The sequence below is a fragment of the Gossypium hirsutum genome, chromosome A08, assembly GCF_007990345.1.
Source record: "Gossypium hirsutum isolate 1008001.06 chromosome A08, Gossypium_hirsutum_v2.1, whole genome shotgun sequence".
In the NCBI taxonomy this organism is placed as follows: Eukaryota; Viridiplantae; Streptophyta; class Magnoliopsida; order Malvales; family Malvaceae; genus Gossypium; species Gossypium hirsutum.
The window spans coordinates 119674187-119741024 of record NC_053431.1 but is presented as its reverse complement, the minus strand read 5'-3'; the positions used below and the strand labels follow the sequence as shown (position 1 = coordinate 119741024).

General features: G+C 31.7%; 3 protein-coding genes, 2 long non-coding RNA genes and 1 pseudogene across 17 annotated transcripts; 3 read left to right on the top strand and 3 right to left on the bottom strand.

Annotated features, from left to right (window-relative positions):
- Window positions 1-3244: 3244 nt before the first annotated feature.
- On the bottom strand, window positions 3245-4357 carry LOC121205086 (protein SCARECROW 1-like; annotated as a pseudogene).
- A 5744-nt stretch (window positions 4358-10101) lies between these two features.
- Window positions 10102-17193, bottom strand: LOC121204684 (serine/threonine-protein kinase tricornered). The gene is made up of 14 exons (XM_041074990.1): window positions 17011-17193; window positions 16559-16864; window positions 15692-15866; window positions 15458-15541; window positions 14664-14905; window positions 14367-14583; window positions 13941-14020; window positions 13238-13322; window positions 12814-12945; window positions 12611-12724; window positions 12468-12518; window positions 12051-12135; window positions 11138-11194; window positions 10102-10663 (listed from the first exon to the last, which is right to left on the bottom strand). Exons 2-14 carry the CDS (start codon window positions 16801-16803, stop codon window positions 10608-10610), a joined length of 1623 nt encoding a protein of 540 aa, XP_040930924.1. The 5' UTR covers window positions 16804-16864; window positions 17011-17193; the 3' UTR covers window positions 10102-10607.
- A 2880-nt stretch (window positions 17194-20073) lies between these two features.
- LOC107927344 (uncharacterized) lies at window positions 20074-26665 on the bottom strand. 5 transcript variants are annotated; one of them, XR_005899870.1, is made up of 4 exons: window positions 26306-26574; window positions 26138-26208; window positions 20866-21196; window positions 20074-20789 (listed from the first exon to the last, which is right to left on the bottom strand). XR_005899870.1 is itself a non-coding variant. In XM_041074988.1 (4 exons), exons 3-4 carry the CDS (start codon window positions 22686-22688, stop codon window positions 21708-21710), a joined length of 897 nt encoding a protein of 298 aa, XP_040930922.1. In that variant the 5' UTR covers window positions 26138-26158; window positions 26306-26660; the 3' UTR covers window positions 20817-21707. The 5 variants fall into 5 exon arrangements, 4 of the variants coding, with proteins under 4 accessions (XP_040930922.1, XP_040930919.1, XP_040930923.1 ...); XM_041074988.1 differs by lacking the exon at window positions 20074-20789 and adding an exon at window positions 21971-22688 and having other exon boundaries at window positions 20817-21886; window positions 26138-26158; window positions 26306-26660; XM_041074985.1 differs by lacking the exon at window positions 20074-20789 and adding an exon at window positions 21971-22688 and having other exon boundaries at window positions 20817-21886; window positions 26306-26655.
- Window positions 26666-31948: 5283 nt separating this feature from the next.
- Window positions 31949-34224, top strand: LOC121204683 (uncharacterized). The gene is made up of 2 exons (XR_005899869.1): window positions 31949-32207; window positions 33966-34224. It is a non-coding gene; the product is annotated as an uncharacterized lncRNA (long non-coding RNA).
- Window positions 34225-35097: 873 nt separating this feature from the next.
- LOC107927455 (protein CHROMATIN REMODELING 8) lies at window positions 35098-41036 on the top strand. 4 transcript variants are annotated; one of them, XM_016858509.2, is made up of 8 exons: window positions 35098-35252; window positions 35555-35753; window positions 35864-36430; window positions 36594-36993; window positions 37205-38078; window positions 38228-38837; window positions 38961-39431; window positions 39981-41036. In XM_016858509.2, the coding sequence occupies exons 2-8, from the start codon at window positions 35664-35666 to the stop codon at window positions 40644-40646; spliced, it is 3678 nt and encodes a 1225-aa protein (XP_016713998.1). In that variant the 5' UTR covers window positions 35098-35252; window positions 35555-35663; the 3' UTR covers window positions 40647-41036. The 4 variants fall into 4 exon arrangements, with proteins under 4 accessions (XP_016713998.1, XP_016713997.1, XP_040930918.1 ...); XM_016858508.2 differs by having other exon boundaries at window positions 35114-35373; XM_041074984.1 differs by having other exon boundaries at window positions 35114-35753.
- Window positions 41037-41415: 379 nt separating this feature from the next.
- Window positions 41416-48162, top strand: LOC107927355 (uncharacterized). 6 transcript variants are annotated; one of them, XR_005899865.1, is made up of 6 exons: window positions 41416-41571; window positions 41754-42009; window positions 42583-42989; window positions 43069-43152; window positions 43484-43591; window positions 45713-48162. It is a non-coding gene; the product is annotated as an uncharacterized lncRNA (long non-coding RNA). The 6 variants fall into 6 exon arrangements; XR_005899868.1 differs by lacking the exon at window positions 41416-41571 and having other exon boundaries at window positions 41578-42009; window positions 42583-42778; window positions 42865-42989; XR_005899866.1 differs by lacking the exon at window positions 41416-41571 and having other exon boundaries at window positions 41578-42009; window positions 45713-45869; window positions 46321-48162.
- The last annotated feature ends 18676 nt before the right edge of the window (window positions 48163-66838 follow it).

Genomic DNA, 66838 nt, shown 5'->3' with positions numbered 1-66838 from the left:
TCCGCTTCAAATGAGTTGACTTTGACTCCGTAACGGACGAGGGACGTCCGATTTCACCGGTCACTATAGAACCTTCCAGAATATAAAGACTGCCGGTTCTTTTACCTTTTAACAAAACGAGAGCTCCATGAGATACTTTAATGTCGCTCGACTCGATGTTGATTCTGCATCCTTTCAAGTCTAAAATTCTCAAGGAGATGAGATTCTTTCGTAAATCAGGTACATACCTGACATCTGAGAGTGTCCTAATCGTCCCATCGTGTATCTTAATTTTAACAGTACCAATACCGATTATTTTACTAGATGAATCGTTTCCCATGTGCACAACTCCACCTTCAACTGAACTGAATGTGGAGAACCATTCTCTATTGGGACACATGTGGAAAGAACATCCTGAATCTAGGATCCACTCAGACGTAAGCTTGGAGTTATCACTCGTTGACACTAACAAGAAATCATCACCGCCTTCATCGACCAAATTAGCACCAGCTACATCTTCCTCGTTACTCTCAGCAGCTCTTTTATTTCGCAGTTTATAACAATCTGCTTTGAAGTGACCTAACTTTTTGCAATAGCGACACCTTTTGTCTCGTTTCTTTGATGCTACCAAAACGGAAGCTTGTCTATCTGCTTTGCTATTCAAATCAAACTTATTGTTGAGTTTGTCTCTACTCAACAAATGACCCTTCACATCTTCGAACGAGAGTTTGTCTCTGCCATAAATCAGGGTCTCCCTGAAAGACTTGTATGAAGAGGGTAAAGAGCACAATAATAGCATAGCTTGATCTTCATCGTCAATATGAACCTCAACGTTCTTTAAATCATTTAAAAGAGTAATGAATTGACTGATGTGATCTTTAAGAAGCTCACCTTCGTTCATGCGAAACGTAAATAGACGTTGTTTCAACACTAAACGGTTAGCCAGAGACTTAGTCGCATAAAGAGTTTCTAACCTTTTCCACAAGGCGAATGAGGTCTTCTCCATCAATACCTTCTGCAATACTGTATTCGCGAGGCACAACTGGATTGCAGACAAGGCCTTTTCATCAAGCTCTTCCCATTCTGTTTGATTTAGATTCTCAGGCTTTTTCCCTGTAACAACCTTTTTCAAGCCATTTGAACTAGAATTGCCATCATCAGAACTTGCCACAGATTGAAATTTGTCTCACCATCGAACTTCTCAATTTCAAACCTTGTTGCTGCCATCTCTGACCGGGCTGATCTATGAAAGTTAAACTAGCTCTGATACCACTTGTTAGGATCGTCCCGAATAAGCAACGAACAAGTAAAAATAGTAGAAGAAATTGAGAAGATGAACACACAAATTTAACGTGGAAAACCCCCTCAAAAGAGGATAAAAAACCACGGGCAAAGATAATTTTACTATAATGGCAAAAGAATGAAGAGTACAAAAGATGGAGATAAAAACTAAACCCCGAAAACCCGAAAAACAAAGAACCCTCAAACGTAAACACAAAATTCTCTGAATGTGTTATGAGTTCTAATCTAATGGGTGTCACTTAATTCTAAGATTGTAAAGGAGCCTATTTATAGGCTAAATTAGTAAGTCAAATAAACTATACTAATAAATGCTAAATATATTATACTAATAAATACTAAATCTTCTATAAAGAAAATATATTTTTGTTTAACTTGACTTGCAAGCAATCTCTTAGAATTTGGGTCACATAATTCTAACATCATCGTCATTTAAATTTGAGTCTACATTATTAAGACGATCAAAGTATTCTTCTTCCATGTTTTCTACGAAATATAGATTATCTTAATTCTACCTATGATTGAAATTATGAAATACGTAACATTCTAGTACGATCCAATATTGTTTTTTTATGCTATACTAAAGTGGTATTGTTAATACGGAAAAAAAATTTAGAACAACAAATGTCTTTTCAATCACATTTCTAAGTATTAAATGTCTCAAATTAAAAATTTTACAATCTATCTACGATGCTTGTGTCTAACACATTCTATCAAATGATATCGTACCCCACGATATGGCCCACGAAAACCTTTTTCTATTTATATAATTAACATTGAGCTTATAATATTTGGGTTCCACTCCAAATAGTCTATAGCTTTAATTATAAAAATTCATATAAATTAATTTAGAGAAAAACTTATGTTAGATTATATCATTGTTTTTATAATACGTAAATTTAGTTAAAATAATATAAATTTTATAATATATAACCTTTATTAAAAAAAATTTTAAATTGTCCGAAACTTTCATAATACTTTGATAAATAATATAATTTTTGTCATAATTTTAGAAATTTATTTTTTATAAATAATTTATGATAAAAAAAACTATAACATTTTTTTATGAATAAGCATATTATTTTATAATATATAGCATGAACACATAAATAAATTATATCCATATTTGGCCATAACTTTTTATAAATAAATATATTATAACACTTTTATAACATATAAATTATTTTTTATAATAAACCTTTTTACCATAACTTTAGAATTGTTTTAGGATTTAAATAATATAATTTTTATTATAACTTTATAAAACATACAAATTATTTTTATAATAAATTTTAAAGATTTATAATATTATTTTTTTTGCCATAACCATCCCAAACACTTATACGTGTTAATGTTTATAATATAATGTTTATAACTTGTATAAAAATATATTTTTTAAAATTTGATTTGCATGTAATTATCATAGTTACTCAAACATGATCACTTGTGTAATTACAAGCAATTACATCCAAACCCAATTACTAGATTATTTTCTAAACACTACTTAAGAGTTAAAATGTAATTTTACCATTGTATTAGTTAATATTTTTATAATTTTTTAAAATATTAAATTAAAACGTTCTCAAGAGAGTATGATTTTATTATTAATAATTTATAATTTTATATATTTTAAAAGGTAAAAATATAAGTTTTCAAATTTTGGGATCCTTGCTTAGAAAGTCACGTCATTTGTGGATTCATTTTAGTTTTAAATTGGTTTATATAGATTTTATAAACATAAAAAGATAGAAAACATTCTTATAATAATTTTTTTTGAATTAATTATCCTATGCATTAATTTTTTTTGAATTATTTAATTATTTGAAGTTGAGTAACTAAAATGTAAATGTATTAATAATTTAATAACTTTTTAAATGTAATTTACACTTAATTTAGTGATAGAAAAAGAATGTGATTTTTCTCCAACTTACATAATTATGGACTAAACAAATCACTAATCCTCCATTCATCCAGACCAACCAGACCCGTCATGCACTGTGGTCATTGTCCAAGCAGAAGCTGTAAACAAGCAAGTCTCTTTCCACCCAACCCTAAGTGTTCCGTCGTATCCTACAAGGCTATAGCCATAACCAGGCCAAAACATGTTCAACATCAATTCAGTTTCAGCCATGGTTTTGCTGCTTATCGGCATTAGCTGAAACTTACGGTTCCTTGCGAGCTCGCTTCTCCAATTATGCTCGAATTTATCGTCCCTGGTTCTCGCAGGGCCTCCTATGGCTAACACGTTCTTGATTTCCCTATACAGAAGGCAATACTCGATGCGGTGCCGGTTAGGGTCTTCGGCCGATAGGTATGATCCGAATGAATCGAAGATGGTGGAGTAATAATGAAGGGAGTTCACAAATCGGTCCAAGAAAGACCCTTGGTGGGATAGGTCTTGTTCGACTAATGTGAGCACCGTCGGAGCCAATTGTTCGATGTGTTTTAATGTGTTTTGGTTGGGTCCCGTGGCATCATATAATGAGTGTTGTAGCCAGTGAATGGCTACGGCCTCACCCCTTTGGAGTTGTACCGTTTCAATATCAATTTCTCCGAATTTTTTCGCGATCGGGTGGAAATCGAATGGTATACCAAACTGTCTCGCAATGTTCGAAAGTTGATTTCCAGTCTCGACTAAAAGCTTCATTGAGCTGCCGAGACCGGTTATGGTGACAAATGGAGGCCCTTCAGTACGAGTGGCTAGGGTGTGAAACAAGGCCGACCATTGCAAGCCTTGCATGATATCAAGGTCTATGATGTGTGAACCCGATCGTGCCAACGAAACGCCTCAAGCATGGCTCGATTAGAAGTGAAGCAAGCAAACTTAATAAAAGGAGAAGCATCATCGAAGGCTCGGAAAGCGCCACGAACGGTTTCATAATCTATCAAAGGAGAGCAAAGCCCTAACCATGAATTAATAACCCTACTAGACATTGCCATAGCGAAATAAGCAATCACCCATTCACCACACGAAACTGCATGAGGGGAAGCCATTTGTGTTATTTCAAGCAACATTGTATGAGCTTCACTGAGATCGTCGACCGAGATAGCCACGGCACAGTCCAAAAGAAGCATCATCAAGCTTAAAACTTTAATTATCACCCACCGGACACACCATCGATGTCTCGGTTCGTAACTCATTAATGACAGGCTCGGTGACTTGTTCAACCCACTCGGAAAGCTCGTTTCTCTCCGTGTCTGTGCTTGTTGGTGGTAACCCAAATGACGGAAGCTCCCATATTGGTTCTTGGTGGGGCTGGATCATGTCTAGAGTCGTATGGACAACTTTGAATCCTCGATTCGTCATTGGGAAATTAGTGATGTACATATGGTGTAAGGCAAAGGGAAAAATTAGAGGGGTGGGAGGGTGTTAAAAGAGAAGGGTTGAAACCATGTTAAAGTAAGAAAATTTGGGCAAAAAGGATGAACAAAGAAATGGAGGCGAAGACTCATTTTTTGGGAGTCTGTTTAATGCAAGAGCTTGGCCGGCATAGCCAGAACACATAGATAAAGATGAGAAGCTAAAAGCCAAGCATATGCGTGTCAATTTTTTGTAGTGGTTTTGCCTTTATTTTTTTTTTAGGTTTTCAATATACATACATGCATGTATCTATGCTGTATATGTTGAAGCCACGAAAGCATAATTCATGTTAAAAATCTGTGAATATATCACGGGGGAATTACTAATGGGAATATGCTTGGTTGTAGGAAGAGCTATACCTACAATAAAAATAATTATTTTCTTAAATTTTTCACCACCCAAGTAAAGTGGGTTTTAACCCCTAAACGGGATCTAAGTCTCATTTTCTTCCTTCATAAAATTTAAACTTGAAATTTTAATTAAGGAATATCAAATTTTTCACCACTTAATCTAACTTATAATTATGTGAAATACTAAAAAATTTCAAATATCTAGTGCTACAAGATTTAAAAACTTTAATTTTTTTCTTCTAAGGTTTTTAAAAGAAAAAATAAGACGAAAATGCACACGTTAATTTACATATGTTGAATTATATATTACATTAAAAAATGTTAATTAAGCACAATTCATAAGTAAAGAAATTCAATTTTATACGTTGGACAGACATTCCGTTCATAATGAATGAAATCCAATAATTCCAAGTGGTTAGGCTTAAATCACAAAATATTACTTAAATATTTTTTTTCAAATTCTGACTTAAATATTTTTTTATAATAAGATTATCTAAATTATACTATGTTACTCAAATTATCATAAAATGTTATCACGGTTAAAAAAAATTTAGCCAATCATTTTGCAACACATTGTTGCAGGCCAATTTTGGCCTACTACAAATTAAACCCATTTACAACAAAAAAAAATCACCTAACTTACCCAAACCTCAATCAGCCCACATCCATCTAAATTAACCTAACTACCCAAGCCCAAAATTAAAAAAATATAAAAATCCCTAGCCCAATAATATAACCCAAATTAGGAAAAAAAAAGAAGAAGGGAAAACCTAACCCTAGCCTCAACTTTCGGTGCCACTTGCCTCTGACAACCCCTCCAGTCACTTCCATACCTTGCAAAAAGTAAAGCAATCAAGCAAGACAAAAAAAAAAGCAAAAGTAGTAATAAAAAAACTTGTAAAATGGCTATAAAAAGCCAAGCAAAATATTGTAAAGGGGGGGAGGATTTTTTTAGTTTTGATTTCCTTCGGCTGTTGTTCTGTTTTGAAAAAAAGAAAAAGACTATTAGACAAATGTATTGAAAATCAAAAAGCAAACAGAAGAAAAAATATGGATTTTAATCTCTATTTCTCTTATTCCTTTAGTTTATTTCTTTCCTTTTTTTTGTTTTTTTTCGATTCAATCTCATAGTTTTTCATTATAAATCGTTTTTAAATAAAAAGAAAAAAGAAAAATTTACCTGGATCTTGGTGGCCCTGACCACTGTTGACGGTGGAAGCCCCGGCGGCTTCAAAGAGCCACAATGATGGCGGCAAAAATGGGTTTAAAAACCTTAACCGAAAAAGGGGAAAAGGTGGGGTGTTCTTTGTTTACTTAAACAAAAATGAAGTAAAGAATAAAAAATAAAAATAAAAAATAACAAAGATGAAATGGCGTCACAAATACTAGGCCAAGCATGTTTCTGCTTTTGGGACAAATTGTGTAAATGGTCTCTCCTCCTTTCTGGTCCTTTCAAATCAGCTCATTGTTACTTTTAAATTCCGCCCAAAATATTATTTTAATTACATTTTAGTACTGGTTGGAGTGGCACCGTTTTGATGGTATGGGAATATTCCCAATTCGGTCCTCCACTTTTGCGCGTATTTCATTTTAGTCTCTTTTTTTTGTTTATTCATCTGTTTGTTACATTATATCCCTTACATATATATTAAGGACTTTAATGCTTACTTTCTAAATATTTGCTGTTCTTATTATCTTCATTTAAATATTTGTTATTTTATCATTTTCACGCTGTTAATATTTATTTATTTGTCTATCCATCTATTATTTATTTCCTTTTATATATTTCCCCGTATTTCCCTTTCATTATTTTCCTTTTACTTTACTATTATTATTATCATATTATTAAATTAATTAGCTTTGCATTATTTTTACTATTGCTATTATATTTCTTTTATATTTATTTATCTATTTCTTTTTTTACATACATTTATTTTACTTTGTTTTACCATTTATTTATATCCCTTTATGATTTTAAAACTTTGGTTATTATTATATTATTATTTTTCTCAACCTTCACATATTATTATTATTATTGTTATTATTATTATTTTCACTATCTAATATATTATTATACTTATTTTTACCCTAGTTATATTTATTATTAATATTAGTATATATTTTATTGTACGTATATATATACTTTTATATATAGTATTATTTTTATATATCATTATATTTATTATTATGCTTATTATTTTCACTATTGTTACTTATTATTTGATTTTAGTATTATTATGTATTATTTGGTATACATACATCTTTCTGTACATATTGTTATTATACATATATTATTTTATTATGGTATTAATATATTTTTACTTTTTTCTTTATTGTAAATATTATTTGTTATTACTCTAATATCTTAATATTATGTTATAATGTTTTTATTAATCACTTCATTATATCATGTTTGCACCGTTTATTTATTTATGAATTTTTATTTTAAAAAAATAGTTTACTCATTTTTTCTTCTTCTTTTTATTTATAAATAAGGCAACGTGCCGATTTAATATTAAGCCATTGATTTCATCGCTATGTTGGGTGAATATCATCGGCTAGTGTTAAAAATGGGACGTCCTTTTTTAAAAAAATCAAAAAATTTAAAAATTCTCGTGTTTTGAAATAGGATATTTATTTTGTGATTATTGGTAAGTGATCAAACTTTATTTTTAAAATGTAGATGCGGATATGTAATTTGTCAAAATTCTAATGCTGTAAACTTTTCGCGTTTCCAAAATTTTTCGTGTTTTAAAAAAAAATTTGTGTTTTCAAAATTTCGTGTTTTAAAAATTCTCGTTTTCAATCGGATCACGGTTAAATGGCAAATTGAATTCGTATTTTTGAAAATCAAGACAACACGTGTTTAATAAAGATACCAATTTGGGCGTCATGAGGGTGCTAATACCTTCCTCGTGCGTAACCGACTCCCGAACCCTATTTTTCTCAGGATTTTCGTGTAGACCCAAGTTTGGCCTTCGTTTTTGTTCAAGAATAAACTTTCTTTTCTAAAAAAGATGATTTATTAGGTGTCCGATCACACCTAAAAAAAAGATCGGTGGCGACTCCCTTTTTTTTAAACCGAAATTCTATCGCCTCAATTAGCGACCGAAAGCGAAATTTTTATGTCGCTACACACATGATAATTTTAAATTAAAAATTAAAATATAAAACAACTATACTAAATTAAATTTGTTGAGATTCTTTTTTGTCCTCCTCTCCTTGGGAGAAATCTTTCCATATTTATAAGGCATGATTCCCTGATGTGACGTACTAGGGGATAATCAGGTGTCATGTATACGATACGTTCCCCCTTTAGGCTCGACAAGCACTCTTAGATGTCTCTTTGGTAAAAAGGTATCATTGTAGGGCACAAGTAATGCCCGCACGTCCCTCGCCAGATGGTGAGGCATGATGGGATCAACTCGCGTATGGACCACCTCACGAGATATCAGTGGTGTATGGTGCTCACATGTGCGGGCACTGCTCGTTCCCTACAATGATACCTTTCTAACAAATAGACACGTCTAAAGGTATATGTCGAGCCTAAAGGGGAGAACGTGCCATATGCATGGCACCTAGTTATATCTTAGCATGTCACATCAAGAAATCGTGCCTTATAAATATGAAAAGATTTCTCCCAATGAGAGGAGGACAGAAAAGAATCTCAACAAAATTAAAAAATTTCTAATCTTTTTACACTATCTCACTTCCCATTGCGATTCTTTCTTCTTTTTTAATTGTTAGATAACTTTGTCCCGTAAATATTTTAAAAAAATAAAGAGAATTATTTATAAGAAAAATAATACATTAGTTTTGAATTGGGGTTTAAAAACAGAAAAGAAGCTCATACAATGAGTTTTGTTGTCAAAAACTAGATTTGGATTCTTAAATTTGTTGTCACTGAAATTTTTGTGTGAAGAAAAAAAATATAAATATGTTTTCAAGTTTTTTTAAATAAAAATAAAAAAACTTAAGGAAATAATATTTTTTTTAGATTTTTAAGTTAAAAGTGTCACATGTCATAAAATGATTGTTAAGAATTTTTTTTAATAATATTAACTTTTTGAAATAATTTAGATGATAAAGTATATTTTAAATACCACTTATGATTAAAAAGAAAAAATTTAGGTGCCAACTTGAAAAAAAAAATGTATAACTTAAATGTTTTGTGAATTAAATCTTTTAATTAAAATTTGAAATTGGAGGTTAAAAAATCTGAATTTTATTTTCGGTATTTAATTGTAATGAATAATCTTTATAAATACTAAATCATCTTACATTGCTAAAAGAATTAACTATATATATATATATAGACATCCGTTTTAACCAATGTCATTGCTGATTAACATTGTAGAAAAAGTTAATTAAATGGTCATAAGGCATGGTTTGATATTGGTTAGATTATAGTGGTACACGTTGAAGCCAAGGGGAGTGACAGTAAGCACCAACCAATATTATATCAAAGATGAAAGCTGTATTTGATATTAATGGTCCAATATTTTTCCTTTTTTTTCTCTCTCTAAAAATATACAAATATATCAACAAGGGATAACTTGAAATCAAATTAACAACCAGATCCCAGCTTGATTTATTTATTTATTTGTTTTTGTATGCGTGTTTCGAAGACTTGGATTGAAGCCTTCGTAATTTATAACACCCAAACAAGTGCATAGGTTAACGACCTAACCAAGTTTAAGCTTTGTATTTTATATATATATATCGAGTTGTTTATTTTTAATTAGTATTGAAAATTTTTATATGAATATGAGCTCGAGTAAATATAATGAAGTTTAAAATATAGAAATTGAATTTATATTTTACTAGATAAATGAATTTAATTAACTTAATCAAGTAAATTCAACTAGTTGAAATTTTATATTAAATCAAACTTAAACTTTGAAAAAAAAACTGATAAAAATCAATCAAATTTGTTCAAATCACAAATTCTAATTGGACTCAAGTTTTTAAAATTAAACGTATGATTAAGTCATCAAATCATTAATTCTTTATTTCACCAATTCGTTTAATTTAATTAAATAAATTATTAAGAAATTTATAAAAAAATTAAGGAAGAAAAGAGCACATATACACATATTCATGATATATTGTATCATAAGCGTATTATATTCACGTTATATTGATTTATAAAAAATATAATAAAATGTATTTGTACAATAACATTTTTTACACTAAAAACAACGAAAATAAATATTTTTACACCTATTTGAAAATGAATCAGTAATTACAGCTTAGTCCTTTTTTTTCCTTTTTCTATTCTCTCGTTTGTTTTTATATTTATTTAAATAATGAAAAATTTTAAAAATTATATATATATGTATATAACTTTGGTTAGCAGGAGTTTTCCTTGGTATTTAGAACTTAAGCTGTAAATCAAACCTGAAAGTTCCAGCAGATATAGCTACCACCTACCAATGAGACCAACTGCAAAAGGCAATATGAAAAAAAAAGGGTATCTTTTGTGTTGGTTTACTGCTGGGTTAGTGATGCTACTGCGTTGACTTGGTTCGAAAAAAAAATGGGGTTAATCGGATCCGCACTGATCTTTCAGTGGCTACCAGTTGGAGAGGCTTAAGAGATTCAATACAACAGCTTCGTTAAACAGACTGATCGTTAGCGGCTGAGTCCGAACCGTCCTGTGAGTCTTCGCCATCTGTAGGAAATATGGTCGCAGTGAGGTATGTTTATTGCGTTATGTCTATGTAAAAAAAAGTAAAAATATCATGCAGACCCTTGTATTAAGAGTTAAATTACATTTTGCTCCCTCTACTAAAAAATTTAGATAAATTAATCATTTAATGTTAGATCCAAGAGCAAATTAGTTATTTCTATTAAAAATTTTATTTATTTATACTATTAAAAATTGACACGATTGACGAAATAACCAAACAATAACACGTGACGTGCCATATATATCTCATGCTGACATAAAGAGACCAATTTTTAATAGTAAAAATAGATAAAAATTTTAACAAGACTAATTTACTTTTTAATTTAACTTATAGTAACTAATTTATTATTTTGAATAAAAATAAAATATAATTTAATTTTTAATATAAAAGTATGCATGATATTTTGACAATAAAAAAAATACTATATGCATTATAATTGAGGAATGTGACAATACCAAAAAGTGACTTCACTGACGGCCTCCTTGATTGGGTGCTCTTCTTCTTCAACTCAGCTACAAAGAGAAAGCAAATCTCGTATCGTGAAGGTAATTTCCGAAGTGAAAATATGGATAATTGTAAAAAAACATGGTTCAAAAAACAAGGTACTATCATGTAACGCTAGAAATAAACCAAATACGTTAAGATACTGGTGTGCTTTCCTGTTAGTTTGGGTTGGTTATAAGAAACTATGTTGGTTAAATGCATAATCACATATGAGATATGACTCTCTAAGGATCCTTTACATGCATAGAAAAACATAGATATTAAACATAGTTATGTCATGTATATATCAACATCGAAGAAACTTGAGCCCTAGTGACTACATTCACATTACCATGAATCTAATGTAATAATCCTTAAATTCAATGATTGTGGATAAATCTTGGTGCAAAAACATGGTACTATTATGTAATGCAAGTAATAAATTAAACAGGTTAAGATAAATTATTTTATAATAGTGCTTTATACATATTTAGATATGAATATAAATTTTCAAAAACTCCTTTAAAATACTCATATTTAACAGCGAAATCTGAATAATATAAATAATGTATATATCTATGACTACATTCACATCACCATGAATGTAATGCAATAACCTTTTGTTTCAATGATTGGGGATAGATCTTTAGTGCAAATTACTAAAAAAACACTATGTTTAGCATGTAGCAGACTTGAGATTATAAAAAGTTAAGATGCACTCTTCAGACAACCACAGCTTATGCAACGTAAAAGTAATGATCATAAGAGGCTTTTAGCATCTTAAAATATTGGTTGGACATGCATTCTTAGACATGATTATGAAACCAATACCATGTCTGTCTATGTATACATAACTTGGTAAATAAAGCGGAGAAAGAAGCATACCCATCCCAGGCACTGCATAGTCATTGACAATTTCAAAATTTTTGTATGTGTATCCCACAAAATTGAGGTCCTTTGACGAAAGCATCTGCAAAGTAAATGGATAATCAATCAAAAAAGGTTATGTCATGAATTGCCATGTCAGGTTTAGAGAGCAAATGCAGACAGTACACCCATGCAAAATAATAATCTATATTTATTTGTATTATATTTAAGATTTTGATTGAATTGATGTCCCCCATTAATCGAGTCTAACTCAATTCTAAATTCACGAAAAATCTTTTATTTTTATAAAACAATGTATATTATTTTGGGAGTAATTTTATCTTTTCATATAAAACCTTAAAAAAAATACTTTGTAATTAGCTAACAGAAGACTGAAATGCAATGAATATATGAAAAAGACGCTTAGAAACTTACTTTCCTCCATGGACCAGATTTTGATGATGGTTTTCGAACCGGATTCTCAGACTGCACAGTGAAAAATAAGCAAACATCATGAAAGACGTTAAAGTTGCAACACAAATAGTTGTATGAATCCAAAAATTAAGGGATTTAAGTACCTCATCGAACTTTTCAAAATTTTGAGTATCTAGCTCATCATTAACCTCGGGAATAAATGCAGCATCCATTTGATATATCCTATCCCAGTCCACACCTTCAAACCATGGATGAGCCTAAAGAAGTAAAAAAAGAAGCCAAGATAATTACCTTCGTACGGAAACAAGTTTTAAGCAAGAGATTAATAGGACACATAAAACAATACCTTAATTTCATCTGCTCCGTTTGATCCTAGTCTTTGATTGACATTACACAGGAGTTTGTTAATCAGATCTTGTGCCTCTGAAGACAAATTGGCTTCTTCAGGAAACTTCAAATGATTTTTCCAGTTTACTATCTATGAAAGGAATAAAAATAATTGACATTATTAGACAAGTGAAACTTGTTTAAATCCCCGCTTTTTTTTCCAATTCATTCATTTTATTAAAATAGAAATGCTTGTATTACTGGACTATGACAATTTTTTTTCACATTCCATCTTTAGCTTAACCAGCGCCAAATAAATGGTCTTCAAATGAAAGTAGCAGAATAGTAAAAACAGAGATAACATGAGCCAGATCCAGACTAATTAACAAATCAAAAAACGGAAAAGCACACATAACATCAATTGGCAATATTTCTCAGGTTACCTTTCTACAAGTTGTCATCGGATCATCTGAATAAAAAGGTGGATATCCCACGAGCATTTCGAACATGATGGCACCAAGTGACCACCTGTGCAAAATTATTATCATTAGTCACAACAATTTATAATATTGGCGTAGCAAGAAGTTAGGGCATTCTAGAAATCATCAGAGGACAACATCTCTTTAATTTACTATGAACTATTGGTAGATGGATTTTTTTTTTCTTTTGTCCTGATTAGAGCATCCACTGTCAGTGGATAAATGAAAATTAATATTAGGTAAAAATGTCATTATTCCAACATGCAAGACGTAGGATTAATTTAGTATTGTTTTGAAAAGTGAGGTAAAAAACACCTTTTGAAATGTTTAATTTAAGATTTAATTTTTTAAAATTGTTGTCAAAAAAATATTTTTGAGTAATTTAAATATTACATAAAACTCAAAATAAAGAATAAAAATCTTATTTGATTCTAAAAATGCTTTTCTAAAATGTAAGAACTAAAAAAATGCTTTTACCTTTAGATAGAAAAAAGTACTTCAAAAAATATTTATTTAGCCTTGCTTAAAGCTCTAAAGGTGCTTTTCACCCCCAAAACATTCTTAAAATGCAAACTAAACAAAGCCATAATCAATTGCTACGTCAAACAAAAAGGGTAGTGGTATGTGAAACAAAATAGAATTTCATTTCAAATGAATAACTACTAACCAATCACATTCCATTCCATAACCCTTCTTCAAAAGGACTTCTGGTGCAATATAGTCGGGTGTACCAACAGTAGAATAAGCCTGCAAATTCAAGCATTGGACCCAAAAAATATGAATCATCTAATTGTCACTACTAAGTTCTTTCAAGAAGCTTGTAACTATTACTTTAAGACACAAAAACATGTAAAAAGAAACAATTCTAATTACAAATATACAAAACCAATACAGGGTCAGGGTCCCTGAGTCAGGGTCTTCATCCAGTGATTCAATGAATGAAAAGATGCATAGATGAGAGTATGAGAATAAGTTCAATTCACCAAACAAGAGCAACATAGCTCACAGCCACCAATATGTATTAATTTATTATTTATAGCATGAGATATAGAGAGATGAAAGGATACGTGAAACACAACGGCTGACAACTTACGAGCATTCTCCGGTTCTTTTGCCAATGCTCTAGTTGCTCTTGTTGTGTTCGTTTTGGAGCTGCTAAGCGTTCATCATTTTCTGTACCTTCATTAATGTTCGCACCAGAAAAATCCTGTTCTTGGAGAGTACTGCAATCCAAGGGTTTACATAGTCCAAAATCTGACAACCTCAAGTGTCCGTATCTATCCAGAAGCAAGTTATCAGGCTTGATATCCCTACAACATTTAGACTCCAAAGATTAACCCTTTTTTTTCAGAGAAAGCATCTTGACTTTTTTATTTATATATATACTAACCTATGAATATAATTGTGTTTATGGATAGACTCAATAGCCAAAACTGTTTCAGCTACATAAAATCTAGCTTCATCATCACTCAAGATATCCTTTCGCATAAGTAAAGTCATCATATCTCCACCAGGTAGATATTCCATTATAAGATAAAGGAAATCATCATCTTGGAAAGAAAAGTATAGTTTGACAATACAATTGCTATCAACTTCAGCGAGCAGGTTCCTTTCAGCTTTCACGTGTTCAACCTAAAATGAGATTGAAAATACCCTATATGAGTAGCATACAAAAGGCATAATTGATAAATTTAGTCATCAATGTTCGCATCTTTTATTAATTTGACTTTTATTTTTTTTAATTAAATTTGGCTATTGAGACTCAACCCGTCAAAACGAGTCAACTCGTCTTTTTTTAATGAAAATATTAACTAAAACATTAAATTTTTAACAATGTTGACTTAACAATCCATGTGGCAATTTACGCGTACTTTATATTGACATAGCATTATTTGTTATATATGTCACTTCAACAAATAATTTAAAATTAATAAAATATTCAAAAATTAGAAATATATAAATAGTCATAAAAATTCAAAAAAATCTGTTAAAAAAACAACAATTCAACTCTTTCTGAAATGTTTATGATTAAATTTGACTCTTTCAAAAGGTTGAAGGTCAAATTTAACTCAAAAAATAATAAAAAGCCAAATTAAAAAATATATAAATATTAAGTGCTAAATTTATCATTATACCTATTCAAAACCACCGTAACAATGCCATTCGGCCAGAATAAACAAATACCTGGCCTCTTCGAAGCATTTCTGATTTCTTAAGCTTCTTCATAGCATACACTTGGCCTGTTGTTTTTTCCCTACAAATTCTAACCTGCACCATAATATATATATAAGTAAATCAAAAGGTTAATTTTAATTGGAGAATAAGGAAAATTAAGTGCGATCTATAGCATTAATTCTCCTGTTCACAAGGATAAAACAGATGATGATCTATGACAGATAACATTATAGAGAAGTATACCTCTCCAAACGCACCCTTGCCAATTATAGTTAATAATTCAAAGTCTTCAACACCAATTTTATGCCTCTGAAGGCGCATGTATTCGGTTTCCTTTTTCTCCAAGAATTTTAGTAAGTTGTTTTGATCTTCCTCGGAGACATCAGCATCTGCCAACTTCTTTTCAAGGACCATTCGTCTATTAATCAGAAAAAAAATAGAATTATTTATAATAGAAGATAATAATCAACTAAAATTGGCAAAATATTGTCATAAAAAGTCCTATGTCATAATATCATCATAAAATCAGCTCGGAATTATTATTTACCCTGAACCATCTCGGCCCTGCTTACAAATTTTAATTAATTTTTGTTCTTTTTGGTGCAAAATTGAATAATTATTTTAAATAGGATAAATATTATCCACCTTATAGATAAACACAATGTCTAATGAGAAAGATAAAATCAATAAATTTTGATTTTAAATTTTCACAAATTATTGACATTATAATTGATGTGACATGATTTTAAAAACAAATATATGTAGCTAAGAAAAAATGCATTTATTTGTTTTTTAAGCTAATAATTAAAGTGTTATGTATAAAGTTAAATGAAAACTAAAGTTATATATATAATAAAACCAAATCAAAGTATCTCTATCACGCTGCAACACGAATCAAATTCATGTGTAATTTGAAACTTAACACTTTTAAATTATTAAATCAATTAAAAAATAAGATGAACGAAAGATTTCTGTAAGTTAACCGAAACGATTGCAGCAATTTAAATCTCTAATCTCTACAAATAACAATTATTTACTCAAATATCGTTGTTTCTCAATATATTTGCAACTTGTATTAGCAAATTTAAGCATAAGATTAGGAAACCATACCTCTCTTTTCTGTCTTGAAGATTCTTCATTTGCTCCTTGTAATGATTCTCAATATACTGCTTGGCAGCAGCAGCTTTTTGTTTGGTGATATTGGAAAGAGCTTCTTCATCCGTAATCCCGTCTTGATTCCCTTCACCTCCTCCACCTCCGCTGCTTGACGACGGTTGATTCTTCCTCGATGACCTCGTCTTATCCCTCGGCTGTAACTTCGAAAGCCAACTCCTCGACGTATTACTGTTATCCATTTTGAATTTTTGTCTCTCTAATCAAAATTTATTTTTCACCTCTATCAAAATCCACTGCGATCTGCATTTCATCAACACTAAATAAGAAATTAAAAAAATTAAATAAACACAAAAAAATAAGGAAAAATAACAGATATCTGAACTTTTTGAAATGATTTGAGAAGAAATGGAAAAAGTAAAATCCAGCAAAGAAAATTTTCACGCTACCGCGTTGTTTGCGTTAGACAATACGATCCGCGAAAAGGTCTCCCGGCAATTTCGAATCGTTTCTAAAATATATATTTTTTGGCTTTCTATACAAAAATGGAAATGAAAAAAAAAAAACACCCTGTGAGAGACGGTACAGTTTTTGGATTTCTTGGCGCGCGTTCGTTTGTTCAATTCCCGCACGTTCCTTTTTTTTAATATTTTGGGAAATTTTATTGGATCACACGAGTTTGATCCGATAACATTAGCTGGCCGCTTTTTTTTTTTACTGATTAAAATATTTAAAAAAGTAAATATATAAATTTCAAGAACAGAAATTATTATTCGAATAATGAAAAAAATATACTATATGTATTTTTACGATATTGTAACGATTTTTATAATGAAAAAAAATTATTATTTGTTGTAAAACTTTATTTAAAAGATGACTTATAGAATTTATATCTCATAATAATATATTATTTTGACATCGATTTATATAAGAGTCAGGTGAATCGTGAATATTTATTTTTTAAAAGTTTTTTATGGAATTTTGTATAAATTAAATTTGATTTTGACATAGTGTGGATGCTTGGTTGGCAATAATATTGGGTTTAATTAGGGAGATATGTTGATTTTAAAATGAAACTAGAGTTTTAGGCCTTTTTCTTCAAAATTTAAGGAAATAAATCGATTTTTAATAAATAAACTGAAAACGAGTCCTGAGGAAAGTGCTTTCTGAAAAACATTTTTTATAAAACATGTTTTTTTTTAACACATCAACTCATTTGGTTAGATGATCAAGTAATAGTGATTTTCCAAGTTTGATTCCTCTACTAAGCACATTTTATTTTTTATTTCATATTTTTTCAAGTTCTTTTTTATTTTTAATTAATATTTTTAATTAATAAATATATTTTTTTCAAGTTTTTAATTAATAACTATTTTATTTATATAAATAAAATAATAAACATGTAATTATATAATAAAAATATTATATATATCATTATGTTAAAAATGTTTTTGATTAATAACTCCTTTATTTATATAAATAAATTAATAATTATATAATAAAAATATTTTTTTATATTTATCATTATGTTTATTTTATTTTATTTTTAAAATATCAATTAACTTTTTTGATATATATTTTTTGATATATAATATTTATATGTCAAATATTTATTTTCTCCACCTACATTGTGGTATAGTGATTTCTAATATTATAAAATCAAATAATTATGTAAAGAAAATATACCAAAAAATTAGTTGATTCTTTTTTAAAAATAAAATATATTTAACATAATGATAAGTATAAAACAATATATTTTTATTATATATTTATTAATTATTTATATAAATAAAGGAGTTATTAATTAAAAATATTTTTAACATAATGATATATATAAAATATATATTTTTATTATATAATACATATTTATTACTTTATTTATATAAATAAAAAAGTTATTAATTAAAAAGATGAATTAAAAAAACTTACAAAAATAAAATTATTAATTAAAAACATTAATTAAAATTAAAAAAATGTTCTTAGAAGAAAATTCAAACTTGAGACTCAAATGATGAAATCACTATTATTTGACCATTTAATTAGAGGAGCTGACTTGTCAAAAGAAGCGTTTTGTAGAAAACACACACTTTTTTCAAGACGTATTTTTAATTTTTCTCTTTAAATCTATTTCCTTAAATTTCGGAAAAAATTACCTAAAACCCTCATTTTGTTTTAAAACCCTCATTTTGTTTTAAAATTGACGTACTTACGTAATTAAATATCGATATTGTTGTGTAGGTTTGAACTCATTGAAACATATAGAAAAAGATTATGAATAATTGTGAGCACTCAAAAAAAAAAGTCCAAACAATGCCTTACTTATGATCATAATTCTAAAAGATTTTTTTCTTATCCAAACAATGCTTAAACGCTTATGAGAAATTATACTTGAGCAGGAAATCCCATCATCTACTATTTGTATCTTCTATAATTCCCACGCCATACGATCAAGTCGGCTTCAGCTAAAAAGTGTATGATTATGGTTTAAGATTAAGAGTTTTTTGTTAGATGCCAAATGTTAAGGTTATAGAAGATTTGGTAAAATTAAATACATCTTGGAAGAATCTTCTTCGATCAATTCGATGTTTAGATAGAAGTTTGAGCAAAATTATTTAAACACATCAACACAAAAGATAAAATAAAGAGAGAAATAGACACAAATTCGACAAGTGATAGAGAATCAACATATGATATTTATCAACATAAATTGGATTTCGCAATTACTCTATGGAGCCTCACTCAAAAAAATAATTTTAGTTAACAATTCATCTGGTACAATCCTTAAACAAAGAGAATGTAAATACACACCCAAATGGATAATGTTAAATCCAAGGGGTAATGTTGAATCCAATTTGTGATAAATCACTCTCTCCAAATATCTCATATTACATACAATATATTTTCATAAAAATCCCTAAACAAAGAGTGTGTAAATACACTCCCAAATGGCTCAAGATCTACCGCCTATTTATGGGCTAATACAAGAGTTCATTTAACAAAATTTTGATAGACTTTAAACTCTCATTTAAAAGTTGAATATATCACTTGAATTATCTTGAATATTTATCTCAAAATAAAGACTTAGACTCCGTTTGTTTGCAGGTAAAATGTTTTTCGGAAAATGATTTCTGGAAAATAATTTCTTGAAAAATGATTTCTGGAAAATGATTTACTTTTCTGTTGTTTGGATGAATCTGTGTAAAATATTTTCTGTTGTTTGGCAGATTTCCTGAAAATATTTTCCTGAAAAGCTGTTTTAATAAAAATTTATATATTTAAGAATTTATTATCTTTTCTTTGTTTGATTGAGTTTACTTTATATATATATATTAATAAATTTATATTTTAAATTGTTTTTACGTGTATTGCAATGATTTATTTATAAATAAATAAATCATTTTAAATATATAATAATACTCAATTATTAAATTAGAATATTAACCATCATAAATTGAAAACAACCAAAGTCAAATAAAATTATTTGTAATTGTGTTATAAAAAATAAAAAATAAGGATTGAATAATTATAAATTAGCTTCCAAACCATAATTAATACTAGAAATTAATAATATTATCCAAATACATAATTAGTATTACACCACATGATAACAACAACATTATCCAAGTGCATAACTAATATTACACCATATGATAACTAATATTACACCACATGATAACAACAATATTGTCCAAGTGCATAACTAATATTACACCACATTAAAAGTATCAATATCTTCAACCTTGAGAAAATTTTTGAAGCCAAAATTTTTTATGCTTCTTACTTTTAACTAAAAAAGCTTTTGCCTCAGATTCATGACTCACTAAATAATCAAACACAGAACAAAGGAAGTCATCATCAAATCCTTCTACCTCCATTGACATCACTTCTTCGTAAAGATGTGGTGTCTTATCCACAGTAAATTGTTCCAAAGCATTAGCAATTTTGCCAAGTTGTTCACCCACAAATTTAATTTGTTCATCATTGACACTTTCGTGAGCCTTTTTTCTTTTACGTTTGGATGTGCCAGATGAAGATACATTTGTTCTTACCTCTTTAGTCGCTTCATTCTCGCAGTCTATAGGCACTGAATCTATGTTATCATCATCCAAATCTATGTCAGCAAATGTTCTGGCAAAACTCCCTGTTGCCATATCTTTGCCAACAACCAAAGCCATTTCATCATAATGATCAATGCTTTTATTCAAAATGGCTCATACTTCTTGTGCGCCTGTTGGATATTATACAAAATTAGAATAACAACTAAAAAATAATTGAAATATACTTACCATATATACATATATTACCATTACTGCTACATCATATGTCGCTCTATCACATGTGATCATTTTCATGTTATCATCCCATCCAAAACCACTTTCACCCCGAATTGTGCATATAATCTGCCACTGTTTTTTTACGATCCTCAAATGATTTTCCACATGTTTTGCATCGCATTGGACTTGAAATTTTTCAGAAATAGCTTCGACAACTCGATTAATAGAAACTGCTTTGAAAGTATTAGAAGGCTTATTTCCTTTCTGGGCCTCCTCTGCTAAAATTTCAAGAAAAAGATGTTACATCGGTTTTGTCCACCTGAATTGCTTGGAGGTCCCTTCTTTGTTGCCCTTACCCATTCTACATTAATAATTGTCATTGTCAATCATTTCAATATCCAACAAGCTTAAAACATAATAAACTCAATATCTAACAAGCTTGAAACATAATCAATATCTAACAAAATCAAGACATAATAATTTCATAATCCAACAAATATAATAAACTAAAATTTTAGAATCCAACATTAACAAAAAAAAAACAATTTTAATACTAAAACATACATAACATAGAAACAACAACCCTAAGCCCTAAACCTACCTAATATTTCTAGCCATATAATCAGTCCACATAGTTTGTGCAATTTCATCTCTCTTAGCAGACCATTCTCTTGCTTCTTCTCTTTCTTCTCGCTCCGTAAAAGTTGATATTATCAAATCAGACTCAGGCTCCTCGTATAATCCTTGATTAAGTAAATCACTAGGATCAACTCCCATGATATGATTATGAATGATGCAACAAGCCAAAACTATATCTACTTGAGTTTGAAAATTTCAAAATGGTTCAGCATCTAATACACGAAACCGTTTCTTCAAAATCCCGAAAACACGTTCAATAGTGATTCGTAATGATGTATGACGAAGATTAAAGAGTTCCTTTGCATTTTCAGGCCCCTAGCACTAAACTCTTTTAAGTGATATCGAACACCACGATATGGGATAATAAATCCATTACGGATGCCATATCCAGCATCAGCAAGATAATATTTACCTACAATTTGACAAAACATAATTATTACTAATAAATTATGAGCTTACTAGAACTATTTGGTATTTAATGTTGTATAATTCTTACCTTCCGGAATTCTTAATCCTCTTGGGCGTGAAAGTGCATCACTTAAAATACAAGAATCATGTGCACTACCTTCCCAACCAGCTAGATCATAGGAAAATTTTAAATCAAATGTAATGGTAGCCAATACATTTTGTGTCGTCCCCCCTTTACGGCTACGAAATCTTCCTTGAATGTTAAGTGGAACGGATGCACGACCATGAGTTCCATCTAATGCTCCAATACAATCTTTAAAATAAGGATAAAACCTTGGATTGTTTCTGATTTCATTAGGAATTGACTCATCAGGTAATCTAATAATTAGCTTATACAATTTCAAAATAGCTCTCAATACAACCCTAAAATAACGGTGATTTGTCTCAGTTGATCTATAATATCTAGATCCTATCACTCGAAACCTTACATTATGACCAATTATATGTAAAAATATAACCACTTGCTCCCTAATATTCACCGATTTAGTTGATTGTAACAAATTATTTATACTAATAATATCACACAAATTAAAAAATACAATCGGTCTCATCCTTATCACATCAATACAATGTTGGTCACCACTATATAAAATACTATTAATATAATTTTCTCTTTCATAATCTCTATTCACATGAGGGTGAGAAGTAATTTCCTTCCTAGTTTTTAATTTTTTAATCCAGAGAGCCCCAAAAGCTAAAACTGAAGCCACGACTCCGAAAATTGCATGATGTTGATTACGATCCATCTACACAATACCACATAAATATTGATCACTACAAAAAATACGTAAACTTTTCATAAGATCACATATATGACTAAAATTACCATGACTAAAATGCATACATATATATAAAGCTTCTCAAGTAATGACTAAAGTTACCATGACTAAAGTTACACTTATACATTTCTTTTAAGGTTGAGTCTTCTTCTTCTTCTTTTTTTTTTTATAATCAAAATTTGCGGCGCTTATCAGGTAGTCGCGCTGCTCCAGCGGATAAATATTTTGCTGGAGCGAAAAACTACTTTCCTTGCACAAATCAAACTAACATTTCTTTATACTTTATCCAATCTAAAATCTAAAATATATAATAAACTTAAAAGTCCTAAAATATACTAAAAACTAATTTATAAAATAAAGTGAAATTCTAAAATCCTACTAAAATAAAAAACAAATAACTTTGATATGAATGCTCCTCCAAAAGAAGCTCTTCCCACTTCGCAAGGCATCATTTTTGCTTAATTAAATTTTTTAGGATTTGACCTTTGGCTATTGTCTTCTTTTGTTGCAGTGTATTATCTCAACTTCTCATTTCACATAACGTGTTTCTCAATTTCTTTTTCATTTTTATCCATTTCTCTTCGAGCTTTCATCTTTTCTTGCTTTTGAAAATAAATCTTTTTTATCAAGACTTCAACTTTTATTAACTTTTGAGTTTTCACAAGTCGTTTCTTTTTTCCTTCACCAAGAACAAAATGATAAAAGTTCATGAGATTAATTAATTTTTGTAGTCAAGAAAACCCAACTTTGAGTAAGGTCAAAGAAATCATTCAGCAACAAAACTCCAATTTTGAAGTAGATACATAGTCAAAATCAAGAAAACAAAGTAAGCTATTATTTTCAAGAATAAAATGTTTTAAATGATAACTAAGATAAGACGCATAAAATTGAAGAAAATTTATTGGATTTAACCCAAAGAAAACAAAAGCAGAGTAATAGTAGTTTTCAACATAAAAACAATGAGAGAAGACCAAGAAACAGTGCAGAAGAAAGAATTAAGCACGTTACTGGATGATTCTGTCATATTTGGCATCTTTATTAATGAGTCAAGCAAGAACACTTAGCATTACAACTCTCTTCTAATTTCGAATCATGATATTTGCACATCAGATTTTCAAATCTGTTTTATAAGAAGAATTCAAATTTGCTTTTAACATTTCCAGTTGGTGGCAAACAAACGGAGCCAAATAATGCCACACAAATATTTGATCACTACAAAAAATATACAAATTGAAAATGTGCAATGCCTCTCTAATCATTCAATTCGCACAAATAATTGTGCAAAGTAAATAAGAATCAAAGTGCAAACATACAATTAATCATATAGTGATAAGATTAAGATAAGAGAATAGAATAAAGATTTTGTTGATAGGCAAGATCTAGCTTTTGTGGAGTATGACCAAAGACATGAAAGACACAGGAATCAGCAAAGGACAATATGTTAATCAAAGGCAGCCAAATGAATACTTTGGTCACATGTTTTTGCTAGATGTTAAGAAGGAAATGGGCAACCAAACTGACCAGATTAAGCTACAAATGCATTGACCCATAATTTTTTTATCGTTCAACCAATACTTTGGTGCTCATGTTGCCACCACACACAAAAATGAATATCTATTTTGGGTCTTAAGCAAAAGATTTTATTGACGAGTGTAAGACATTTTACATTGTTGGACAAGAACCTATCAATTCCTTACTTTCATGGACCGTCTTGTTGTTAGCAATCCACATAGATTGGCAAGAAAAAGCAAGAGAAGAAGTGATTGAATTGTTCGATCACCAAAACCCGCATCCAATGATAATTTAATTTTTATGTTTATTATAAAATAAAATAAACATTAGTTCTAAAATTATAAAGCCAAACAAAAACAACAAAGTGAGAAACTGGGACTCATATTATATGAATGAAGGAATGCTTGAAACAGAATATGCAATACAAACAGATATACATATTATACTTGTTATGGAAGGGTTTCAATTTTATTTATTAATTCTACCTTCTCAATAGCAATGGTCTAACCAATTCATCCTTTTGATTTCATGTACATTAAAAGATGACACAATACAAATAAATATACATATTATATGAATAAATGCTGAGCTTCAGGTTCTGTCTTCTTTTCTTGATGTCCTAGTTATCATTGATAATGTTAAACTACAGATTTTATACCATTGTTCATGTAGGATTAAAAGAGAAGTTTAAAGATACTTGAGTGTATACATCAAGAAGGAATCTACTCATTCTGTTTTTTAGTCATGCTAAATATATACACATATATATATTCTTATGATGTGACTCCTATTGAAAAATTTAAGTTACTGTTAGGCAATTTAAGTTACTTGGTATGCTGTGTTTCTCTTAACTTCTTTAAGTCTTTCACCATAAGAATTAAGGTTTGTTTTATTCTTATGATTCATCTACCATACAGTTCATTTTAAGGTGCCTACTCTGATTAAATTCAAGATCCTATGAGCAGAGTTGTTTCCTCTTCTTTTGTGACTATATTAAAATTCTCAAAAAAAGATTTATTTGCAGGAAAAGTACGAGAAGGCTTTGGCTTCTAATGCTGAAATGCAGAAGAGGGTGGTTATGGAGAATCAATGTTGCAGGCTACCTTGCAATATGAATCTGGCCAAGCTAAACCACAAACTTCACAGTGAGAAATATTTTAAGCAGCTTTCTTTTCTAACATTCACTGGTTTACATAAGAAAAAGACAATTCTAAATATCCCAACTCATATCTCCATTTTTATAGTTTCCTTGTATTCAAAATATTTTTATGAATTTTTCAATTAGCTTGATGTTGATGAAGAAAACCATGAAGCAACGTAAAATGCAAAGATCATATTTACTTTGATCCAGCTATTTAAAAAAACTTGAATTTAGTCTACATAACAATGGTGTTAGAATTGTTCTTCCATTATACATTAGTTTAGTCAACTTGAATTTGATATGGCAGGGAATACATAATGTTGAGAAGCCTACAGATGGTAAATCCAACCAAAGTGCAACGGAGGAAGAAACTAACACCAAAGACAGAGAGAAGAGCTCTAGTTAGGAATAGTCCTAGTGCCATTGTTATCCTTTAATTTTGTATTGGTCTTCCATTTTTCCTTGAAAAAAAATGATCTAAAAATGACTGAAAAAAAACCTTTCTCTACTGCTTGCAGAGACTTGTTAAGGTTTGGGCAGACATTTCCAAAAACAACAAGCACAAGAATCAAGCACATTTGCAAACAAAACGTGGCACCAGATTACATTTTCATTGCCCTGAATCGATAGAATTTCCCAAACTCAAAAAAAATAAAAATAAAGAAACAAAGAAAGGCATAAATTTCAGGCATGAAATCAGTTAAAATTTGGACAAGTAAAGAACAAGAAGAAAAAAATAGCTTTTTAAAAGAAGATGCCATACCTTGCGAAGAGGAATGAGATCCTGAGACAGAGAGAAAGATAGGAAACGAAATAGCAGCGTGTAAAATTTGCCTGAGAAGAGAAGATATGTGACGGAAATTGGGAAGAGGAAGTTGAAAAAATATTATAAGAAGTTGAAGAATGGAAGAAGAAGAAGAAGAAGACTTACCTGGATGAAGAACGAGAGATGGAAAATGTCTTACAGAAATGAAATCGGTAAGACATTTTCCCCAAATTGAAGGTTATTTTACCCGTGTTTGTAAAACATTTTACATTTGTAAAATGTTTTCATGCTTCCAAACACCGTAAAAGCAGGAAGACATTTTCCTTGCTTCCAAACGGACCCTTAACAGACTAAATAAATCAACTTAATCATCAAATAAATAACTTCAAATATATAATGTTTGAGATGAGATTATTGATCATTTCTCCTTCTACTCTTTCCAATTTCGACCAACACCTTTCAAGATATAATAAAACATGACTTAAACGATTATTTGAAGTAAAATATGTTATCTTTATGAAATTCAAAAATAGGAAAACTAAAGCCAAACTTGTCTTAAAAAATAATATTCAATTTTATTGAATGCCAAATATGATATTATAATGTGGGAAAGAATTTTACGAAGGAAAGCAAAGTTACTTGTAAGTCATATGACCCAGAGGGAAAAAAAAAAACAAAATAAAAAAGGCACGAGGATATCATAAAGCAATAAAGTAGTTGAAAGTGTTCTTTCAATATAATTATGTAGTGTACTCAATAGAATATTGATGTTAAGATTTGTAATTCATAAAATGTAATGTTATGTTAATTTTTTAATGAAATATGTTTAAAATAAAAATTATTAATAAAAAATAAATTATATAAAAATCATCTAATTAAATAAAAAATACAATTTGGTGTATAAAATTATGATAAATTCCTTCGTTAGAACTATTATATTGCCTATAGTGATGTACGATTATGGGTGGACCTCATGCAAATTGTTGTATGCTTGTAATAGTGCAAAAGTATTGTTCAATATCCAAACCGACACCCATGATGATATGATTGGCGAACATTAGGATAATATAGTTCATTTCTCCCATGAAATTTAACACTATGAAGGTGATTGAGGTTCTTTGATTATCGTGAAATATCTTAGATATTGTCAGAAAATTTAGTTAGATCAATGTCACTCAACGATCTAAAAATACATTGTCGAAATTTTATTTTTTGAAAAGAGGTGGTCGACTTTTATTTAAAAACGAAAATAGAATCGCCACCAATATTTTTTATGAGGTGTGATCGAATCACCTCGTAAATTTGATCGTTTTAATAAAATATTTTGATTTATTCAAACAACGATTTTAATCTACGAAATTTGAGAAAACGGGGAGTTAGTTACATGCAAGGAAGGATTAGCACCCTCGTCACGCCCAAAATTGATACCTAATTGATTAATTAATGTCTTAATGTCGAAAGTTAAAATTTTGAAAAGATTTGAAAATATGATCCCTCTTTATTATTGTTCATTTTAAATATGCTTGAATCAAATTGAAACGAGCATCAAAGGCCTACTCGTCTCGCGATAACAATATGCCACATCCCGTAAGTTAGGATGCGATATTTGAGCCATCGAGAATAAGTTTGCTTTTAATTTTCATTGAAATTCAAAAGGGTATTTGACTATTCAGGTTTAGCGAGAAAATCGAAACCCCGTAAGTTAGGGTACGATTTCTCAAATTTCCAAAACACGAAATATTACCTTATTTTGAAAAATTTTCCTTTTTTTTTTGAATAATAGCGAATACAACATTTAACGATGTGCATTCATTTTGTTTGGAGTAAAATAAAACAATCTATATGGGATAAATACGTTGGAGCTAAATTCATGATGCGATGACATGAAATAAAAATATAGTAATGAGTAGAGGTGTGCATGGGTCGGGCTGGGCCGGGTTGGGGTCAAGCCCATAAAAAATTCCTGCCCGTTTTTAAGGCCCGGGCCTGGCCCAGCCCGAAATATGGGCCTGGAAATTTGTCCAAGCCCTGCCCGGGAAAAAAATGGTAGGCCCGAGCCCTGCCCGGCCTGGCCCGGCCATATTAATTTTTTTTCTTTTTTTATTAAATAAAAAACTTTAAAATATAATAAATCAAATACATTTAAAAACATAAAAATAAATATTAAAACAAAAAACAAACAAAAAATGATATTAAAATAAGTCTTAAAATAATACATAAATTAAAAATATAATAAAAAGTAATTATATTAAAATTGAAAATTTGAAACAAATTAGAACTAAATTAAGAACCAAATTATATTAATAACAAAAGTTTTACAATATAAAAATAACATTAAAAACAACAAAAAGAGTAAAGTCAAAATACTAAAGTTACTAAAATTAAAAATAAAATAAAAAATAATATTAAAATTGGGTCGGGCCAGGCCAAAAAATCTTACCCGAGGCCCGACTCGTTTTCTAAACGGGCCTCGTTTTTGTTCAAGCCCATTTTTCAGGCAGGCCTTCAGGATTGGCCGGGCCGCCCGGCCCATGCACACTTCTAGTAATGAGCATGGAACAATAATACATGAATACAATATTATACAAGTGAATGACAATGATATGAAAATACGAATGAACGAATTATAATACACACAATGGCAATAATCACATAACATATGTCACTTAAATACCAACATTAATAATCAAAATAATGAAATAAATAACATAAAAAATTTAAAATAAATAATGAGACAATTTTAAATAAATAATACATAAAAAATAAATTTAAAATAGATATTATAAAAAGCAATTTAAAGTGAATAGTATAAAACAATTTAAAATAATTAATATACAAAACAATTTAGGTTGAAAAAAAGAGTCTTGAGTCTGCTACCCTAGCACGTTTGGGTCTGCCGCCTTTGGCAAGGATTCTATGTTTTTTTGTTTACTGTTTTTTCATTTGTTTTGTTTTGATAATTGAAGCGCCTGGCACAGTGGTCTCTCATCTACAAGAAAGCCAAGATCGAGATCTACCCCTGTAGTGATGGAAAACGAATTAGCTTATTTGATGATTAATGATGAAGAAGATGCAATTGTTCAAATACAAACATATCTGCATAGAACAGGAGAGAATTTACAAATTGTGGGTTGTTTTTTTGACAGCCAGTATAATCCATTTTCCAGCAATGAAGAGTACTTTGGCGAATCTGTGGCATCCTGTTCGAGGAGTCCAAATCTGAGATCTGGCGGAGAAAATGTATTTGTTTCAATTTTTTCATATCATGGATTTGGAAAGGGTTATCAAAGGATCTCCATGGACTTTTAACAATCATTTGTTGGTTCTTTATAAACTGCAATGGGGGGAGGATCCATTACAAGTGCCTCTAGTTCTAACACCTTTCTGGGTACAGATCCATGATATCCCTATTGGCTTATTTTTTGAAAATTTAGTGATACAATTAGGGAATTTTTTAGGTGAATTTCTGAAATATGATGAAGCAAATTTGGCAAAAGAAAACAGAAACTTCATGAGAATTAAAGTTAAAATTGATGTAAGATGTCTATTGAAGAGGAAAAAATAGATTCTATTTTGTGGGAGGCGTTCCTATGTTAATTTTAAATATGAAAGACTGAAGCTATTTTGTTTCTTTTGTGGACGATTAGCCATAAAGATTCTTTTTGTGAAGCAAAGATGGCTCTAGGCGTGGAAGTTGCTGATATGGGGTGGGATCTTTTGTTGCGAGCTCAGTTTTGAAAAGCTATGGCTATGAATAGCATTTGGCTTCGTAAGGAAGGAGAGGAGAGTGTGAGAGTAATGGGTGAAAATAACGTGATCTTAGATAATGAACAGTAGAAAACGCAAAGTGGAAGGAGGCTTGGGAAGGCTGTGGATCCAGTTCTCAGTCTTAATTTAGAAAGAGGGGCATTAGGTGGAGGAAATCAGATGGGACTCGCATTGGCAGATCCAACCCATATTGCAATGGACCATGATCTAGAGGATGAAACATTAATAGGTGAAGAGGGGAAGAAGAGATCTAGAGGGAAAATAGATGAATTACCTGAACAAGATGATACTAACAAAGTAATGCCAATAAATAAAAGGATGATGGAATTAAATCATTTATCATCGATGGCTGCCAAGAGGCAAGCCGACTGGGTGCAATGAAAATCCTAAGCTAGAATGTCCGTGGTTTAGGGAGCCCACGGGCAACTTGAAGACTTCGGCACTCGCTGAAGGTCTATAATCTCAAGTAGTCTTCTTTATGGAGACTAAGCTTTGTAGAAAGTAGATGGAGAGAGTTCGATGGAGTTATGGTTATACAAATGGCATCGGCGTTGGTTTAGAAGGTACTAGAGGAAGGTTGTGTTTGGCATGGCGAAATGATACTAATATTACGCTTCAAAATTTTTCTGGAAGACATATTGACGTGATAGTAGAGGAAAAGGAAATTGATGTTAAATGGCGCCTTATAGGTTTTTATGGATCCCCGTATGCTCAAGATAGAGAAGACTCATTGGATGTTTTGAAAAATCTTTATAACGATGAAGATATCCCTTGGTTTGTATGTGGGAACTTTAATGAAATTATGTATAGTTTTGAAAAAAATAAGGGCTGCCTAGAGATAAAAGAAAAATGGAAAAGTTTCAAAACACACTAGAGGAATACCAATTAAATGATGTGGGGTTCACTGGAAATTGGTTTACTTGGGAGAGAGGAAATTTTCCAGAGACAAACATTCAAGAACGACTTGATAGGGGAGTGGCTAATGAAAAGTGGTTGTTAATGTTCCCCGAGGCAAAAATTCAGCATCTGGTACACTCTTTTTCAAATCATTATCCTCTTTTAGTAGTCACAAGAAGGGAGGAAGAAAGGCAAAAAGGAAATAGTTTTAAGTTCAAAGCTTGGTGGACATTGGAGGATTCTTTTGTGGATGAAGTAAAAAAATTATGGGGAATTGCAGCAGGGGATTTCTTGCAAAAGCTGAAATTTGTAAGTAAGGGGTTGAAAAAATGGGCTAGGAAAATACAAATGAACAGGAAGAGGAAAAAATAGTTTCTAACAGCGAAATTGTCAGAATTGATTGAAGCTGAAAGGGATGACACGAATTTAGCTGAGATTATTGATATGAAGATTCAATTAAATTTTGAGATAGAAAAGGATGAATATTATTGGGAACAAAAAGCTAGATTAAATTGCCTGAAATTTGGAGATAGAAATGCAGCTTATTTTCATAGCCAAGCTACTCAGAGGAGAATGAGAAATCAGATTATCAAGCTGCAAAATGAAGAGGGAAGGGACACAGAAGACGTAAAGGAAATGGAGAGTATTGCTAGAGCTTATTTTCAGAACTTATTCACAGCTGGGAATACAACTATATATGAACAGTTAATCATGGGTATTGATCGTTATGTTTATAAGGAAGATAATAGAAAGCTCATAGCGCCGTACACTAGAGAGGAAGTGAGGGAAGCTTTGTTTAGAATGGGATCAACAAAGGCTCCAGGGGAGGACGGATTCCCAGCCCTTTTCTATCAGAAATGTTGGACCAGATCGTGCACGAAATAAAATGAGACGGGATTTTAAAAATAAAAAAGACAATGAGGCGAAATTGAATAAGAGTGACAATGCGTAGGGAGTAAAACAGTAAATTTCCCATTTGGGCCTTGAAAACGTGCGGATCTTCTGCTAAACGGGCAGGTCGCGCGGGTTACCTTAAACGGTGCCGTTTTGGCGCTGGTGACCTTGGTACAAAACGGCACCGTTTCGTGCCTCCATTTAATCCCAATTTTTTTAATCATTCATTTCAACCCTCTTTAAAAAAAACTAAAAGAAAACCTTTGAAACCCTCTCATCCTTTCCTCTTGTCTCCGGCCGAAAGGGTTCTTGGCAGTCCACCGCGCTGCAGTCGTGGCCAATGGCTGGCGTTGAGCGAAAGGGACTTTTTAGCCCCGCTTTGAAGCGCCTTTGAAGGCTAAGCCACCAAAACCCGAAGAATCGAAAGGAGATAGAGCTTGACTCCCTTTTGGGTTTGATTTCGATGACGGAGAAGGACCCTCCGGCGTCGCAACCGCGGGGAAATCAAGTGAGTCTCTCCTCCTTCCCCTTTAGTTTATTTTAAAATAGATTTGCTAAAAAAAAAGGAAATACAATAAACAGACAATAAAAGAAAATGAGAAAAGAACCAACAAAAAACCTTTTAAACTTCAGTTTTTGTTTTATTGATTTGCTTGTGTGCGTTCATGGCCTTTTTATTAAAATAACCCCTTAATTTTAATTAAGTACCAAAATGACCCACTTGTTTAATTAAATACCAAAATGACCTGAAATCTACAATAAAAGTTGGTGGAGCCAAATTATATAGTGCCACCAACTTGCCACGTCAGCAGGGAGCATAAAAAATTAATTTTTGGGTGGAGCCATGTAGAATGGCTCCACCTGTATAAATATCAGGGAAATACTGAAATTTTTGAAAACATGGAGGACTTCAAAACAATTAACCATTTTTCTGGTGGAGCCAACTTAAATGGCGCCACCAGATTCTGCCATGTCAGTCCTTGTTTTTTTTTTTACTTTTCTTTTGTCTTTTTTACTTTTCTTTTCTTTTATGTATTATTATTAACTTTAAAAATTTTTAAATATATATTTAAAATATTTTATTAATATATATTTTTTAAATTTTAAATATATATTTTGAAATTACTTTTTAAAATTTTAAAGATTATTTTTAAATATTTAAATATTTTAAACTTTCATATTTGTTATTAGTTTTATAATAATTTAAATATTATTTAATTTGTTTTATAATATTTTAAATGATGATTTTTAAATTATTTTTAAAGATATTCAAACCATTTTTTAAATTCTATTTAAAAGTTAAAAATAATATTTTATTTTAAAAAGTGAAATTTGAACTAATAAAAAATTAAAAAATATATTCCAATAGGAGAGTTAAAAAAATTATTTTTAAGTCCCCATTTTTTCAAAACTTGCAGTATTTCTAGAAAATGAAAAATATTTTTAAATTTTTTTATTAATTCAAATTTCACTTTTTAAAATAAAATATTATTTTTAACTTTTAAATAGAATTTAAAAAATGGTTTGAATATCTTTAAAAATAATTTAAAAATCATAATTTAAAATATTATAAAAAAATTAAATAATATTTAAATTATTATAAAACTAATAACAAATTTGAAAGTTTAAATTATTTAAATATTTAAAATTTAAAAAAGTAATTTCAAAATATATATTTAAAATTTTAAAAATATATATTAATAAAATATTTCAAATATATATTTCAAAATTTTTAAAGTTAATAATAATAAATAAAATAAAATAAATAAATAAGAAAAAAAGACAAAAGAAAAGTAAAAAAAAAAGGACTGACATGGCAGAATTTGGTGGCGCCATTTAAGTTGGCTCCACCAGAAAAATGGTTAATTTTTTTGAAGTCCTCTCATGTTTTCAAAAATTTCAGTATTTTCCTAATATTTATACAGGTGGTGCCATTCCACACGGCTCCACCCAAAAATTAATTTTTTATGCTCCCTGCTGATGTGAGAAGTTGGTGGCACCATATAATTTGGCTCCACCAAATTTTACTGTAGATTTCAAGTCATTTTAGTATTTAATTAAAAAAGTGGATCATTTTGGTACTTAATTAAAATTAAGGGGTTATTTTAATAAAAAGGCCGTGCTTTCATAGAAGAAATTACAAAACAATTTCTCTTGGGCTTTATAGCCGAGAGAAAAAAATAATGTAAAAAATACAAACTTTTTTTCTTTTTTGCTCTGCTGTTTTTCTATTATTGCTGCCATAGTCCTTTTATTTTACTTGCAGGTACGACTGGTGACATGGAGCAGTGGGTACAGAGGCGAGCTGGAGGCCGTACGGAGGCTAGGTTGCGGCGCACCTAGCGTAACCTAGGGTTTCTGAGGGTGTCTAAATGTTGGGCCATAAATTGGGCTTAGGGATATTATGTTTTGGGTCTTAGGCTTGGGTTCATTTTTGTTGATGGGTCATTTGGGTATTGTAATTGGGCCATGGATTGTTTAAAATTTTGGACTTTATTTAATGTATTTTTATTTTATTTTGGGCCCGGATTAAATTGACTCATTACACACATAAATGTCATGTTCGTATGCTTTTAACAATAATATGATGGTAATAGCGTCATCAAGTATGACGTGCACATAGAATGTAAACATTTAACACAATTATAATTAAAATAGCTTATGATATTAATTATATTAATCAAATATACATATACCAACAAAGTATAAATTCATATGTATATTGCTTAATTTTTAATTGAATTTTAATAAAGTATCTCATACGATTTGTGTGATCCAAACGATTGCTCAATCAAATATTCATTGTAACTACTATTATTAGAAAAAAAAAACACTTATAATGTAATATGTTTATTTATTTCATTGATCACTTATTGGGATGCTCGGTATAGTGCTTTGTAATAATAAAATTGATAAACTCATAAGCATGTTTTGTTCAAATCCAAATTGATGAACCATGGAAGATATATTATTACGGTCAATTAGATTCAATATGGTCAACTAGATTCAATATTTTATTTTTAAATTAATAATAATGTGACTAATATTTTAAATTAAGCAAATAGGGGGACTTAATTTTATCATTTCAAATACATAATTATATATCCGTATTCAATAATTATATTAAACTTTAATTAAATCTAAAATTCAATCAAATTAAACCTTTAAATTAAGAACCTACACTCCTAATATTATCTTCTCTATACACAAAACTCGAATATTTGCTTATAAAGAAATATGCAGCCCTCATGGCTCGAGCAAACAACAATCGGTGACCATAATTAAATTTCAAACTTAACTAGACCAGGAAATTTAGACCTATAGGTGGGTTGAAACGCACACGTACGACGGCGTTTTTAATAAAAAATACAAAATTGAGTTTTTCTTTTCCTTGCGGAGGAAGACAGAAACAGCGAGCGTAACGAAAATAAAATCCACTTTGTTCCTAATACGACCTCCATTTGGGTCGTATCGAAGCCACAGAGAGAAAAAACTGGAGGGGGAGCAAAGGGATAGTGGAAAGAGACGGCGCAAAGCAAAATCGAATGAACCGGTGAAATAAGAAAAAAAAATTCTCGATTTGTTTCTGATTTATCATTAATAATAATCTTGAAGAACAAATTAAATTTAAATTTAAATTTCTCTTTTGCAACGATTGTAATTGCAAGTTTTGGGTATGTCGACGAGCTCTTCATCAAATGCTTTGCTTTTCATTTAAGGATAAAAGAGAGGAATTATTTCTGAATATTTGTTTGTTTTTAATTTCTTTTATCATATGAGCATCTTAGGTTACTAGTTTGGGCAGGAATTTGACTTAATCGAATCAATTACGGAATTATACATTTTCTTTTGCAGTTGAAATTGGGGGGCGAAATTGGTGTGTTGAAGGAAGAATATATCGTGATTTTGATTTGTTTATTTATATGATGAGATTGTAGCTGAGGTTTTTTTATGGTAAAATTTGATGGAGGAAGAGGAGGATAGGATATTGTTGAGTAGTTTAGGTGTTACGTCCGCAAATCCTGAGGATATCGAACAGGATGTATTAGCCAAGGTATCGGCTCTGATCTCTGTCATCAATTCGATTTTAAAATGTTACTGTTTTGTTGATAATGCTGATGAGGTGTGGAGATTTTGACAGTGGATAATTGTGTTGAATGGCAGGCGGAAAACAATGCTTTGGATGGTAGTGAAGTAGGAGGGAGCACCGAGGAGGAACCGGCCGATAAGTTGGAAGGGAACAACCCATCATCATCGGCCAGCCAGGTGAAACTCTTGAATAAATTGAGGGCTGTGGAATTCGAAATTGATGCTGTTGCATCCACTGTTGAAGAAAGGAAAGTTGTCACGAGTGGTGACCATGATGCGAAGGATGAGCATGTGGAGGAAGGGAAAAGAGAGGATGATGATGAAAGTGCTATGCAGTTGCGTTCGCGTGATTCAACCCTTCAACGTGCCTTAGCTACTGATAGGCTAAAGAGTCTCAAAAGGACAAAGGCTCAACTTGAGAAAGAACTGTCAGGGTTACTCAAAGAAAGTTCGTCCGAGGGTGTAAAGCATGACAAGTTGATAGAAGACCTGGTGAAGGAAGAGCCTAGGCTGAAAAGGAAGTCAAAAGAAATCCAAAAGCCTAGCAAAACTAAACAAAAGCGGAAGAAATCAGTTTCTTTTAATGATGATGTTGATTTTGATGCAGTGTTGGATGCAGCATCTGCAGGATTTGTGGAAACTGTAAGTTAATCATGGTTCCTAATATTCTGTTACTTTTTGGCTTGCGAGACACTTTTTAGTTAGGGAGAAGGGATTAGATGGTTATTACATATGTCTGCAATATATATATATAGATATAGGGAGAAGGGAGAATGCTGCTAACACCATACTATTGCTGGCTTAGGAAAGGGATGAACTGGTGCGGAAGGGAATATTAACCCCTTTTCATAAACTTAAGGGATTTGAGCGCCGTCTTCAACAGCCTGGTACATCAAATGAGCACAATGTTCCTTATGAAGAAGATGAGAAAGATGATATTGTTTCTGCTAGTGTTGCTAGAGCTGCAAAGTCGATATCAGAGGCTGCACAAGTTCGCCCATCAACGAAACTACTTGATCCTGATGCTTTGCCAAAGCTTGATGCACCCACCTTTCCTTTTCAAAGGCTAAAAAAGTCTTTAAATTTTTCTCAGTCAAAAGAAGTAGGGGAGAATAAAAGCTCAAAACGGAAAAAGAAGAGGCCTTTGCCTGACAAGAAATGGAGAAAGCGGATCTCTCGTGAGGAAAGAGATATGGAAGTGGGAGGTATGCTCAGCTTAATTATTGCTAATTGACAAGGCATTTTTTGATTGCTTTAACCATGATCTCTTTCTGAGTTTGTTCCTGATAGTTGTGAAACAATCTGGTTATTATGAATGATTGGGTGTAACTGTTTGGTTTTTGTTGAACATATGCGGTTTGCATTTTCAGCTGAAACTTGTTTTTCTTTAATGTAAATTTCTTAAATTTTGTGCAGAAGATGTGAGGGATAACTTGACTTCCCATGATGAAGAGGAAGACCAAAAGGGCACGGAGGATGTGGATGATAATGACCCTGTTTATGTAACACTTGAAGGCGGGCTAAAAATCCCTGAAACCATTTTTAGCAAGCTTTTTGACTATCAGAAAGTGGGAGTACAGTGGATGTGGGAACTACATTGTCAAAGAGCAGGTGGGATCATTGGGGATGAAATGGGTCTTGGCAAGACTGTCCAGGTCTTGTCTTTTCTTGGAGCTTTGCACTTCAGTAACATGTATGAGCCAAGCATTGTTGTCTGCCCTGTAACACTCTTACGACAATGGAAAAGGGAGGCACGTAGATGGTATCCAAAATTTCATGTCGAGATACTACATGATTCTGCTCAAGATCCTGCTTACAAGAAGAATCAAGCCAAATCTAATGAAGAAAGTGACTATGAAAGTGAAGGATCAGTGGACAGCGACTATGAAGGGAACTTGTGTTCTAAAAGCAGCAAAAAATGGGATTCTTTAATAAATAGAGTTTTGCGGTCAAAATCTGGGTTGTTGATTACAACTTATGAGCAACTCCGATTGATAGGGGAAAAGTTACTTGACATAGAATGGGGTTATGCAGTTTTGGATGAAGGACATCGAATCCGAAATCCAAATGCTGAAATCACTCTGGTTTGTAAACAGCTTCAAACAGTTCACCGTATAATAATGACTGGTGCACCAATTCAGAACAAGCTTAGTGAACTATGGTCATTATTTGATTTTGTTTTCCCTGGGAAGTTGGGTGTCTTACCTGTATTTGAGGCAGAGTTTGCAGTCCCTATATCTGTTGGCGGATATGCCAATGCTTCACCATTACAGGTATCAACAGCCTACAGGTGCGGATCATGTATCTCTAAAAAATTCAGTTTATTTTTAAAACGAGTTGGAAGAAGTAGAACCTGTTGCTGCCTTGGGTTTCTTGTACTGAAATCTTTCATTGTTCGTTATGATTGTTTTCTGAAATTTTAAATTGGATAATGTGCAGATGTGCTGTTGTCCTCCGTGATTTGGTCATGCCATATCTACTCCGGCGCATGAAGGCTGATGTGAATGCCCATCTGCCTAAAAAGGCAGAACATGTACTTTTTTGTAGCCTTACTGCCGAACAAAGATCTGTCTATAGAGCATTTCTTGCTAGCTCAGATGTGGAACAAATACTGGATGGGGGTAGAAATTCTCTTTACGGAATTGATGTGATGCGTAAGATCTGTAACCATCCTGATCTGCTTGAGAGAGAACATTCCTGCCAGAATCCAGATTACGGAAATCCTGAACGGAGTGGGAAAATGAAAGTGGTTGCCCAAGTTCTCCAGGTTTGGAAGGATCAGGGCCATCGTGTCCTTTTGTTTGCTCAAACACAGCAAATGCTTGACATTCTTGAAAACTTCTTAACTACAAGTGGCTATTGCTATCGACGAATGGATGGACATACTCCTGTAAAACAGAGAATGGCTTTAATAGATGAATTCAACAACTCCGATGATATATTTATTTTCATTTTGACTACGAAAGTAGGTGGTTTAGGAACAAATTTAACTGGAGCTAACAGGGTGATCATCTTTGACCCTGATTGGAACCCGTCAACGGACATGCAGGTATCTTTTGACTGACTTCTTTTTCATTGACATAGTGTTTATGGTATATAATACATGCAGATATTTCTATTAGAATGTTAACTTTTCAAAACTGTTGCGGGTGATGGCTTTCACCGCTGACAGGCAAGGGAGCGTGCTTGGCGTATTGGTCAGAATAGAGATGTAACTGTTTATAGATTGATTACTCGTGGAACAATCGAAGAGAAGGTGTACCATCGGCAGATTTACAAACATTTTCTTACCAATAAGATACTGAAGAACCCTCAGCAGAGAAGGTTCTTTAAAGCTCGAGACATGAAGGATCTTTTTGTTCTGAATGATGAAGGAGAGAATGGGTCGACCGAAACATCTAATATTTTCAGTCAGTTGTCAGAAGATGTAAATATCGTTGTTATGCAGAAAGATAAGCGGCATAAGCAGGAACATTTGAGAGCAGCTGGTTCTCATTCTGATCATGGTGCTGGTAGAAACGGCAATAGCTCAAACGGCAGTCATTCAAAGAGGAAAGGAAAAGAAAAAGATGATCATAGTGATGGTGAAGTAGATGAAGAAAAAAATATTTTGAGGAGCCTTTTTGATGCCCAAGGAATACATGTAAGATATGTCTCTCTATCTAACATTAACATTTTCATGGAGGTATGTACTAGGATTTAGATTGCATTTTGCCCCCTCTACTAAAAAATTGAGTAAATTAGTCCCTATACGTTAAATCAAAGCGCAAATTAATTTTTTTTGTTAAAAATTTCATCCATTTGTGCTGTTAAACATTGGTAAAACTAATGGAATAACTAGACAGTAACACGTGGCGCATCATGTGTACCTTATGCTGATGTATATGGATCAGTGTCTGACAGTAGAAATGTATGAAATTTTGTCTGACCGTAGAAATTGATGAAATTTTTAACAGGAGAATTAATTTGCACTTTGATTTAATGTACATTGATTAATTTACTTATTTTTTAAGTAAAAGGGCAAAATGCAATCCGATTCTTGGGCCTTCATGGTACTTTTACCACAATTTTTGGTTTTATTGAATATATTCATGTTTAATATAAATTTATTGATAAATGGATTATATTAATTCCATTGATTCTCATAAAACATTTTTCCCACAATTTGTTTGTTTTTCTTTTTTCTCTCAAGAGTGCTGTGAACCATGATGCCATAGTGAATGCCAATGATGAAGAGAAGGTGAGGCTTGAGGAACAGGCTTCACAAGTGGCACAAAGAGCAGCGGAAGCATTACGACAATCACGAATGCTTCGAAGCCATGATAGTATTTCCGTTCCTACTTGGACCGGGAAATCTGGAGCTGCTGGTGCACCGTCAGCAGTTCGAAAGAAATTCGGCTCAGCTTTGAACACTCAGTTAGTAAAACCCTCAGGTGAGTCATCTAGTACCGGCATAGCAGCTGGGGCCGCTGCCAGCAAGGCATTATCTTCAGCAGAATTGCTAGCTCGAATCCGTGGAAACCAAGAACAAGCCATTGGTGCTGGACTCGAACATCAGTTCGGATCAGTTTCAAGCTCGTCGAACACCACAAGACCCACCATTAGCAGGACTTCTAGGTCCCGGTCATCTTCTAACTCATCCAGCGTGCAGCCTGAGGTACTAATTCGTCAGATATGTACATTCATACAACAAAAAGGCGGAAGCACGGATTCAGCCAGCATCGTGGATCATTTCAAGGACCGAATACCATCAAACAATCTGCCTTTGTTTAAGAATCTATTGAAGGAAATTGCTAAACTAGAAAAAGATCCGAACGGATCACGTTGGGTTCTAAAGCCAGAGTATCGGCAGCAATAATTTGTTTATCCCGAGACTTGTTGCTTCGACAGCATTCATAACAATTCTATGTTCACAAGCAGTTTGAACATTCATGTCTGGCATCACGATCGACGTGGTTATGGCAGTAGTGTATGCAAGTCCCAGGGGGGAAATGGAGAGAGGATGGAGTCGGCCTATAAATTTTTTGATGCACTTAATTTTTCACTACAACAAATGTTTCACTGTATAGCGTAAACCACAGTTTCTCCCCTGAGGTATTTTGTTTTGCTATTTAGCTGATCCAAAAGGAATTGTAGGTTTATTTTTTAATATTTCGCTTTTTTCATTTTTCTTAAAATATGTACGGCATTTGTGTCTAATGCAAAACTGGACATGATTCTCAATATATATTAAAATCTTGAAAAATAATTGATATGGGATACATATTTATATTCGATATTTACATCCAAAATTATGGCTTTGACCAGAGATTAAACCAGTAAACGAATTTAACCTTTTATTAAATAAATTTATCCATAGGAGGGTTAATTATATTTCGACGGGTAGGATCCAAGTTTTTTATAATATGGATATAGATCGTGTTTAAAATTTAATCGTGTTTAAAATTTAATCAGTGTGTATTAAATGTACTCTAAATTAAATTTGAACTAATATTTAACGCCTAAAATTAAAGTTTAAACTGGTAGAAGAACCTAATTGACATTGATATTGATATTTTAAAATTTTTTATTTTCAATTTTTTTAATTTAGGGACCAATTTAAATTTTGGACCATAGTTTGAGGACTAATTTACGTATTTTCTTCCTACCACTAACCGTTAGGTATTTTGGTCCAAAAACTCCAAAAAAAAAAAAAACTGCAAGATTTTTGCGCGCAGCAAAGACCGCGAAAGCTTTACCCTCCAAAAAAAAAAAAGAAAAGAAAAACTTCAACACGTAATCTCGTACGTTTTAAATTTTCTCGATCAAACTGTTTGCAAAACCCTAGGGTTTCCCCAAATTTATCTCTAATTGCTTTCCTTTTTTTTTTTTTCAAATTTCAAAATCCTGTGGAAGAAATTATTGGCAAGGAGAAAATGCCGGTTTTTAGGTGGTTGGCTGATTACCTGTTGAATTTTGATTGCAGGTAATGGCTTGAAGTGTACCTGTATTCATGGTTCTCTTACTCTTTGTATCGATCCGTGAAGCTGTTTCGATGCTTTGAACCGATCTCCGGTTCTCAATCGATCTGCTGCTCTCGAGCTCTTCAATCCCGTTAATGGATCCTTCTCTCACTCATCGTATCGATCAGTGAAGCTGCTTCGATGCTTTGAACCGATCTCCAATTCTCATTGATATGCTGCTCTTGAGATCTTCACTCCCGTTCATGGATCCTTCAAGAGGTTTTCTTAAACCTTAATCTGCGTTGTTATTTTATTTTGTTTCTTCATTTGGTTAGTAAGGGAAGAAATTAGGGAAAAATGGAGTATAAAATACCGTCGTAGGCCAAACTTAGTTAACTTAATAAACATTTTTCCTAAATAAATCTATATGAACCTTTTGATATTTTATTTTATTGGTTTGGAATTATCCAGGTATTTGAGAATGAGGTTTAGGAATGTCTATCATATTTGATGTTATCGATCTCAACAGAATAGAAGAGACATATTAGGCAATAGGCACTAAGAACATTTGAGGTTCTTGTAATTGACAAGAAGTCTGATGTATTGGCCACAACTTACCATGTCATGATTTTCAACTCCAAAGGAATTTCCCTATGCTTTGAAGTTCCCTAGGTATTATTTGAAAATTTGCACGCTGACATGTAGTTCAAGAGCTTTGAACATTGTTTATCCATGGCGATTAAAATTTGCTTTCTTTTTTAACTTTGTAAAAGGGCATTATACAAGACTTAATGCTTCCGTCAATGGTGCAAATTCATCGGTTGACAGTTGACGTCTACTTTTTGGTTGTAGGTTTTTTACCCATCATGATGATGAATGAATGCTGGGTACCGGTTATCATGATGCACTTTCATTTCTATGCATGCAGTTTGTGCTTCATTTGGATGCATGGTAGGAAGGCATTCCCACCTCTGTGAAGTATGATTAGGTCCATTGCCATTTTGAGGCTTCGGCTCAGTGGAATCACATCTCACCATCCATCCAAATGGTGCATTGAGCAAATTTACTAGTTTGTCATGTTGACCAAAGGACCTTATTTACCCAGCTTCTCACCATGCTTCAGTTTGTTTCTAGTTTTACTCTTGCATCCTACATATATATGCTACATTTAGCTGGACAAAATGCTCTGGCATTAGCAGCAAACCACCTCCTGAAGCTTCATTGAGAACTCGTTGTGGATGTGCTTTTAGGCCCATCAGGTTCAGATTTCTACTTGTCCTTCTTTAGAATGAAAGATATTCTTTGAAGCAGCTTGTAGCTGAGTTTGGTGCCTTGCAGGCATTGCTTCAGTTGACACATGAAATCAACATGGAGCACATATTTGTAGTTGGAAACTTTTAAAAGTAGTTTGAGATGGTTCTAGTTAAGTATCTTTTCTTTCATAGGTTAAGCATCATTCTGGGTTTTATGACTGATTAAAATATTATTAGTAGTTAGTATCATTTTAAAATTTTCTTCTCGAACATGATGCGAATATTTTCATTCGGAAACAAAAATACATCTATCGATTTATGCTCTTATTAAGAACTTTTCCTGAATTGAAGTTTTCTTCAAGCGGGCGCAGCTTATACTGCACCTATTTTAACTTGGTTAAGATTTGACACTATTTGTCAGATAAATATTCAGTTTTATGTTCTTCATAGAAGTTTATATATATAAATAAATGTTAATCTTATTTCACCTTGTCTTGTAGGACTTTCTTGGATGCTTCATATCTTAGAAACAAGGATTTATTAGGCTGGAAAAAAGAAGTCTTAACCACAAGGTTTTGAGGCTATTAAGCTCTTTCATGTTTGCCTGGGTAAGAAAAAGCTTTTGGATTTAATAGCATTCCTGGAGCTTGTTAAGTGATCTCGGTAGTAGAAGCTTGGTAATTTTAATTCATGGTCTTGCTGTTAAGGATCAGGGTTGCACTTTTGAAGGCATTATTTGAACTTTTTCTAGCTAATTCTTTCTTGCATGTAGACATATGTTAAATATATCTATGATCAAATACTTGTAACTGCTTAATAAATTTTTGACAATAGCCAAACAAATAAAGTACAAGACTTCTCTCTCATTATAAAATTTTAAGAATGTGAACGGTTTAAAAGAAAATTTAAGGAAAAGAAGCATTCTGTTATGCACATTGGTGTAGGATCTAGTCACAGGCCTAGACGAGAAAGACTTCTTGCTTCGACCTATGGTTACTCAAAAGGCAGATTTGTCCTGAACCCCCTCTCAAAATAACGTTTCTTTTTTATAGAATAATTGCTTGCCTCTTTATTTCATATTGACAGCCTTTTATAGACTGTTAATAACAAATAAAAGAGTCCTAATAGAATTCCTAACCTAGAGTTTGTGAAGGAAATAAAAACCTAATATAATAGAGAAAATAAGTAAAACTAAAACTCTTAATAAAACCTGATATAATAAATAAAACTAAAATTCCTATTGCAATAAAAGCGTCCGTATCACATTCTAGTTTATTTTGTTAATTTTAACTATAGTGATCCTTGTGATGACCAACTTATTGATGTCTAGTTTATAAATCAGTCACTTGCATTTGATTTGAATCAATTGGGTTAACGAATTAATATCAAATTGTAAGATTGAAATGGCGAATGTTGAGGTTTATGACACTAGTGCAGCTGCAAGCTAATGGAATCTTAAAAGATTAGAAGGGTTAAAACTAGTTTCAAATTTATCTTTGATCTTGGTGTAGCAAGAATCTCTAAGGAAAAACACAATTCTTTGCTTGCAAATCTATGTAGAGAGAGAAAGTCCTTTATATGGTCTCATACTAACTTGGCTGATCTGTCTTATGGCCTAGAGTTTTAGGTTGATGAAATTTAGCACATGATTGTAAAAATCAGTTGAATTGAGTTACATGATCATTTGCTCTAGCCATTAATCCTGTTATGGGACTGGATTTATTCATCTAAACATGATGCTTACACCAGTAAATAAGATTTGGGGTGACAAGCTGTGACAATTGTATCTGACATTTGATTTAATTGAAGCTGTGGGATAAGAAGTTAAAAGATCATGCTTCTATCCTGTCTTTACCTCCCTACAATCTCTACTGTGAATTCTTCTCATTGACTGAGTTCGCAAGTATTACCATCTGTGAGATCTGATGTTACATCTATATTATCTGATATTGTTACGTCAATTGTATTTTCATACTAACTGGAGAGAGAGAATGTAGGACCAACAAGGTATTGTTATGATATCTGTACAGATATGACCTCTAGTAGGTTATATGGAGAGACTGGATTTTCCTTGTTGCTAGGATAATTAATTGTTGAATGATTCTTTTTTGGGGTCCATGATGTTGTAGACTAGGGGGGTCATCAATAACTGGTAGGAGTTTGTCATATTTGCATTAATCTCTCATAAATGTAATAAGATTTGTCGGAAGAACATTTAAACCTGTTAGAGAATAGGGTACTTTTGTTTATGCCATAAGGTGGAAAGCTTTCATCAGGTCCTTGTCTTGGCTATTTTGCCTTCATTTCATAGCCCATTGTGTCCTATTTCCCTGTAGCTATTTGTTATATCCTTAAAGGTTTCCTTGACATTATCCATTTGATCAGATTGCATATACTTGTTATATTGGATGCCAAAACTGAATATGCATAAATGCTTCTAATGGTGAGAGCATTGATACATATAGGCAGCTGTTTAACATTGTCTATGGTTTATTGATTTCTCTAGTTTCATAGCCAGTTTCATACTTTTAAAACCATGCTCAGTTGATTATATCTACATCTGAGAAAACTCAATAATGGTACGAATTCTTGGACATGAATTGCTTGAATAATTTGAAAGAGAAGTGCCTAAAAGTACGATTAGATTAGCATATATCCAGGCAGCTAGTTCTACCTGCCAAATTTTGAGCGCTTTTATACCATAAAAAACAATAGATGTTCTTTGGCAGTTCTCAACTATGTGGGCTCATCAGTTATCTGGATGCCAACTACCAAGCAAAGCCACCCAGCCTAAAACCTCCGCGGCCAACCCCAGGTACTGATGTCTCCATCCGGTCCATGCAACCATGACATCTCAACATCATTTCTTGCAAGCAGATAGTTCAGGTTTCGTACTCGAAAAACCGTTTCCTAACCTTGTTTTTACATTTCCATTTTTTTCAACAATGATGATTATATTCTCTTTAACTAGATTTTATTTCTTCACACTCTTTGCCATTCATCAAATAGAAGAATTATGATGAATGCACTTGAGAGGTCCCTCTATTATAAGGATCTGATCAAATTAGTCTCTCTATTATTAAATAGATCAATTTAATCTATGTAATATTAAAAAGAATCAAATAAGGCCAAATTGGAAGTTTTTATGTTTTTGTAAATAAAATCTTTTGTTCGAAATTGAGTTGGAATTGAAAAAAAGTCATATTTAAGACATTTTTTATATGTTAACTGCTAACTCTGCTACAATTTGGATTTGTTATTCTTTTTAATGGTATAGAAATTAAATTGATCCATTTAATAATAGAATGATTAATTTAATCTAGTCCCTACAATATAGGGACCTTTCATGTACTTTAACAGAAGAATTATAGAAATCAGAAGGATTATTTCTTCTTCCAAAATTCAGGTATGAGATGGGTAAGTAGCAAGAGTGTCTTCTTTTACTCCCATTTAGATTGATGCTTTTGGCTTTTAGAGTTTTACTATTGTATTATGAGAAAATTATCCTATTTACAATAAATAGAATTCTTATATTTCATGAGTTAGGAAAAAAAAATCAGGTGAAGTAAAAAGAAAGTTAAAATATGTCATATACTCGTATGTTTTTATTCTCTTCACAAATTTAGAATTTAGTCTATTTATTTTTATTTTTAGGAATTTAATTTTTCTACAATTTTAAAAATCAGGTTCCATTGTTAACATTGTTAATTTATTTTTTTGTTAAATTGATTGGTGTTGCATTTTGAAATAAATACAATACTATGTAACTAAAAAAATTACGTCGTAATAAATTTGAATTTTATAAAATAATTTTAACAGTGTTAGAATTAGGACTTTGAAATTTGACAAAGTAGAGAAACAAAAATTTTATAAATAAAAATACAAAGATTAAATTTCAAATATACGAAGAATATATAAATTTATGATATATTTTAACAAAAAAAACCATTCAAATTGATATTGACAAAATAAACCTTATGAAATAAGTTAATCATGTGATGTCATGCTTTCAAAACTTCCTCTTGAATTTATTAGGAGCAATCAAATTAGGTAAATCATGTGATGTCATGCTTTCAAAACTTCCTCTTGAATTTATTAGGAGCAATCAAATTAGGTAATCCATTACAGGGTATGATATGTAATATTATAATAAAAATCTCATCCTATGGGGTATAGGAATCTTTGCACAGGGTCTTTTTTTAACAGAATCCTTGAGAGGAATATGCGTCACTGCAAGAATTAAATAAACGAGAATGAAATCCTTTTACACAATAAACATGGAAATTATTCCATTTGAGGTTAATACATGATTTTGAAAGCTTCTTAAGTTCACATATAAAATCTCATTTGTGGTCAAATTCAAGTAACCTGTAAACCCCAAATCTCTTATTTAAAGGCAAGTATTCCCACACAAGAAAATTTGCTGTTTCTTTTATATTAAAGAATATATTAGATGTTATGTTAGTGCCATACTTGATTTTATCTCTTGTTTTGATTATATATATATATTTTTGTGTATTTTATTGCTATTTATTCTAGAATTTCATGAAAAGAAGCAAATCAGAAGACCAGAATGTAATAATTATTATTTAAGTTTAGCTAGTTTTTAATAATTATTCTGAGTTGTTATTAGGAAAAAGCATTGACCAATTTACCGGTTAAGTTTTAACATGTTAAAAGGTAGTTTAAATTAAGGTTTTTAGAATAAATTTATTGATTGAATTGATTAGGTTATTGGTTTGATTAGTTTGATTGAATAGTCAGATTTGATTAGATAAATTATTAAGAATCATTTTTTTTAAATGAAAATTAGTTCAACTGATATTTTGGCTCAATTTAATTTTTTCGTACCCATTCGTAGGCTAACCAATTCAACCCTTCTTATCATATCAATACTCTAATTGATTTCTGTTTAATTCAAACAATACTAGCTTAAACGGTTTGCTATATGATTTTATATATTATTTTTGTTGTTGTTGTTGTTGTGTTTTGTGTGGGTTAAGAAAAGGCTATAGTTGAATTCTTTTCGCGGGGCTGAGAATATGAAACTTTTGTCAAAAGCTTACTTGTATTGTTAGGGTGTAATCTAATCAAGTCATGCTTAACTTGTAAAAAGCTTGAGCTGGACAATTTGAACATGACTTGAATTTGAATTTGAATCAAGCTCGATTAATTTTCATTTTTAAAGTTTGAGTTCGATTTGAGATGAAAATTAAATTATTGATGCTTAATTATATTCTTTTATCTAGGAAAAAATGTGTTTAATTTTCATGTTGGACTTCAAACTCAATTATTTGTATTATGAGTTTAGATTTGAGTTTAAATTTAAATTGGAAATTTATAAATTAATTAAAAATAAAAACAGAAAAATTGATGAATCTCTGTTTTAGCTCGAATTTGACTTGACAAATATTTGAGTATGCCTCATTTAATTACACTCTACGCACCCAAAAGAACGAAGTATGAAGTGGGGTTGAGGATAGGGTTGAAACCCCGACCTAGTAAATATATATATATATTTGTTTTTACAAATCTTTTTTAGGAGGGAAATCATTTTTTAAAAATTATGTTTATTTTTTGTTAATAAATTATTTTGCAGTAAAGAAACATAAAAAAATGTAAAAAATATTTTCCCTACTAACATACCTCAAGTTTGTGATATGAATCCAATGACTTAAGGTGGTTCATACCTTAATTACTCAATCATTTCCATTGCAAATCTTTAGATCCAATGACTTAAGGAGCTTTGATTAAACATTAAGTTTTTCTAATCAATCTAACGGAATTGATTCCTTGAGTAGAACGATTGCATCACAAGAAGTTGGATTGATTGTAGGTTAGTTCATAGGAGCTACCTGCCAAAATAATCATAATTGACATGGTAGAACAAAATAGGTGAATTTGAACATACAAGCTTAATAATTTTGGTTTTGGATTAGGTTTCTTGTTTGTGTTTGAATCCCAAGGTTTAAATCCATGGTGCCATCACAGACTTGAAAGATGTTATTAGCTTAGCTTAGGACAGATTTATGGCAGTAAAAGTATTATAGATAGATTGTATTTTATTCTTTTACAAAAAAAAATATTTAAATTAATCTCTATGCATTAGATCAAGAAGTAAATTGGTTTTTACTATTAAAAATTTTATCAATTTTTACTATTAAAAATCGGTCTTTATACATAATCATGAGATACACATGACACGTCACATGTCACCATTTAATTATGCTATCAGTCATGTCAAATTTTAATAATAGAAATAAATAATCTAACACCTAATATAACTTAATTATAATATTTTTATTGCATATGTACCCTTTCTTAATTTTAATAAATAATAATGAGAATTGGTAGGACATGTTTACATTATATAGAATCTCAGATTGATTGATTGATAGATACATCATTGAAAACATTAGTATGTTTGTCGATATTTGGACAGCAAAGCAGTTCAAGATAGAGACATGTCTTCTTTGGAGTAAATTCTTTTACTTGTTATAAGCATGTAGTTATTATTCTAATTGATTTATATATGTAAATTTCTTTCAAATGATCATAGCTGACAGAGGAATTTGTCTTAGGTTATTTACTAAATATATATAATACTTGCATCTATTGAATATATAGGTTTATATGTCTAAATTTTCTTACTTTTCTCATTTGATGTATGATTTATAAGGCTTGGAGTCATGATTAGTTTATTCAATTTATTTCACTTACGAAAATATTTTTTTTATTATTTTACATTTTGCTTATATGTCTAAAAGTGGTGTTTTTGTTTTTAAATTTGGGATAATATAAATTTTGATTCTTAAATTTTGCAATTAGGTACATTTTAGTACCTGTATTTTTTTTAATCTGTTTTGGTACTTAAACTTGACAATTAAATTTATTTTGATTTTTGAACTTGAAAGTTATAAAAGTTTGATGATGTCGTATTTCGAGATTCCGTCACATCATCATTTGAAAATTTCAAAAAATTATATAAATTTTCAAGTGATGATGTGGCACAATCTTAGAATGTCGTATATAATATTCTAATAATCAGACCAATGATTAAACCAGTCAAACCATTGGTTCATGATTCAATCAGTTTGATTAGTTCAATTGCTAGATCAACAATAATTAAATAATTAATTAGAAACTCATAAATTTTTACAAAACATAAAATTTTATTAAATCGATTCAACCTGTTCAACTATTGGTTTTTGTCTCAATCTTTTTATTGGTTTCAAGCAATTTCCAATTCAAGTGGCCAACGATTCAACCAACTAATCCAGTTATTCCAAGAACAATGATCACATCACAAATCTTAATAGAATCTAAATTTAGGGATCAAAATGAATCTAGTTGTCAATTTTAGGGACCAAAAATTATATTATCCCTTCAAGTTTTCTATGGTTATTATTTTACGTGGAACCAAGGCAATCCATACTTCCATTATTTCTAAAATAATGATCTTTCTTGGCTTAGACATCACGGATGCCCCCCAGATGACGATGATCATTATAACCGTGAGTCTAATTGCTCTCTCTCTTTCCCTCTCCTATATGATTTATCTTCCTATATTTTCTCCATTATTGAATATAGAAGTACTAGCCTACAGACCTTTTTGATTTAAATTATTAGGGAAACAAACAAACATTTAGCTTAGATTTCAGTGGAAACAGGTTTAAGCTGCTTAATCACAAGATAAGAGCAGGGACAAGAGTAAAAGAACAATAACTCGCTCACTTCCATGACCATCAGATGATCTGAGATGAGTTTGTTGTTTTATAAATATTTTAGGGGGCCAAAAAGCTTTTAACATCATGTTTACAGTAACCTGTTTAGATTAGGATATGGGATGGAAAGCTTTAAATTCAGATTTATAGTTGTTATACACAAATTATCATCAACTCGAAATCTGGATAAGATCTAGGTCGCCTACCCACGACTTGGTCAAGCCCCACTAGATGGGTATATGCAAGGCATACAACGACAGGATAGCGAGGGAGCTCGTGATATCAGCTCACACGAGTCTAGGGGAGTTTGCAATCCCAGCTCGCATATACCCGAGGAGTTCTCATATAGGGGGCTGTGAGGTCTAACAGGTGACCCAGAACGGCACACGTGTTCAACATGTCCGAGGTCTACTTAAGATATCAGTCCCATGAACAGTGAGGGTTAAGTCCATGAATAGTGATAATATGTATAAATAACTTAATGTTCCACAGAAAATTACTTAGCAATAATAATGCAATGTTTGGATTAGAATGAGAGAAGGAAAAGACTAATCCTAGGTTTGGATGGAGTATTATTTTAAATTATATATGTTTTATATAAAAAGTTTGAGAGTAGTTCATTTATACCATTGTAAAATTAATATGGTTTTATATCCTTTAATTTTTTTTATGATTGATATTTTAATAATCTAATTGGTGAATTTATTAATATAATTGTACTTGCTATGTATGCAAAATTTCAAATTAATTTGGCATTTTTATTATATTAATTTAAAATATTATCTATATTAATAAATGTATCTAACTGTTGAAAGTTTTTTTTTTTTTGCATAAGGCAAATAGTTAAAATAATTTCTTTACTCCAAATTTGACATATATGATTTATAAAAATGGAACATGAAATATAATGATTGGATCAGGAGCGAAGCAAGAAATTTTGTTTTGGAGGCCGAGATAAGATTGTAAAATTGGGGGGGATCAAAGCTAAATTTTTTGTATTAAATATGCTTAAATTAAATTATTAAATTTTCAAAAGAGCTAAAATTATAAAATTTTCATTTAATCAAAGGTTAAAAAAGATTAAATTGAATCTTTTAATTTTAGGTAGAGGGTTATAAAATAATTTTCCAATTGAGCGAAGGGGACTAAGACCCCTGCCTGCCCCTTCGGCCATGCCATTGGATAAAATATCAATAATAGAAAAAATTATTAAATGGTGTAAAATCATGTTATTTTACACTAATGTAAGTAAGTTCCTTCCCAAAAAATTATAAATATAAAAAACCATTGTAATGAGTAATTTTTATTATTTAACTAAATAAAAATTATTTAATTTTATTAATTTTAATTATCCAAAGAAAATAATATACTTTTTTTTCCTTTTCCTTTAATCTTCCTCACTTACTTTATTTTCTTTTGCTTTATTACTATTAACCATTATTTTCAAAATTGGATCATGTTGGTTAGATCAAGAACATGTTAAGTATCAATCTGAAATAAGGGATTGGATTGGTTGACTCGTAAACTGTTTGAATTGGGTTAAAAAATTAGTTGAACTGGTGGTTGAAAATCGTCTAATTTTCTTTATTTTTTAAAATATTTTTTTATTTTTTAATAATTTATTCAATTAAATTTGTTATACCTCCCCAACAAATGGGACACATGGTAGATCGGACTCATCGGAGGGTCACCAAAGCGATGTACCCCACCTGCTACAAATCGAAAGGTCACCAAGAGCTTCACCTCCCGTTCTAACTACCTGGACAAGTGAAAAGTAACCATTCAAGGAAGCTAACCACCTGTTCCTCCAAGCACCCAGTCTTCTGCTAAGAACGTGATCCTTTTAGTAACCAAATCTCATGTGGGTTCAACTACTCCATATCACTGAATTAGAACTAATGATAGGGTACGCCTCATCACAAACATCCTTGTGCAATCAAAGACATTCACCCCACACGTCCCACAATGATGGCTTAATTGTGGGTCCAACACGTTAACGTCATCTTACACGGGACCCCACCTATAAATAGCCTCCAAGACGATGAAGAAGGGATCGACTCTTCAAAATACTTCCTTATACTCTGACAACTTGTCTTCAACACTCAATCTCCTTACTTCCTTCACCTTTTCTCTTTATAATCTCTAGCTGTTCGTCTCAACTGAATGAACCAACTCGCATCAATACCACTACACCCTCCTTCATATCTTTTCGACTATCAATCTAGTTTTGAAACCTTACTATCAACCCAAGGGATGGAAGCAAATCTCATCCACTTTAAAATTAAATTAAAATAAAAAAGAAAACACTGATATTTTATGGTTGGGTGATTTTGGATATGTGGGACTTGTAAAATTCGGATGATTTTGAAAAAAAAAAAACCAAAGGATCTTTTCATGCGATAATTATGATGCATGGAATCTTTGCTTTTTATTTTTTTGTCAAAGTAAAAAAGTTTTCATGGTTTTCCTTTAAAAAGAAAGAAAAGATCTTTTCATATTTTCTTCCATCGATATGTCTCTGGTTTTGGGTTCATTTAAGAACATATTGCGGCGGATGCTAGCGTCTTAAATTCTCATAAATCACGTCAACCCTTTCTCCATACACGTTTCCTACTTTTCTCTTCCCATCACAAACCCTTCCTTAATTTTTTTTTCTTATTATTATTAGGTTAAAATAAGTTATAAATCTATTTTTTTTTTAAAATTTAAAATTTAGTTTACATATTTTTATTTTTAAGAATTTAATTATTTTAATTTTCAAATTTTAAAATTTAAGTTTAATTAATTATATTGTAACGACATTTTTTAGTTCATTACTATTTAAGTGTTTATTTCAAAATGTCACATCCATCATTTAATAAAAAAGTTTGATAATTTTAACAATTTAATTTGAATTTTTAAAATCCGGAAAGTAAAAAGATAAAATTAAAAAAAAATTTACATGAGCTAAATTCCAATTTTTTGATAAGTACAAAGATTTATCATATTAACTACAATTGTTGTCATATTAGTGCGCCAATGGCAACGTATAAGCTGTGCCACATAAATATAATTACGTGATCAATATAAATTTAAAAAAAAAATGACAAACATAAATCCAATGATATTATACACCCCATTGGAGGGTGGTGTAGGTGAAATTTTGCTGTTAGTTCATATACTATGTGAATGTCGTTGATTTAGTTTTTGTATTATAATTTAACTTATTTTAGTTTTTGTATTTGAAATTTCAATCTTGACTTAAATAGCAGTTATTAAATTCATTAGGTTAGATTTTGCTATTAATCTCATACTATGTGTAAACTGTAAATTTAGTATTTGTTAATTTTTTTCATTTGTAGTCATTAAATTTTTCAAATTTTGAAGTTTCAATCTAGTAGTCGTTAAATTCATTAATTAAAATGAAGTGGTTTTTTTTTTTGAGATCATGTATAAAAAGCAAGTTAACATGGTATTACACATGTGATAATTGTTTGTGAGTTTGCCACATAAGATTTTGAAAATAACATAATTTAACTTAACAAATATCATTTGAAGAATATTGAAATTTAAAAAATTGAAAAGCACATGGGTTAAAAAAAAATCCAAATTAGAGTACAAAGACTAAATGTCACTAAACTATTACTAAGTTTAACCAAATTTCAATAATCAATACCATAATTTTATTTTTAGTGTAAGCTACACTTATTGTTACTAAACTACTAGTAAGTTTAAGTTTTGGTCACTTAACTTTAAAAAGTTACAAAATGGTCCATTATCTTTTATTTATTTCTGATATTGCCCCAAAATTTTGTTTTAAGGTTCAAATTAGTCTTTTTTTTTATTATTTTCGCTATGTTATTATCAAATTAACAAATTTAATATATTATTACTATTATTATTACATTTCTATTCAAATACTATTATTATTTCTCTAATTTTTATTTATCTATTTATATTTCCATTATTATTATATTTCTATGTATTATATTTCTATTTCTATTTATGTATTAACATCATTATTTTTTTATATATTATTATTAGTATTATTATTATTATCATCATTTTTTAATCTTTTTACTTAATATTTATTTATTCATTTATCATTATTTTTGGCTCGTTTTATCTTATTCATTTATTTTATTCATATTTTACATTTTTGCCCTTATTATCATCATTTACATTATTGCACTCATTTTTTCGATTATGCATATTTATACTTGATTCATGATTGCTATCTTATATTTGTTATCAAGCATGTTGTGCCATTATCATCATAAATCCACATTGCATCATCATTTATTAAATACAAGTTTATGTTTTAGCCATACTCAAACGAATTAAGTGTATATCATTTTTAATAATTCATTAATTTTTACCCAAATTCATAAAAAGTTTTCTTAAGGCAATGTTCTGCATTTGAAACTTCGAGAAGTCGTGCCCTAATGTACTAAGTTTCGATTTTTCCTTGTTTAACCTAAATAGTGAAATATTTTTTTAGAATCAAATATATGAGTTTTGAATAAAAAGCTTATTCTCAAGAATTCGAGGTGTTGTGTCTTAAATTACTGGATGTGACATATTGGTACCTTGAGGTAAGAATTTCTAAAAAATAATAAAGACAATATTTCGTATTAGGAAATTCGAGAGATTATGCCCTAACTTACTGGGTTTCGATTTTACTCGTTTGACCTAAAATAACCAAATATCCTTTAGAATTAAAATACATGAATTTTGAAAATTAAAGAACAAGCTCATTCTCGGGGGTTTAAAATGACGTGTCCTAACTAACTAGATGTGTCATTACTTTGGGATAAGAAGGTCTTTAAACATCTATCTCGATTTATCTAAGCATTTTTTGTAAAATTAACATTAATACAAAGAGGAATCGTATTTTAAAACTCTTTCCAAGTTTCTGCTTTCGACATTAAGACACCAATTAATCAATTAGGTACCAATTTTGGGCGTGACGAGGGTGCTAATTCTCCTCGCACGTAACCGAATCCTGAACCTGTTTTCTCGAATTTTGTAGACCAAAATCGTTATTTTGATAAATCGATATATTTTATTAAAACAACCAGATTACGAGGTGACCCGATCACACCTCATAAAAAAAGGATTGGTGGTGACTTCCGTTTTAATTTTCGCTTTCAAACAAAGTCGACCCATTTTTCAAAAAAAAAGGTTTCGACAACTAGGTTGTTAAGTTTTTTTCTAAAAGTCTAGCTATCGAACTCGAAGTGATGATTTAGCGACCGATATGATGGATTAGTACCCATCAAAACGAGTAGAAGAACATACTTTAGATCTAAGCCAATTTGACAGTTAGTGTAGGAGATCGGAGAACTTTAATTTAAATCACTAGGTTGTTACGTTTTGGTCATTTAAAGTTGTTTTATGAATAAAAAAATGAGCTGGAAAAGAGAAGGATAATGAAAGTTTTCGGTTGGTGTAGGCAATGCAAATATAAAAAGCTATACAACAACAATTTTAATACCTCAGTGAATTAAATGAAAACTTTCGAATGTTTTATTGATCATTTTGTAACTTTTTGAAATGGAATGACCAAACATTAAATGCAATTTACCATTATTTTTATTATTCCAACAAGCAAAATTTAGTTCCACTCGTGGAAATTCCTTTTGATGGAGTAATGGCCAAAAATTTCAATTGCACAAACTAGAAATCTACCTAGCTTTGTTGAAAAACGAGGTGTCTACTTTGTTCCTATACCTTCAATTCTTAGACTTACCTTTAAGTATCACTTTTTGGTTTTTGGGTTATAAATCAACAACAATATTCTTAGCAAATATCTTTCTAGATTTTGTGAACTACCCATTAGTTTTTTTTTGGTAAAACGACCTTTTCAGTCTTTTTCAAATTTGAATTCGAGTAAATTAGTCCCTAAAAAGGTTGAAACATTTTAATCCCTCCCAATTTTGAAAATAGGTAATTAAGGACAATCAATCATGATGTTAATGTCTTTTATCAATTGTGTAAAATTCTAATTGGTATAATAATAAATTTAGTCCTCGATTTTGACATATTTTGTTAATATGATGCTGATTCTAAAAAAAATTCAACAAATTTAGCCTCAACATTTACACATTTGCAAAAATATTGTGGGCTAAATTTGTTAAATCGTAATCAAATTAATAGAATGTGTAAATTTACTATTATATCAATCTAAATTTATGTAAAATTCACGAAGAACATTAACATTATGATTACTTGTCCTTAGTTGCTCACTTTTGAAATTGAAAGGGATTAAATTGCTTCGATTTTTTTGACAGGGACCAATTTACTCAATATTAAAATTGAAAGGGATTGAAGAGGTCTTTTTACCTTTTTTTTCTTTCTTTTTGAAAAAAAATCAAATTAAAAAAAAAAGACAAAAACAATCAATTTCAAAAGTCCAATGACAAGATGTATATTTTTGCTCCAATAATTGTGAATTGAACCTTTGTCTTTACAAATTATGTTTCAAACAATGATACCCCAACAACACCTTTAAGAAAAAACCCAACACTTTTTTTTTTGACAAATTAAAAGCAAAAGAAAAGCTTGCTTTTGATAAACTTTCTTTTATAGAATACGATGTATTAACAGTAGAATTTGTTATTAATGGAATTCATCAATGATCTTATCAACTTGGTATAAATTTCAAAACTAAATATTCATTTTTTTAGATTGAGTTTTAGTTTAATTGATATAGGTATTGTTGTTAATGAAGGAAAACGTGGATTCGAGTGCGTTGAAACTCATTATCCTCCTATTTATGGATTGAGGAGAGGTTATGGATAGTTCTAGGCATTGTGTCAAAAAGAATAAAGATGATCAGAACCTATAATGAGATTGTTCAAAAAGAAACTTTTTTTTTCAAATGTTTAACGGATGAGTTTTGAATTAACATCCTATAATTTCAGGGTTGTTTTTTCAAATATATAATCGATACTTTTAACAGTAATTCAAAAATTAAAAAAATAAAAATGGGATACCACCGATAAATCTATCATCAATATAAAGTGTTATAGAAATTTCATGCATAGTTATGGTAGCTCATACAATTATTTTGAAAAGGGTAAAGTGCACTATTAGTCATTACTTAATTAAAAAAAATATAATTTTGTCACTGAACTATTCGAAAGTTTTCATTAAAGTTATTGGGCTGTTAAAATCAATAATATATGGTTTTCTTTGTTCGCACTACTGCACCAATCGGAAGTTCTCTTTCTTCTTCTTTTCTACAGTTCAATTTTTTTCATGAAACAACTTTGGATGTCATGAATCTGAAACTAAAATTCAAACTATTTTTTTCTTCTGTCTCCAATACTAACCATTAGATTGACTTGGATATAAGGTATGTTCAATATTGACTATTAGATTAATTTGAACCTAATGAATGTTCTTCTACTCGTCGATGTGTACTGATCCACCATACAGATCATCAAATCGTCGTCTGGAGCTCACTGCAGAACTTTAAAAGAAAAAAAAAAACTTAACAACCTAGTGACTTAAATGAAAACTTTTGAATATTTTAGTGACTTAAATGAAAACTTTTGAATATTTTAGTGAATTAAATGAAAACTTTCGAATAGTTTAGTGACCAAAATGAAAACTTACCCATAGTTTAGTGGCTAATGACGTAGTTTACCCTTTGAAAAAAAAGTACAATGTTAAATTTAGCCCTTAAAGTTTACATCTTTTGGCAATTTGGCCCTTATTCCTTTTTTTTTTTAGCTAAATTTAGCTCTCAACTCTTTAAAAAGAGTTGAATTTGACTATCAACCTTTCAAAAAGAGCCGAATTATTGTTTTTTAATAGAAATATTGACCAAAAAAACAAATTTTTAAGCATGATATCTCGCATGACAATTCACGTATACTACATGCTATTTTCTTTTGAATTTTATGAACTTTCAATTTTTTTCAAACACATGAATTTCAAACCTTTCAAAAAGAGCCAAATTATTATTTTTTAATAGAAATATTGACTAAAAAAAATTTTTTAAGCATGATATCTCGCATGACAATTCACGTATACTACATGCTATTTTCTTTTGAATTTTATGAACTTTCAATTTTTTTCAAACACATGAATTTCAAATCCATCATATAAAATGTAGTTTTCTTTTTTTCTTATATATATATATATATACAAATATACTATATATTATATCCTTTGGGCACAAAAAATAAATATATTTATTTACTTAATTGTGTTGGCTTTTGTCCATCCTAGACTCCACTTCGTTGCCATCTATACTTACCTTTTTTTTTCCTTTTATAAACGGATGTTAAGGATTTGTGATTGTTCCTTTTAACAATGTCGTCTTCAAAATTTAAACTTGAGTCTTCTCTTTGTGAATGCATAATGTGTCTTATCATTGCACCCAACCGCTTATTGATCATACTTATCTTTATATAAATATATATATATAATCCCTACTTACTTTTTAAAGTTTTTTTTTTGGACAAAAGTAAATATGTTTTATTTGTAAATGGTAATACAAATAATTTATTGATAAAATTATAATTTATCCTCCACCTCCCTATCTACTGCCATCCTTATACACTGTATAAAATATAGGTGATTGTTTTTGAACCAATAAATTTGTTAGAAAAAATTGGACTTGTATAAATGGGTGTGGTACTTTTTTTTTTCATGTTAACCAAGTTATTATGAATTGTGATCAACATATTAACTTCCATAATAATTACAAAAATTTCATCGGAATTAATTAAATACCCATTATTAGGATATTATTATGGGATATAATAATATCTAAATATATTACATATTATCGTAAACTTTTAGGCATATATCTAGGAATAAATTATATATCTTTCCATTTATTTAGGAATATATTATATAAATTTCCTATTCCTACATGACTATTGCAGTATAAATATTATGTATACTCTTTGTAAGGCCCAATTTTATGCCCAGGCCCGAATATTAAAACAATAAACAACAGCCCAATTACAAAATAACAAACCAACCCACTACCTAGCCCAATAGCCCAAATAAAAAAACAAATGTTTGCAGCAGAAAACCCTAGGCGCAGCATGCCTAGGGCGCGCCGCTCAGCCTCGTCTGTCCCCCTCACGCTCGCACGCCTCGGCCTTGGCCACCACGACGCCCACGCGTCTGACACTCCACCGTGCCCACCACCTGCAACAAGAACAGACACCACAGCAAGGAGAGCATGCAAATGATGGGGAAAACAATAAACAAAACAAATGTATTGGCTTTAAAAGCCGAAATCGGTCATGGGAATAGGATGATTTTTTTTTTCCTTTCATTTTTCAGTTGTAATACTACTTAGAATACAAAAAAGCAGATTGAAGCGAGAAAAAGATCCGAAACAGAAAAGGCAGAGATCTAAGGTTTCTTTTATTTTTATTCGAAAATTCATCTATTATATATATCTACACATAGCATAAATTTATAAAAAAAAGAATAACAAAAAAAAATAAAAAATTTTACCTTTCCGCGGTGGCCGGCGCCGGCGCCGGCGAGCCTCCGGTGGCCGTCCGGTGACCCCCCCCTTTGCCGGAAATCGCTCCGGGCTCCTCTCTCCTCTCTCCCTTTTCTTTTTTTTTTCTCCCTCGGCTTTACAAATGATTTTTTTGAAATTTTTTGACTTTTATAGGGGGTCAAAACGCACCGTTTTGGACCCCCAGTTTAAACAAATAAAACGACGTCGTTTTGAACGCGGGTCGGGTCGACCCGACCCGCACCAGGGAGGATCCGCGTGTTTTTCTTTGGAAGGGCTAATTGCACTTTTAGCCCTTCCGCTTTTTCGGGAGTTTACAATCAAGCTTTTCTTTATTTTTAATCTGGCTCCATGGTTTCGTCCCGAATTCATTCTAGTCCCCCATGCTGCGCAGCGTTTTAATACTTGGGTTTATTGCGCTTTTGACCCTCCAAGTTGCACGCGCGTTACAATCAAGTCCCTTTTCTTTGTTTTCATTTTTAATTGGCCCTACAACTTCGTTTTTAATTCGATTTTAATCCTTTTTTTCCGTTTATTTTTGTATTTTTATCAAATATCCTTGTTATTTTTATATTATTAGTATTATTAGTATTACTATTATTATAACTATGTACTAGTGTATATTTTTATTACGTATGTGTATACACATATATTTTTGTATTTAACGTTTTTCATTTCACTTTATTTTAAGATTTTATTAATTTTATGTACGTTTCTTTTATATTCCAATGTTATTATTATTATTATTATTATTATTATTATTATTATTAGTTTATGCTTTGTTATATATCTATATATTTATAATATGTATATATACGTACTTATACATACTTAAATATATTTTTTTTTACATTTCATAATTTTTATACACTTACATATATTTATGCATATTTTACATCATATACATACTTATATATTTTACACTCTTAAAAAATTCTTTTTGTATATTTCACATATTTTATAATTCACATACATATATTTTATATTATCACGATTTGTAAATATATAAATACACATTTACATTTTTATAGTATTTACCGATTTCATATATGTGTACATACTTATCTATGTTTTCATATTCTTAATTTATATGCATTTCTTATCTTATGGCTTAAAATTATATGCATATACATTTTTACATAATTGTATTTATTGTCATTATTGTTAGTTGTTGTTTGTTTATTTATGTACACATGTGCTTTTTCTAAAATGTTAGTCCTATTTATTTATTTGTATGCTTTGTAATCGCCTCGTCATTTCATTTTGCCTATTGTATTGTTGTTACTCACTTTACTTTGCTTACCTCGTCGTATTCGTTATTGTTTCGTCAAGCATTAACACCAAACATCAAAAGGAAAATTTTTCTAAATAAGGCAATATTTCGCGTTTGGAAAATCAAGAAAACGTGCCCTAACGTGCTGGGTTTCGATTTCTCGTTCGACCAAATAGCCAAATATCCTTTTTAAAACTTTTAAATAAGGCAATATTTCGCGTTTGGAAAATCGAGGAAACGTGCCCTAACGTGCTGGGTTTCGATTTCTCGTTCGACTAAACAACCAAATATCCTCTTAAAGCTTCAAAATATGGTTCCATTAAACTATAAGGTGATCTTGGTTTCGATGGTTTAGGGTATCGTGTCCTAATGTGCTGGATGTGATATTCCTTCGGAACAAGAGAATCTTATATTTCAATTCACGTTATCAGAGTTTTCTTTTAAGGATCGTATTTTTAAAACTCTTCAAATTTTCAATTTTCGACACTAAGACACTAATTAATCAACTAGGTACCAATCTTGGGCGTATCGAGGGTGCTAATCCTTCCTCGTGCGTAACTGACTCCCGAACCCGTTTTTTAAATTTCATAGACCAAAATCTTTGTTTTAATAAAAATTAAATCGTTTATTAAAAACAACCACTTTTCAAGGTGACCCGATCACACCTCATCAAAAAGGATCGGTGGCGACTCCCGTTTTCGTTTTTTTTAATCCAAGTCGACCCCGTTTTCATCAAAAAAATGGTGTCAACAGCTTGGCGACTCCACTGGGGAAGAGATTTGAGAGTCAAGCCACGTGTTGATTATTTCTTGTCTTTTGTCGAAAGTTGAAAATTCGATTTAAATTTACAATCCTCTCATCTTTTGTTTTGAGTTACATTTTTATCGTGTTCCGTATTTTATTTTATACCTCCGCACATTCCATTGCATGACCGTTGGTCACACCTTTTAAGTGGGAGTGAGAAACTACGCCTTCGTGAGGTTTTCACCTCCGCATGGGATAGTGAATTGCTTCCGGGATACATCCGTACCTATGTCTTCGTGAGATTTTCATCTCCGCATGGCCATAGGGAAATGTATTCCCCTGAACTGAACTCGGTCCATATGAGCCTATAATGGGTGAGGGTCGAGGAATCTGCTGGTTCAGGTACCCTTACTTTAGAACCAAACCACACATAGCGAGCCATAAGAACCCACCGAGATAGAGCTATTCCAGACCCTAGTGCTTACCGAATAGATGCTTTATTTATTATTGTTTACTTTAAATCCTAGATCTAATTTGCTTTGTTTGTGATTGCATGGCATTTTCATTTCAAAAGAGGTGTCGATTCACGTTCAGTATAGATAGAAAGCTTATCATGGAAAAGAGGTTTCTTGATAAAGTAGAAGACAATGCAGCTGTACGATTATGGGCTGAGACGATGTGGAGAGAGAAAGGCGATAGTCTTGCAGAAGGGTACGTATCAGAGTTATGAGACTTCACCCGTATCAGCGTAGTCCAAAATGATCTGCGAGAAATGAAGGAAATATGGGATCAATGGGACGACGGGACCAAGCAGATGTTTTACTGTGATTACGGGGACTTACCTCACCTACTTGGTGTCAAAGTGGACAAGCATTTATTCCGAGCCCTAGCCCAGTTTTGGAATCCTGCTTACAGTTGTTTCACTTTTGGAAAAGTGGACTTGGTGCCCACCGTGGAAGAATATACGACCTTGCTTCGGTGTCTAAAGATTCAAATTGACAAAGCCTATTCTAGAGCTGCTAGTGTCCCGACATTATTAAAAAAATTGATGAGCATTACAGGGATGAGCGAACAGTGGGTCGCTGCCCGGATCCAACAGAAAGGAGACAGTAAATGCGTTCCTTGGAAAAGCTTGCGAGATTTAGTATTAGCACACCCTGATGTGAAGAAAAGAGTGGATGTCTTCGCTCTAGGTATCTATGGTTTGGTAATTTTCCCTAGAGCTTTAGGGAACGTAGATGAGGCCGTCTCTGATTTGTTCGATCGGCTTAGTAAGGGAGTCACGCCCATCCCGGCAATCTTAGCAGAAACCTTCAGATCTCTAAGCGCATGTCGAAGAGCAGGGGAGGGAAGGTTCATCGGATGCGCACAGCTACTATTGGTGTGGTTCCATAGTCACTTTTGGAAGGTGGAAAATGTCTCTTATCGAGTCTTCTCAGAAGGTTATTCCCCGTTGAAGGAACAAGTTGCTACACCAAGACGAGACGACATCACGGAAGAGAAGTGGATGACGATTCTCCAAAATCTTCAGGAGGATGACGTTGAATGGAAAGCTCTTTGGATGGTACCCGACGAGATCCTGTATCGATGTGGTGATTTCGACTGGGTCCCTTTACTCGGAATTTGGGGAGCTATCGGTTATGCCCCTTTACTCGTATTAAGACAATATAGATCGAGACAGTTCATACCGGCAACACAAGGGTTGGCTCAATGTGAGTTTTCTTATAAGGATGAAAACTACAAGAGAAAAACTCGAGAAATATCTAACGCTTGGAAACAGGTTCACCGAATGAAAAGATTTACCATAGGAGCGATGGCAACTTCAGAATATTATGGGTGGTGGAATAAAAGAGTCAATGACAACATCCCTAAGCCAAGGGAAGATTGCGTTCAGTCTATAGAGGAGCATCTACAAGTAGTTCCGTCAGAATTAGAGATCATCAAACGAGACTTTGAGAAAAGAAATTCTGAGTTGGGAAAGAGGATAGAACAGTTAGAAGAAGAAAGAGTGCACTTGGGATTAGACATCGATATCTACAAGCTAGAAGCCGAGAAATTAAGGAAGGGAAAGAACAAAGCTGAAGAGGATTTGGATAGTCTAAAAACAGATTACAAGAAGCTGCGATTGTCGATGAGAACTGTCAGTCTGGGCAAAACGTCAGAGCAGTGGCGACAAGAGATCAATGAGGAAAAGAATAGGGCCGATCAGTGGGAAAAGAAATTTCAAGATGCTCGAGCTCGAGAAAACGCTTTGGAAAGGAGTTTGTTAAAGTGCCGAAATGAGAAGACAGGGTTGAAGGCCAAGGTGGCAGAGCTAGAAAAGTCACTTCACTCGTACCGTAGTCGCAACTCCATGATCGAATTAAGAGCAAGCTTAAATAAGATCGAAGAACTGAAAGAAAAGGTAGAGGAGCTTGAGGACGCATTACACAATTCTGAGCTACGAATGGAGCTTCTTGGGAGGAGTAATGATCAATGGCAAGAGCAATTCCATCATTCTCAAAGGCAGATTAGAGATAGAGATTACGTTATGGGCGAAGCTGTGACTCAAGTGCGGGAAGTGGCTGATCATCTGCAAACATTAGCAGTTCAGGCCGATGTATTGAGTTTAAAATATGAGTCAGAATCAAGCCGAGGTCGAGATTTAGCTTGGCTTCTTAGGAAGGTTAAGGCCTTGGGTATAAAGGCGAGGCCGTATATGCAATTTATTTTATGTAAAGAAATTTGCTTTCTAGTTGAGTTTCCTAATGAAATTGAATTCGAATCAATGCCTCTTTTTGCATTCATCTCATACATTTGCATTAGATCATATGCAGTAAGTTTCATAAAATGACCCTAATAAAATTAAATTATGACAGTTACCCTGGAAACCAACAAAAATCTAATCAAATATCACTACGGTACTCGTCGCCAAACAAAAGCAATGGATCAAAGGATAGAAAGATTGGAACAGTTGCAACGAGAGATGCAAGATCAGATGCATGAACGACTGGAAAAAATCCAGCAAGACATGTTAGAATCCCAGAACACTGTGATGAACCAATTAAAGCAGTTATTGGCTGGAGGAAATAACAAAGGAAAGGACCCCGTAGTCGATGCGGAGGAAGATCACGATGACCCTATTTACCCTCCAGGTTTCACCCCAACTAACATTCAAGCACAACCAGAGGTGTACCCACAGAGGGTACCGGTTACCATTAGACCTCAATATCTGGCTGGTGCCTCGGTACCATTGCATTTTCAAATGGGCTCGGGTTCTAATCCCGGGGATAATCCCACTAATCCTGTGGTCCCGGACCTCGATGATGTGGCAGAAATAGAAAAAACAAGAATGAACCTGCCAAAACAGCTGGAGGACCGATGTAGATGGTTAGAGGAAAAATTTAGAGTCATGGAGAACATCGACTATCATCGCGGGGTTGACGCCAAGGATCTGAGTTTGGTCCCTGATTTAGTACTCCCACCTAAGTTCAAAATGCCGGAATTCGAAAAATATAATGGGACTAGTTGTCCTGAAGCTCATATAACTATGTTCTGTCGAAGAATGACAGGATACGTCAACAATGATCAGCTGTTAATCCACTGCTTCCAGGACAGTTTGATCGGATCCGCAGCCAAATGGTACAATCAACTGAGTCGTGCTAAAGTTAGTTCATGGAGAGACTTGGCGCAAGCTTTTATGAAGCAATACAGTCATGTAACGGATATAACACCCGATCGAATTACGTTACAAAACATGGAGAAAAAGCCTAGCGAGAATTTCAGGCAGTACGCCCAACGATGGAGAGAAGTGGCAACACAAGTCCAGCCACCCCTTTTGGAAAAAGAGGTCACCATGTTGTTTATCAACACTTTGAAAGCCCGTTCATCAATCACATGTTGGGAGTGCTACCAAGAGCTTCTCGGATATGGTAATGTCCGGTGAAATGATTGAGAACGCGGTAAGGAGCGGTAAAATCGACACGGAAGAAAGCTTCAAAAGACCAGCCCCAAGGAAAAGGAGGGCGAAGTAAACAACGTAAGCACATATAGCAAGAGCCATTCAAAACCGATTACTGTTGGCCCTCCAAAAATGATAACCACTAGTCACCAAGCCCCCTCGAGGCAGGAACCCAACACAAGGCCCAACACAAGGACTAACACAGAGAGACTTCAGTTCACGCCCATTCCAATAACATACGGGGAACTGTATCAGAAGTTATTTGATGCACACATAGTATCTCCATTTTATCTCGAGCCCATGCAACCTCCATATCCCAAATGGTATGACACGAATGCCCAATGTGAATACCATGCAGGGATACCAGGACACTCAATTGAGAACTGTACTGGGTTTAAAAGCGGTGGAAAGGTTCATTAAGATGGGGATTGTGAAGTTTGACGACCCATTAGGACCAACGTAGCAGCAAATCCGTTACCCAACCATGCTGATAAAGGGGTAAACGCAATAATCGAAGGTGAGAAAAGAGAATCAAAACCGACATTGCAGAGATAAAAACCCCATTGAGTTGGGTCTGGAGACAAATGATAGAAGGAGGTCTCATCAAACAAGATTCAAAAGAAAGGCCCGAAGGAACGAAGACGTACTGCGAGTTTCATGCTGAAGAAGACCATGACATTCGAAACTGCACTGAAT

Coding starts and splice junctions, on each gene's coding strand:
- LOC121204684 (XM_041074990.1), bottom strand. CDS start 16,803: ATGGATAACAGTAATACGTCGAGGAGTTGGCTTTCGAAGTTACAGCCG. Junction 14,021..14,366: donor AAAAGAACCGGAGAATGCTC/GTAAGTTGTCAG, acceptor TTGAATTTGCAG/GCTTATTCTACTGTTGGTAC. Junction 12,519..12,610: donor ATTTTGAAAAGTTCGATGAG/GTACTTAAATCC, acceptor TTCACTGTGCAG/TCTGAGAATCCGGTTCGAAA.
- LOC107927344 (XM_041074988.1), bottom strand. CDS start 22,688: ATGGATCGTAATCAACATCATGCAATTTTCGGAGTCGTGGCTTCAGTT. Junction 21,887..21,970: donor AGGATTAAGAATTCCGGAAG/GTAAGAATTATA, acceptor GTCAAATTGTAG/GTAAATATTATCTTGCTGAT.
- LOC107927455 (XM_016858509.2), top strand. CDS start 35,664: ATGGAGGAAGAGGAGGATAGGATATTGTTGAGTAGTTTAGGTGTTACG. Junction 36,431..36,593: donor CTGCAGGATTTGTGGAAACT/GTAAGTTAATCA, acceptor TTGCTGGCTTAG/GAAAGGGATGAACTGGTGCG. Junction 38,838..38,960: donor ACCCGTCAACGGACATGCAG/GTATCTTTTGAC, acceptor CACCGCTGACAG/GCAAGGGAGCGTGCTTGGCG.